The sequence below is a fragment of the Lactuca sativa genome, chromosome 2 (assembly GCF_002870075.4).
Source record: "Lactuca sativa cultivar Salinas chromosome 2, Lsat_Salinas_v11, whole genome shotgun sequence".
Lineage (NCBI taxonomy): Eukaryota > Viridiplantae > Streptophyta > Magnoliopsida > Asterales > Asteraceae > Lactuca > Lactuca sativa.
Window position 1 is genome coordinate 186,954,539 of NC_056624.2, and position 72,089 is coordinate 187,026,627.

Genomic DNA, 72,089 nt, shown 5'->3' on the forward strand with positions numbered 1-72,089 from the left:
GATCAGACCTTAAACCCTAATAGATCAAGCTTATTGGCCCATAGTCCCATGAATGGTGACAACCAATCATATTCCGCCATACAACATTATCTAGAACATTCTTCCATGTCATACAACCTATGAGCATCAGCAACACACATGATGTACCACCTTGACCATATTGGAGCAACATGATGCACAAGTGGCGTATCACGAACACTAATGGTCCAACATCCATCATGGTAGCACAACATGGTGTATTTCTTGATCATGATTATCATCAAAGCATATGTGGATCAACATGGCACAACAAGGGAATCAAGATGACGCATCATGTATCAAGACAATCCATGATGGAGCAACATCTCCTCCATTACACAACTTCCCTTCTTGATGAAGCAACATCATATTTATGGCTCAACATCTCCTTGGCACAACTTCATATATGATGGCGCATCATGCTATCATTTGGCGAAAATCCCCAAGGATGGCGCAACTTCCTTCTACATGGCGCAACATGATGTTCCATGTTACTCCATGTCGCTCCAAGTGCTCCAAGTTGCTACATGTTGCTCCAAGCCATTCTAAATTGCTCCAAACCACTCCAAGTTGCTCCAAACCTCCTTTTGGAAGATTTGTTCCTTTGTCACTTGATCTGTTCCTTTGTTTGACGCTCCAAAGCCATCTCAAATGATCCGTTACTTTGTCACTTGCTCCATGAACCTTAAGTGCTCCATTAAGATCTAAGTGCTCCAAATGCTCTATGAGAATGCTCTAGATGCTCGAGTCACATTTAACAATCTCCACCTTGACTTAAGCATCCTATAAACTCCACCTCACACAAAAATATCCTCTCCCTTCCTGCTTTCAATACCCGAAGGTGCTTACCTCCTGCGAACATCAACCAAGTACAAGCAAAGCTTGAACTTCTTTATAGGCAAAGACTTTGTTAACATGCCTGCTGGATTTACCTTGGTATCAATCTTCAGAATTGAGAACCATGTTTGTTTCCAAAATATCACGAATAAAATTCAATCGGACATCAATCTACTTCGTCTTCTCATGATACATAGGATTCTTTGCAAGATTCAACGCGCTCTGACTATCACAATACAATACCGACTTCTCCACCTTCAGACCAAGACTTTGAATAAGCCTATGTAACCATATATATCCTCCTTTATTCCTTTCGTCATAGACATTTCCTCGGACTCAATTGTAGATAAAGCAACGGTATCTTGTAACATTGACTTCTAACTGATGGCACATTCGAACAAAGTGAAAATATAACATGTATGTGACATGCGATTCAACAAATCACCTTCATGATCAGAGTCAACATATCCAACAAAGTCTACCATCGTATTAGCTCCATACACTAAGTAAACATTTTTCGTTCCCTTCAAGTATCACATTATCTACTTGACAGCTTCCCAATGAGAGTTCCTTGGATTACTCATAAACCTGTTTACCACATACCACACTAACTGTAACGCCCGTGTTTCGAGTCTAAGCATGGATGCGCTGATGTAATAGTTATGGTCAACAAATATACCTCATTTTGAAGTGATAAAAAGGAATTATTCGAATATTATGTGAATTATATGTGCTTTATGCTTGTTTATTATGATATAATAAATCAAGAATGAAAATAAGCGCCAAAAATAAAAATAAATATCTATGAAGAAAGTTGTAGTGGTCGTGACAAGGATTCTGGGGATATAAAGAACGCCGATATCCGAGTTATAATGAAGAAGTTATGGCTTGTCGAAGTTTCACGACAGAACCGGCACGACACTGCGTGACGTAAATAGTGAATTTACGATAGAGGAATTTTAACCTTATTTATCTAAACGAAAGTCATAACATATGTTAAATCGAGAGCGTGCATGAAAAAAACGCCAAAATATGACTTCATATGAGGGAGTTACGATTTTTCTAAGTTTCGGCTTAACAGTATGCAGCCCGGAGTTCGAATATTAGACCGAGTGATTTCTAGCCGACACAACCTAAACAAGAATCGAATATATTGTTAATAGTAGCGCAATGGTAAAAAGACAGACGAAAACGGACGTCGGATGAAGAAGTTATGAATTTTTAACGGACTTTTCATATCCCGGCCTGTTAAAAATATAACTTTAAAAATAGAGTCAAAGCTAGCCAACAGAGTCTAAACGAAAGTTGTAGAGTACGTCTCTATCTACGCGTGGAAATAAAGAATGTCAAAAACGGAGCTCGTATGCAAAAGTCATGAATTTTAGAAGACGAAAAAGCAAATTGCAAGACTGATTGCGAGGCCACGCCCTGCGTAGCCTTCGAACGCCTCACATACCAAGTACGCCCCGCGTACACCGAAGGTACGCTCAGCGGTCTTCCTATGCGCGGTTCGAAGTAAGCCACGTCGTTCCATCCGGAGGTTAACACGCTGTCGTACGAACGCCCAGCGTTCGAGGCTACGCCATGCGTAATGAGGTACGCCCAACGTACCCTCGCATGAACACACAGCGTAGGCTTCGGCCTCGGCCTATAAATAAGATGTGAGGGATGTCCGAAAATTCACACCTCTCCTTACTTCTTTCTCTTACTACTCCCTCTAGCCTCCCCCCCCCCCCCACCCCCCACAAGCCTAGGGTACCCCCTGGCACTAGAAGGAAGCCCCGAAGCGCCCGCATGGCCCAAGAAAAAAGCGTTTTTCGGTTTGGAAACTCTGCCCTCGCAGAGCCCGGTTTTCAAGCAAACCTCTTGGTTTCGTCAAAGAAGAATTTTAAGAAGCGAAGTTGTGACATCCCCATTTTCACTGCCAGAAAAGACTGATTTTGGTTATACTTTATAAAAATCAGAGTACTTCTTTTAATAAAAATGTTGCGGAATTTGTTCCTAGAAAATCATGATAAATACGTTATCAAAGAATTTTCGAAGAAATGTAGTTTTATTCATTTAAAACATTTGGAAAGTCATCGTCAATACAGAAACATAAGCATAAACAGAACCTACATTCATTTACACTAGTGATCTACATCTCTTTTAAATCTCTCAGTGCAAAGTAGCTTCGTATAGACACATGTGATACAAATAAGCCGGAGTGGGTCAGGTTGGGAAACCTAGTGATTACATAGGGTTTTCAACCCACAATAATATAATTATTATATTTAAACATCAAACAATCAACCCGATTACCCATCCCCATTATCTTCTTTAATATTCCTTAAAGAATTATCTTAAGGGTCATCTCCTATATCATATTTACCTCACATTTCCTTATATGCTCCTTCCTAAGGCATGAATACATAGTTACAACGTCGCCTGAACTCGTAATTCATAGTAAGGGTTAGAGTATCATCACATGAATATATAGTCACAACATCACCTGGACTCGTAATTCATCACCTACAGGTTATAACTCTGCTGGTGTTTCCACGGGTTGTCTAGAATAATTCGTGGTCGCCATCTAGGGGTAAGCATGGTGCGGTTTGGTGCGTTTTTTTGCTAAAACCGAACCGAAAACCGCAACTTCGGTTTTTTGAAATTTAGAAACCATACCATTCGATTTTATGCGGTTCGGTTTTTGCGGTTTTTCATTGCGGTTTTTTGCGGTTCGGTTTTTTTTTGCGGTTCTTTTCCTGTTTTGCCTTTTTACTAAAACTCAAGTAACTCAGCGAGTTACTTTGACTCAAATGAGGAGTGGTAATCATTTATTGGAGATAAATCCATACCACAACCTATTGGTTTGAAATCAAATTACTTAACACTCATTCAACATGTTTCTAATGCTTCAATATAATGCGAATTTAATATAATATTTGTTTCACAAGTACATACGATAATATCAATTAATGTATTCATAAAAATGATACTATATCACTAGTACTCTTCATATTTAAATGTTAAAAAAATGCCATAAACATTATTTGTTATTATAAATACCACTGAATGTATGCTTAAAAATATACAATCATCCTCCGATAGATAAGATAGATATTTACATTTATAGAAATTTTAATTGTCATAAGTTCTTGGTTCTTACAAATACCAACACTTAATATATATATATATATATATATATATATATATATATATATATATATATATATATATATATATTTATATATATATATATATATATATATATATATGTGGTGCGGTTCGATTTTTTGCGGTTTTTGCGAGACTAGAAACCGCACCGCACCGAGTATTTTCAGTTTTTGCAAAACTAAAAACCGCACCATCGGTTTTCATTTCGGTTTTGGTTTTTTCGGTTTTTCGGTTTTGGTTTATGCGGTTTTTTTGGTTTGCGGTTCGGTTTTTGCTCACCCCTATCGCCATCTATACTCTAGTAGATGACTACATCTCCAAATTGTCGGACAAGTTTATAGTATCTTTCATCCTACATCACTGCTTCATCATCACCTAATTATCATCACCTATCTCTAATCATTTTATTTCATCACACACCAACTATTTCATCTACCCATGTTTTATCCCAACATATTTGTAGATATAAAATAAATATATATTTAAATCGTTTAAAACATGTATAAAATCATTCATCCATCATAGACAGCAAGTATTCAGATAAGATGCACACATAACACGTAATTTATATCAAATACTTCATATCTATGTGTAAGATGAAAGGGACCATGCACTCACTTGAAAAGGTGGTGATTTCGAACCCAAACAGCGGTTCACTTCTTAAAAATAATTTCCTTCAACGAAACCTAGTATTATTACCACTAGAGTTTAGTCTATTATTCGCCGAGACTAATTAATAGTCTAGTTATTATTACTATTATATAAGCGTTAAACAATACTTATATAATCCATAATAATAGCCCAAGTACTTATTATAAGTTCCTAATAACGCTGCTATAATTAAATAAAAGCTATATTAAAAATAGCGTAGGCGTAGCTCACTTACAGCGGGTTTTATAAAAAACCGGGCTTTGCTTGGAGCAGCGTTCCCGAGCCGAAAAGCTCTTCTTCTCGGAGTCGTCGAGCACTCCGAGGCCTCAACCTCGTGCTAAGGAGGTTCCCTAGGCTTTTCTGGGGGTTTCGGGGCTAGAGAGAGAGTAAAGAGAAGAAAGAATGTGAAAGGTGTGAAGAAAATGAGGGTGGAAGGGGTTGTATTTATAGGGTGAAATATGGCTGAAATTGGTGCCACATGTCACCATCTAGTGGCAAGCCTTGGGGAGAAAGTCATGGCCAAGATTGTGCCACGTCACACCTTTTGCAGCAGCACCCTGCCGACTTCTAAAATCCGTAACTTGCACATACAAGCTCCGTTTTTTACGTTCTTAATATCCACGCGTAGGTAAAAATAAGATCTACAACTTTTATTTTGACTCCGTCGGCTAATTCGCGACCGATCTTAAATTTAACAGTACAAGAAGATTAGACCGTTAAATGACCGCGAAAAATTCGTAACTCCTTCATACAGACTCCGTTTTCGTCTGTCTTTTTACCGTTGAGTTCCTATTAATGAGATCTTCATCTCTAATTTAGGTCACGTAAGCCAAAAACCGCTCGAACTAAAATTCGAGTTTCGAGCCGTGCACTGCTAAGCCAAATCTTAGAAAATTCATAACTTCTTCATACGAAGTCAGATTTGGGCGTTCTTTTTTTTGTATGTTCTTGGTTTAACGTATACCAAAACTTTTGTTTATATTTCTAAGGCTAAAAATTCCTCCATCGTAATTTCACTATTTACGTCTCCCGGTGTCGTGCCGGTTTTGCCGTAAAACTTCGACGTACCATAACTTCTTCGTTATAACTCGGATTTCGGCGTTCTTTATATGTACGGAACCCTTGAGACGTATTCTACAACTTGGTTAAGATTATTTATTCTAAATAATCTTTTGTAGAAAAGTCGATTTCGACCCTTATTATCTTTAAATTGACTAGTCCGGATCTACGGGCGTTACAGAATTGTTGTTCGAATCACTCCTTATCAGGTAAGTGCTAATCACTTTCATCTTACACATAGATATGAAGTATTTTATAAATTACGTGCTATGTGTGCATATTTACTTGAGATCTGTGCTAGATGAAAGATTTAAACTTCTTTGTTTTTTAGATCTAGACTATAGATGTAATTTGTTTCCAGATCTAGGTTGTAGATGTATTTGTTTCCAGATCTGAACCTTTTTCTTCAAATTAAGGTTGTAGATGTATTTTGTCTCTAGATCTGAAACTTTTTCTTCTGATCTAGGCTGTAGATGTAGTTGTTTCCAGATTTGAACATTTTTCTTCTGATCAAGGTTGTAGATGTATTTTGTTTCCGGATCTGAACCTTTTCTTCATACCTAAAACTATATATGCTTTTTATATATACAAATATGTTGGGTAGAACATGGGTAGATAAATGATGAGGTATGAAAGATGATATAGATGGATGTTGGTAGCTGCACCACAACCTATAGATGCTTTTGAAACGCGGTGAACTCTAAACATCCTAGCAGATGCGCCTATAGGATAATATCGGCAGTTGCGCCTAATAGAGAACATCATAACCTTGGCAGCTGCGCCTAATAGATGATATTGGCAGCTGCACCAAGTTGAGAACAACACAACCCTGGCAGTCGCGCCTAAAGGATAATATTGGCAGCTGTGTCTAATAGATGGCATTAGCAATAATGGACTTCGTGCGTATTCCCTAGGATAAACCTTAGGAATGAATGAATGAAGGATAACTGATTCTTAGGGTAGATCCTTAAGAATAAAGAAGATAATGGCGATGGGTGATTGGGTTGATTGTTTGATGATTAAACTTAATAATTATATTATTTTGGGTTGAAAACCCTATGTACCCACCAAGTTTCCCAACCTGACCCACTCAGTTTATTTGTATCACAGGTGTCGATATAAAGCTACACTACACTGAGAGATTAAAGAGATGTAGATCACTAGTGTAAATGAATGTAAGTTCTATTTATGCTTATGTTTCTGTTTTGACGTTGACATCCTAAAGTTTTAAAAAGAATAGAATACATTTCTTAGGAAATGCTTTGATAACATATTTATCATGATTTTTTGGGAACAAAATTCTGCAACACTTTTCTTTAAAAGTATACTCTGATTTTAAAAATGAAGCATAAAAAAATCAGACTTTTATGGCCGTGAAAATGGGGATGTCACAGTTGGTATCAGAGCATTAGTTTAAGAGAACTAGGAATTTGTAGGATTTCTAGACTTAAACTTAGAATGTTAAGCGATGATTGTGAGATGAGTGTCTACCATATTTTAGACATAAGCACTAGTTTATTTTAGGAAAGATGCCTAAAATGCTTTTATGTGCTAAATTCTTTATGTTTGCCATATACGCTATTATTTGTTTGGATCTATGGTCTGTTGCCAACTAGATCTAGAAACCTTACGTGTTTAGGATTCTAAGCATTTGATTACGATATTAGAACTAGCATGTAACGTTTCGGAGTAATAAGGAGAATTTGAACGTCTATCGTAAATGAAGATCTAAATGCACCACCTTTGGTGTATATATCAACATGGTGAGAACCCAAAGTAGACTCGAAAACGCAAATGGGGACAAAAACCAGCAGCCTCGTCCCCAAGGGATAGAGAAAGTGCCAATAGTAGAAGCTGCACCAGAGCCAATCACTATGGCTAGAGTACAATCCATGATACAAGCTATGATGGCTGAATAGAGGGAAGAAATGAGGAAACTATTGCTGAATAACAGGGATGAACCTTCGATGCTTATTGAACAACCAGAACTAAATGACGGACAGTTAGAGGAAGGGAATTACTACCGCATTGTCAGTCAAGTTGAACCCCGAGTGGCAAGAAGGAATGAACCAAAGAGGGGAATCAACAGAAATGGATGTATGTATAAGAACTTCTTGGGTTCCAAACCACTGAGTTTTTCCGGAAGTCCAAAGCCAGTAGAGATTATGGATTGGATCTCCGAAATGGAGATGGTATTTGAAAGCTGCAACTGTAGCGATAAGCAGAAAACCGTCTTTGGGGTCAGACAACTGAAGACCGGAGTTTTAGGCTGGTGGAAATTATTAGCAGATACGATAACACAAGGAGAATCTATGAAGATGTATTGGGAATCATTCATCAAGCAGTTGAAAATGCATTACTGCTCCGAAATAGATCTAAAAAATGAGTTCCAGAACTTGAAGAAGGGGAGAATGATCATTGATGACTATGCTACTGCATTCACCGATAAGATGAAGTTATTTCCATACCTAGTGCCGACTGAACTCGCCAAGATAGAGAAATTTGCTAACGGATTACCATCAGACTATAGCCCAACAGTGAAAATGGCAAGCACGTTGAAGGCAGTTGTTAGAGTAGCCAAGAATGTTGAGACCCTGTTAAGAGAAAAGGGTCTGGATGGAACTGAAGTCGTTGAGAAAAGGAGGTTCGATGGGTACTCAAGGTCCAACGAGAAGAGAAAATTCTCGAAGTCAAGTTCGAAGAAGTTCGAAGGAGGAAAAGGTGAAATGACATGGTGCGATAAGTGCAAGAAGAAACACTCTGGAAAATGTGGCGATGAGGTGACATGTTTCTGTTGGATTAGTGTCTAAGCCCGTAACTATATTTGGTATGTACTTGAGCCGGTTGTGCATGGTCCTTTTGGGTTACCTTCACCAAAGCTGAAATCCGAGTTATAGCGAAGAAGTTATGAACCGTCGAAGTTTCGCGATAGAACCGACACGACGCTGAATGACGTAAAAAGTGAATTTATGTTAGAGCGATATTTAGCCTTAGCGACTTAAAAGAAATTCGTAGAGTTCGTTAAACCGTGAGCGTGCATAAAAATAACGTCCAAATCTGACTTCGTATGAGGAAGTTATGATTTTTCTAAGTTTCGACTTAGCGGTATGCAGCCCGAATACTCGATTTGTGATCAAGCGGTTTTTAGCCGAAACAATGAAGATCTTGTCATTAGTAGTGCAACGATAAAAAGACAGACGAAAACGGACGTCGGATGAAGAAGTTATGAATTTATAACGAAGTTTTCCTGTCCCGACCTACTAAAAATTAATAATAAAAATGAATTCAAAATTACCCGACAGAGTCTAAACGAATGTTGTAGAGCGTAATCTCACCTACGGGTGGATATAACGAACGTCGAAAACGGAGTTCGTATGAAGAAGGTATGAATTTCCGAAGTTTTTAAATGATTAATATTTATTAGTTAATCTTTAATTCGGATGTATATCCGAAGGAGTCATTGATCTTATCCGAAGTACGCCTAGCGTACAGGCGTACGCCCGGTGTACCCCGGTGCATGAACCCCTCGGACTCAAGTGCCTCGCATACGTAAGCGATGATGTTTTTTGGCACTACGCCCCGCGTAGCTAAGCATTACGCCCAACGTAATGCGAGGGTTCAGCCCTATAAATACCTTGCGAGGGCAGCCGACTTTCTTGCTCATTTTCTCTTCTCTCTCTCCCGTTTTACATCGTTTTTCGTTCAAGAAATATCCCAAAGCCCCGATATCAATCCCGAGACCCGAAGCAAGTCTCGAAGCCCCGAAGATCCTGAGAAGTGCGATTCCCGAGCCGAAGCTCTGCCCGCGAGAAGCCAATTTCTGTGAAGATCTTCCAGATTTGCCGCAGAATACTACTTCTACAAGTCGTAGTGTTGTCCGATCATCTTCTGATCAAGTGAGTGTGTGGTCACTTTCTTCTAACACATAAATATTAAGTATTTTCCATGAAATACGTGTTATGTGTATAATATAAAGTTGTTTATATGTGTGAGTGTATAGTCACTTTCATAAACACGATTTTAATACAAGTATTGTTTGAATGTATTAAGTATATGTTTTGGATGAGTGTGTAGTCACTTTCTTCTAACACATAAATATGAAGTATTTGCTATGAAATATGTGCTATGTGTTTATATATTGTTGATTATTTGATATGAGTGTGGAAAGGATGTTTTATATAGGTTTTAAATGAGTTAAAGTGTATATGTATTTTATATCTACAAATATGTTGGGTAGAACATGGGTAGACAAAATAGTTGGTGTGTGATGAAGGATGAGTTTGAGGATGAGACGAAAGATAAACCTCGTTAGCTATGGATTTAGTACTGTAAAGATAAACCCCAGTAGCTATGGATTTTGTGACATCCCCATTTTCCACGGCCAGAAAAGACCGATTTTGTTTATGCTTTGTTAAAAATCAGAGTACTTTTTTTCATAAAAATGTTGCGGAATTTGTTCCCAGAAAACACGATAAATACGTTATCAAAACATTTTCGAAGAAACGTATTTTATTCATTTTAAAACGTTTGGGATGTCATCGTCAATACAGAAACATAAGCATAAACAGAACTTACATTCATTTACATTAGTGATCTATATCTCCTTAATCTCTCAGTGTAATGTCACTTCATATCGAGACCTGTGATATAAATAAATTGAGTGGGTCAAGTTGGGAAACCTGGTGAGTACATAGGGATTTCAATCCCACAATGTTATATCATATATATAATTTAGAACTCACAAAACATACAATTTCGCCATATATGTGTAAGCAACTCTTATCCCACCCCGTCGATCCTCACAACAAGACTATCCATACTCTCAAACCTAAGATTAACCATTTTACCTAATTCATACTCTTAGATTAATGACGAATGGTTATGCCTAATCCATACTCTCGGACTAGGGACGAATGACTAATCCATACTCTCAGATTAATGACGAATAATTATGCCTAATCCATACTCTCGAACTAGGGACGAATGACTAATCCGGACTCTCGGATTAATGACGAATGATTGCCTAATCCATACTCTCGGACTAGGGACGAATGACTATGTATTAATCCATACTCCCGGACTAAGGACAACTGACTATGTCTTAATCCATGCCCCCGGATTAATGATAGTTGACTATGTCCAATCCATACTCTCGGACTAGGGACAATGACTATGTCTAATCCATGCTCTCAGATAAATGACATATACTAAAGTTCTATTCTCTGAGTATAACTCACTTGTACTCGTAAGAAAATACTACCCAATATTCCTCATAATTAATTTAGGTTTACTCTTTATCCTAAATCATCATATATAATCAGGTATGTTCTTTAACACGTATTTCAGGCAACATCAATTAACTCGCACATAAACATATAATTAATACTCCAATAAATACTTGTATTAAAATCATGTTCATGAAATGGACTATGCACTCACCTGGTAAGGTGGTGAGTCGGCACTAGGACAACACTTCGTTACACTTAAAATAATTATCCCTTAACGAAACCTAGTATCATTACCACTAGAGTTTAGTCTAACGTTAACCGCGACTAATTAATAGTCTAACTATTATTACTATTATATAAGAGTTAAATAACACTCAATATAACTCATAATAATAGCCCAAATAAGTATTTTAATGTCCTAATAGTTTTACTATAAATAATTAGAAGCTATATTAAAAATAGCATAAGCGTAGCTCACTTACAGCGGGTTTTTCGCAAAACCCGGGCTTCGCTGGAGCAGCGTTCCCGAGCCGAAAGGCTCTTTTCTCGAGACTCTAGGAGCCTCGGGGCTTCCTTCGGGTGCTAGGGGGTTTACCTAGGCTTTTAGGGTGGTTAGGGAGCTTAGAGAGAGAGTGTAGAGAGAGAAATAAGGTTTGAGAGGTGTGAAGAAATGGCAAGACCCGACACCTCTATTTATAGGGTGAATGCCTGATGGAATCGCCGAGTAAGATGACCTACTCGCTGAGTTGGGGCATGTGGCAGCCTTCTGGTGGTGCCACGTGTCCAATTCTGGTGGTGCCACGTCACCTCATATCGTGTATCAGCCTTCAAACTTAGAAAAATCATAACTATCGCATACGAGCACCGTTTTCGACGTTCTTTTTTTCAACGCGTAGGTAAAACCAAGATCTACAACTTTCATTTAGAATCCGTCGGCTAATTCTCGACCGATCTCAAATTTAACAGTAGGAGGCGTTTAGACTGTTAAAGGACCGCGAAGAATTCGTAACTCCTTCATACGGACTCCTTTTTTGTCTATATTTTTACCGTTGAGTTCTTCTTAATGAGATCTTCAACTCTCATTTAGGTCGCGTAAGCCAAAAATCGCTCAAACTAAAATTCGAGTTTCGGGTCGTGCACTGCTAAGCCGAATCTTAGAAAAATCATAACTTCCTCATACGAAGTCAGATTTAGGTGTTCTTTTTATGGGTGTTATCGGTTTAACGTATACTACAACTTTGGTTGAGATTGCTAAGGCTAAAAGTCGCTCCATCGTAAATTTACTATTTACGCTTCCCGGTGTCATGCCGGTTTTGCCGTAAAACTTCGACGGCCATAACTTCTTCGTTATAACTCGGATTTTGGCGTTATTTATATGTACGAAAACATTGAGGCATATTCTATAACTTGGTTAAGACTATTTATTATAAATAATCTTTTGCCAAAAAGTCATTTTCGACCCCTATTATCTCTAAATTGATTAGCCCGGATCTACAGGCGTTACAGATTTAGTACTGTTAGATAAACGTTGGTAGCTATGGATTTAGTACCTATACTGGTAGCTATGGATTTAGTACTGTTAGATAAACGTTGGTAGCTATGGACTTATTACCTACACCGGTAGCTATGGATTTAGTAACCGATGAATGAACCATAGCAGCTATGGAATTAGTGCTTTACGAAGGAACCTTGGCAGCTATTGTCTTAGTGCCTAATAAAGAATCCTGGCAGCTATTGTCTTAGTGCCTAATACGGAGTGAACGAATAGATGACTCTTATGGTAGATCCTTAAGAAATAAAGAAGATAATGGGGATGGGTAATTGGGTTGATTGTTTGATGATTAAATATAATAATTATATTATTGTGGGTTGAAAACCCTATATGCTCACTAGGCTCCCAAGCCTGACCTACTCAGTTTTCTTTGCATTACAGGTAATGGCACAAGAGTATAAGTTGGTAGACTTGACGAGAGATTTTAAATTATAGATCATTAGTTATAAATGACTGTTGTAAGGTCTATTTTATACTGTTTATGCTTTTGGTATGTATCGGAACATGACATCCCGAGATTTTGTTATATAATGAAAATACATTCTCTTTGAGAAACGTTTTGATAAATTATTATGATATTTTATTTTGGGAACAAATTCCGCAACTGTTTTCTTTAAACGATTACTCTGATTTTAAAAACAAAGCATAAACAAATCGATCTTTTCTGGCCGTGAAATTGGGGATGTCATAGTAGCTCAGCTATTTAAGGACCCCTAGGGCATCCAAAATCGGCTACCACTTATTCCAGAGAGTCCTTGAGCCAATTTTGTGCCTCTATTCCCTTCTATTCTAGATCATGTTCTTGCTTTGGTGTTTGTAAGACATTAGAGGTGTTCCACTTATGACACTAAGCTTCTTGAAGATTAGAGATTCTTGCAACTATTGGAAGGCATCATCTAAACTTGTTTTTGTTATAGATCTCGTTTTTCAAAGTATGCTAGATTAGGGTTTACAAGTTTTGGATTATTTGCATGTATAATAGAGAAACCTAGATCTAAATGATTTAGGGTTTTTCATGTGCACATAGGATGTTCTTTTGCTCGAAACCCATCAGCGGTATCAGAGCTTTGATTGGTTTCAGTTGTATTTGATGCTTATATGTTCGTTCATAGCTTGAAAAGAAATTCATTTTTGATAAACACCCAACTCACGACATGAGTCCAGTCTCTCTGACAGACTCGACGAGTCCAGTAGGCTACTCGACGAGTCTATGGATCAGATGGCTCAAAACTTGGTTTTTTGACGCTTTAGAACCTTATCCAAATACATACTTTGAATAAGTCCAATTATTCTTCTACTCCTATTTCTCAAAATCCTTATTCCCATACTATAAGCAACCTCTCCCAAATCCTTCGTAGCGAAACACTTTCCAAGCCAATACTTAACTTCCTGCAGGGTTGGAATGTTGTTTCCTATAAGTAGTATGTCATCAACATACAATATCAGGAAAGTGACTATACTCCCACTAGCTTTGACCTATACACAAGATTCATCCTCATTTCTAGAGAAACCAAACTCTTTTACTTTCTCATCAAAGCAAAGATTCCATCTACGAGAAGCTTGTTTCATTCCATAAAATGATTTCTCAAGCTTACACACTTTATTAGGGTATTTAGCATCCACAAAACCCTATGGCTGACTCATGTAAATATCCTCAGCCAACTTTCCATTAAGGAAAGCAGTTTTGACATCCATCTGCCAAATTTCATAGTCATGAAATGCAGCTATGGCTAACATAACTCTAATAGATTTAATCTTGGCCACTAGTAAGAAGGTCTCATCATAGTCAACCCATGGGGTTTGAGTAAAGCCCTTCGCAACCAGTCGAGCCTTGAAGGTGTGCACCTTTCCTTCCATGTCGGTCTTCTTCTTGAAGATCCATTTGCACCCAACTGTCTTTCGACATGGTACATTGTCAACCAAGTTCCAAACTTGATTTTCATATATGGACTGGATCTCGTTGTCCATTGCCTCTTTCCATTTAGCAGAATTAGTGCCCACCATGGCTTCCTTGTAGTTAGAAGGTTCATCCAAATTTACCAGTGTACTATCACTGTTAAATGTATCACCATCTGTTGTTATATGGAAACCATAAAACTCGGGTGTCATTCTAACTCGAGTGGAACGTCTAAGAGGTAACGACTCGTCAATAGGTTCAACATGAATTTCTTCCTCGGGTTGAGTGCAAGTGTTAGAGGTTCCTTCATCGCTTGGCTCTTGAATTTCTTCAAGATCAATTGTACTCCCACTCTCCTATTTGCATATGAGCTCTCTCTCTCAAAAGACTCCTCTTCCTATTATGAAGAGCACGTTCTCACTAGGTCTATAGAACAAATATCCAAAGGACTTTTGTGGATAGTCGATGAAAATACATTCAAGCTTGTCATGAGTCTCTCGTCTAGCGAAAGCTTCACAACCTCAAACCTTGATATGTGCTAACGAGGGAACCTTCCCTGTCCACATTTCTTGAGGTGTTTTGTCAACCTTCTTTGTCGGAACAAGATTTAGAATGTGGGCGGCAGTCTCTAAGGCACACCCACATAATGAGATTGGTAGTGAAGGTCAACTCATCATGGAACCAACCATGTCCAACAAGGTTTGATTACACCTCTCAGCCACACCATTAAGTTGTGGTGTCCTAGGAGGTGTCAATTGTGAAAAAATTCCACATTCCTTGAGGTAGCCGTGGAAATCGATACTAAGATACTCTCCACCCCTATAGGATATGTGTAACGCCCGCAAATCCGGACTAGTCAAATTAGAGGCAGTAGGGGTCAAAAACGACTTTTTGACAAAAGATTATTTAGAATAAATAATCTTAACCAAGTTGTAGTATATGTCACGAGGTTTCCGTACATATAAAGAACGCCAAAATCCGAGTTATAACGAAGAAGTTATGACCCGTCGAAGTTTCGCGACAGAACCGGCACGATACCGGAAAGCGTAAATAGTGAATTTACGATAGAGCGAGATTTATCTTTAACGATCTAAACGGAAGTCGTAGAATATGTTAAACTAAGAACATCGATAAAAAAGAACGCCCAAATCTGACTTCGTATGAAGAAGTTATGATTTTTCGAAGTTTCGGACTAGCAGTGTACAACCCGAAATTCGAATATTTGATCGAGCGGTTTTTAGCCGACATGACCTAAACGAGAATCGAAGATCTCGTTGAGAGTAGCATAACGAGAAAAAGATGGGCGAAAACGGATGTCGGATGAAGAAGTTATGAGGATTTAACGGACCAATCCTGTCCCGACCTATTAATAATATAAAATTTAAAATCGAACCAAAATTAGCCAACGAAGTCTAAACGAAAGTTCTAGAGTACGTTCCCACCTTCGCGTGGATATAAAGAACGTCGAAAACGGAGCTCGTATGCGAAAGTTATGATTTTTAGAAGTCGAGAATGCAATTTGCGAAGGCTGATAAAGGAGCTGATGACGTGGCGCATTGTGGGCCGTCCATCGCTGATCAGATCTCGCTTCGGATGAAGAACACGTCGCCCTCGCTTACGTCCCGCGTTCGAAGCCAGTACGCACCGCGTACCCTCGCCCTGATCTACTCCGAGTGTTAGACAGCTGGACCCTCGCTGGCACTCTTATCTGATGACTACGCCCCGCGTAGGTCCGAGGTACGCCCAGCGTACCAAGGCCTCGCAGGGCTATAAAAGGAGGCCGAGATTTCTTCATTTTTCACACCAAAATCACTTCTCTCTCTACAAGCTTTCTCTCTCTAAGTGCTATAAATTCCCCTAGGCCCTAGTTAAGCCCCTTAGCACCCTAGGGAAGCCCCGAGGCTCCCGGAGTCCCGAGAAAAAGGAGTTTTTCGGTTTCGAAACGCTGCTCCAATTAAGTTCCGGTTTTCGATAAAATTCGCTGTTTTATCGAAGGAATATCGTTTTGAGAGTATCGAAGCGCTGTCCGAGTGCTGAGTTACCACCTAATCAAGTGAGTGCATGGTCCCTTTCATCTTACACATAGATATGAAGTATTTTAATATAAATTACATGCTATGTGTGCATATTGTTTGAATACTTGTTGTCTATGCTGGATGAAGGATTTATACATGTTTTAAATGATTTAAACTGTATATTTATTTTATATCTACAAATATGTTGGGATAAAACATGGGTAGATGAAATAGTTGGTGAGTGATGAAATAAAATTATGAGAGATAGGTGATGATAGGAAGGTGATGATAGATAGGTGATTATGAATCGGTGATGTAGGATACTACAACCTTGTCTGACAATTTGGAGATGTAGTCATCTACCAGAGTATAGATGGCGACCACGGACTATTATAGACAACCCCGTGGAAACACCAGCAGGCTAGTAACCTGTAGGTGATGAATTACGAGTTCAGGCGATGTTGTAACTACGTATTCATGCGATGATAGTCTAACCCTTATTATGAATTACGAGTCCAGGCGATGTTGTGGCTACGTATTCATGCGATGATAGACTAACCCTTATCATGATTTACAAGTCCAGGTGATGTTGTGCTGCGTAATCATGCGATGATACCCTAACTCTTGCTAGACACATATTGAGGGAGTAATCCCCGGATTAGTATTGCCTATGCAATGTAGGCGATGATCCTTAGATAAAGTTCGTAGGAACAATCATATAAGGAAATACGATGTAAGGAGATGAGAAGTAAATATGATATAGGAGATGACACTTGAGATAATATCTTTAGGGAAGACTAAAAGAAGATAATGGGGATGGGTAATTGGGTTGATTATTTGATTGTTTAAACATAATAACTATATTATTGTGGGTTGAAAACCCTATGTACTCACCAGGTTTCCCAACCTGACCCACTCAGTTTATTTATATCACAGGTGACGATATGAAGTGACATTACACTGAGAGATTTAAAGAGATGTAGATCACTAGTGTAAATAATTGTAAGTTCTGTTTATGCTTATGTTTCTATATTAACGATGACATCCCAAACGTTTTAAGATGAATAAAATACGTTTCTTCGAAAATGTTTTAATAACGTATTTATCGTGTTTTTCTGGGAACAAATTCCGCAACGTTTTTATGAAAAGAAGTACTCTGATTTTTACAAAGCATAAACAAAATCGGTCTTTTGTGACCGTGATTTTGGGGATGTCACAATATGACATCTTGATCTTGACGACCAATTGATTTTCGACTTCATGTTTGAATTCTTTGAACTTTTCAAAGGTTTCTGACTTATGCATGATTAAGTAGATATATCCATATCTGCTATAATCATTGGTAAAAGTCACATAAAATTGATTTGCATCCCTTGTGGAGGATCTGAAGGGCCCCCACACATCCATGTGTCTTAGATCCAACAAACCCTCACCTCTTTCACATGAACCCGTGAAAGGTGATTTAGTCATCTTTCCAAGTAAACAAGACTTGCATGTATCATCCAACCTTAATTAGAACGATTCCAATACTCCATCCTTTTGGAGTTGGGCAATGAGTTTCTTGTTAACATGTCTAAGACAACAATGCCATAATCATGCCTTATTTAAACAATTAGAAGAATCAATTTGCAACACACTATTTCATAAATTGTCTACAACCATCACAGTTTCATACACGTCGTCACAAGGTAATACTTCAAAATAAAATACACCATTATAATAAGAATAAATAGAACCATTCTCATTATCAAAAGCATACTTAAAACCTTGTCTATATAAACCATGAAATAAAAGAATATTTCTTTTCATTTCTGACGAGTAGCAACAATTATTTAAATCTAAATATAACCCACTACTAAGCACTAAAGAATAAACACCTATCTTGGTAACAGGCAACGATCTCCTATTTCCCATAATTAGGTTCATCTTACCATGCTCCATATCTTCACTTCTTCTTAGTCCCTGCAAGTCTGAGAAAATGTGAAAACCACACCCTATGTCAAGAACCCAAGATTTCGAATGTGATGAGTTTATAGATAGAGTAGTGTACATACCTGCAGAGGTTGGCTTAACCTTGCCATCCTTTATGTCTTGAAAGTACTTGGGGTAGCTTCTCTTCCAATACCCTTTTTCATGGTAGTAAAATCAAGTAGCCTCCTTCGGATCAAAGGCAGGGGAGCTTCAGAACTAGATTTTCCCTTGGGGCCATTACTTGACGACCTGACATGAGACTTTCCCTTGCAGTTATGTTTCGATGGAGCTTCCCCTTCCCTTTCCCTATGGACAAGATGGGAGCAGCATCAGTCGGAGTGGATGCAATAATGTTTCCCTTCATCCCACTTTCAGCGGTACTTAGCAAGCTTTGTAGTTGACTCAATGTAGTTTCCTCCTTGTTCAGATGATAAGTCATAACAAACATATCATAATAGCTAGGAAATGAGTGCAAGACTATGTAATTATCCAATTCCTCATCGAAGTTAACATTGAGCTTCAATAAACAATCCACATAACGTTGCATGCGTTGCAAGCGGCTCGTGACGAACTCTCCATCCTTCATCTTGCTAGTTATGAGTGACTTGACTATTCCATACCTTTCTTGACGGGCTCGTTGATGGTATTTCTCCATCAAGCCCTAGCACATTTCATAAGGCTAATAGTCCTAATAGAACCTTTCAAACTTGGGAGTCATAGTAGCCACCATGATGCATGCCACTTTGGTAGCATCATTGCAGTGGCTCCTATATTCAACAATTTCTTCGAGAGTAGATTTAGTTTCATCAATCTCGTTTAGCTTCTTTTTGAGAACGTATTCCTTATCCATGAACCTCAAGGCCATTCTGATGTTATGGATTTAATCATTGAAATTAGAACCATCAAAGGTGACCTTCGAGAGGATGCTCAAGAGCAACAAATGGTTGGGTTGTTGTTGGAGGAACCAGAAGCATCGTTTGAAGTTGACATCTGAAAAAGAAAAAGGATATGATTTGATTAGATAAGAAAATCCTTAATATAACACCAAAATGAAATATTAAGGTTAGTATCCAACTAAATAATTCACAATTCAGAAGAGGGATGCCGTAATCCAATTGCAAATTATTTAAAGGTAGGTAAATGACAACTTACCAATTTCACCGCCACTAAAACGAAATTTTAAGCGAATTAAGTTTTAAATGAAACTCCTAGATCTTTTGAGATTCATTGAACTATTCAATGATATGTTTAATCTCAATTATGCCATTTCCATTTGTGACTGGGATACCGAGGATCACAAAAAAGGTGTAAATAACCATGTAAATTAGCTTGGTACTCTCGATATCATTTATCATCTAATTAATGTGTCGGTTAACCACACACACTCCAAAAATCAACGATAACTCATGAGCTACCCATTGCCACCCTTTATTAGTCCATATTAGTGTTCCGGTTAACCACACACGCTCCACTAACAACTTTTATAAAGTGTAATGTGCAATTTCATGGATTAGCATCAAATTCACATTTTCCTAAAGTAACTAAGATTCGGAATTTTATGAAAACATTTAGTTACTTTATATATTCCATTATACTTATTAATGAGAATTAAGTGTCCTATCAAACTCGTTCAGCTAACGACCCTCCACTAGTCAAGAGAGCGGTGGGTAAGAGTGGATACCCAATGACGGTCATTTTATAGGTCGCTTCTTTAAACTCCCTTTATAGACCAACTTTGTAAATGAGGTATACTAACAGCAAGACTGACTTTTCTTATACATATATATAAATATTAACTTTTAAATTTTACAATATATATATAAGGGTGTATTTTAAACTTTTAAAATACTAGGGTTCTAAATTTAAAACTTTCAAAAATTGAACTTTTTAATTTAAATTTTAAACTTTAAAACCAAGGGTCTATTTTTAAAACTTTCCAAAAATACTAGGTTAAACTTTTTATTTTTTTAATAATTAAATTAACAAATTAATTTTATCTTTATCAAAAACTTTAACCCAATCATGAATTCATGATAAGGATACAAAATTACTGATTAAAATATCCAATTTTAAACAATTAAAATGAATTTAAGATAATTATCCAAATCAATCCATGAGATAATTATCAAAACCGAAGATTTAGGATCTGACAGTTCAATTCGTCGAGTTTGGGCAATGTACTCGTCGATTTGATGTCAACTCGTCGAGTTCCAATGTGAACTTGTCGAGTTCGATGAAGAGAATACCGATTTTGTTCCCTTCTCCTTTGAACAATTCACACTTGCATCATTTTCAACAGAAAACTAATCCTAGGCTCTAATACCACTGATGGGTTTTGAGCAAAACAACAATTCCTAAGTGTACATGCAACCCTAATGCTTTGGATCTACGTTTTCTCTAATTGAACATGCAAACTTGAACACAAAAGGAGAAACCCTAAGAGAGGTATATTATCTTCGAAATTCATGTAAAACTAGGGTTAGGTTACATACCTTGATTGTTATATTGTAACAACAATGAATCCCTTGTAGATCTTGAAGCTTGAGAACTTAATGTCACAAGTGTAACACCTCTAATGGCTCACAAATACATAATGCAAGAGAATGATATGAGAGAGGAGGAAAGATCAAATTTTTGGATCTAGCTTCTATCAAAGAGTGTGGCCGAAAATTATAACCGTAAGGTTCTTTATATGGTGCACAAAGGATGTTATGGATAAACCCTAATTTCAAATATGGTAATTATCCACCTCCTTTGATTACCCATATATGCTAAAATATTCTAGAAACTCTAGATTAATCTTCCATATTCCATAATAAAAACCGTCCACCCTTCCCTATGAAGGTTCCAGACCCTTTTGCTCAACTATTGAACAATTGCACTTTTAGTCCTCGCACTATTAATTAATTCATTTAATCCCAAAATTAAGTCTAAATTAATTTATAATTAAATATTAACTAATAACATGATTAATAATTAATATATTATTTCCATAACATATTAATAAATCATTAATTCCAATTTATTAATCAATTAATAAATTCTTCCTCTTCCTCAATTAATCATTTTATCTAGTTGCACGTGTGAAGGCAACTCAAAAGGACCATGACATTATCAATTCAAGTACATACCAATTATAGTTATAGGCTTAGACACATAATCCAACAGGTTCATAGTATGTTGCTTTACTTGAAAGACATAGATCAAACTAGGTTGCATGTGCCCTAATTAATTGAAATTGTTTTTGATTATTTTCCGTTTATGGCATTGAACTTGTAACCCCAAAAACCCATCAAGACTTGCATCCTGTCTTTTGAAAGACAGAGCTCGAAAGTGGTGGGAGGAGGTCGGACAGGCCTTAGGAGGTGAGGAAATTGAGTCCATTGTAACACCCGGTTTCCCAGGTATATTAATTATATTGTAATTTCTTCATTTTTTTAGGCGAGTCGACGAGTTGGTGCTTAGACTCGTCGAGTCTGGTCGCGATTGGATGATGTGTTTAATGAGGGGACTCGACGAGTCCGGGAGAGTGACTCGCCGAGTCCGAGCTGGCGAAAAAAACCCAAATTTCTTGGGTTTGGGACCTATTTAAAGGCCCTTATGGCCTCTATTTGCGGCTACCTGTTCTCAGAGAGAAACCCTAGAGTGTTTGAGCGATTTGGGAGAGAAAGGAAGCCATTATTGACTTTTGTGGTGTTGTTTAGCAAGAAGAAGGAGATTCAAGTCAAGGGGAAACAAAGGAGGTTGCTATTCTGTGGATTTGAAGCTTAGATCATCACATTTGAGGTAGTAACTCGACTCTCCTTCTGTTCTTATGATGATCATATGGATTTAGGGTTTCTTAGACCCTTTGTTGGTTAGATTTGATGACCAAATAGTCCCTCTTGGTGATGAGGCTTTGGATCTGGATCCATAGAGGTCCAGAGAGCCTTACTCATTAAGCTTTATGAAGAGCAATGGAGGTTATGACCTTGGGTTATGGTATTTGGGGCTAAATCATCATATATGACCAAATAGATGTCGTATGTGCATCAAGATAGAAACTTTACGTGGTTATTGGGTTTGGGAATGATAGATCTATAGGTTAGAGGACTGGATCTGACCTCGGGAAGTTGTTTGAGGATGTGCATGGAATGAACTCGTCGAGTCCAGGATCAGACTCGACGAGTCGGGGCGGGTTGTCCCGTGTCTTAGACTAGTTGATTACCCTCCGAGTTGGGTGAGTGACTCGGTGAGTCAGAGGGGATTCAAAGGAAATGAATTCACGTATGAACTCGATGAGTTTGTGCAAGACTCGACGAGTTTGTGCAAGACTCGACGAGTTAGGTCAAGGTTGACCGTTGATCGTTGACCAGGGTTGACTAGTGTTGACTTGTTAGTGTTAGACAAAATAAGTCAGGAAAAGTATTAATTAAAGATGCACTTATGATATAGGAGGACGAGAGGTCGGGAGATCGAGCACGAGTGATTACCCGACATCAGTAAGGTGAGTTTTCTCACTATGTCGTACCCGATTGGGTAATTATATGTGACCGGAAGGTCTGATGTTTATGATGTATATGTGATGCATGCTATATGTGATATGTTATGATGAGAATGATGATGTGGACCAGAAGATCAAGATGATATGGACCGGAAGGTCAACAAAGTTACGGGATGGAAATCCCCTAAGACACTTGGATCGGAAGATCCTAAGGCCTGGAAAGGCGTATGTGCTATACGTGGTATTTTGGGGAACTCACTAAGCATTTATGCTTACCGTTTGTGTGATGTGTGTTTCAGGTACCAGTGATGACCGCGGGAAGGCGCCAACTTGATTAGTACACACTTGCAGATGACATGTTTTTTTGAGATCTTGGGATATGGATTTTGGTTATGTATTTTGAGAGGATATTGGATATTTGATTTTTGAATGATTTGGAAGTGAAATGTTTTATTAAAATAAATTGAAAATTTGTTTGAAATTTTAACGGTGTTACATCCATGACTTGGGAGGATTTTGTGACGAGGTTTTCAGGCCGTGTTTTCACCTATAATTGAGATCCAGTAGTTGGCGAGGGAATTTTTGGACCTTCGCCAGACTACTGAGACGGTGGCGGAGATCACTGTTATGTTCCGTGAGAGGGCGTTATTGGTTCCGTAGTATGTGTCAGATGAGGAGATGAAGAAGGAGAGGTACCATGAGATGCCGAGGAGCGATATTCGGCAGTTTGTGAGCCGATCCAGTTGCAAGACGCTAGAGAATATGATAATGCGCGTCAGAGAGAGGAGATTGACTTGGATTTGGAAAGGAAGAAGAAGTTGGATCAATATCAAGGTCAGAGGGTTCGAGAAAGAGACCCAAGGAATTTGATTCGAGATCAAGAGGCCATTAGGCTCCCTTGAGCATAAAAATGGAGTCTTTATGGATTAAGTTTAAGCATGCAAGGATTGAAGGTGGTTTCATGAAGATAATGTGGTTAAATCCAAGATTTTCCTCATAAAGACAAGCAAAAGCATAAAGTTGGCAACTTTATGGCTTAATGCACTTTAATAAGCCTATATCTAAAATTAGACGTTGGTTCTTAACTGATTAAGACCTTAGAATGAGGTTTTGGCCAACTGGAACGTACTCCGGGGGTACCTTGGGGTACGTTGCACATACATGTCTAAAGTCTCGATGATGTGAGGGTTGTGAGTACGTCGGGCGTACTAGTTGGTACGCTGAGCGTACTCATTAGAGTGGGCTTTGGGATTATTTCGGGCCATATGTGGGACATAGGGACTTTGGGACCTTGTTGGGCCATAAGCTTTTCTATGATGGACCTTTAGGGCATGGGCCCATTTTGGATATAGATTATCTTTTGGGCTTGTGGCTAGTAGTATTTGGGCCTTGATTCGCTAGGCCCAATAAGGCAAGGAATAAGTAACTTTTCCCCGAAGGATATGATTTAGGGTTTGGACTCACATGTTGGATTATTGACCTAATTTTTAATTATGGTTTCTTTACTTGTGATTTAGTGGGCATTTTCCGGTTCCACAACCCGATCATTTGCTTGACTGTCAGCAGACTGATGAGTTTGCTCACTATACTGTAGGACACTAGGATATGTTTTGTTCTTGTAGTCTTTGTGACTCATGTATGTCTTATATGTATGTGTGCCTTTTTGTTATATGTATGTGGGGTGAAATATACACCGGGGGGGGGGGAATAGACCTGATACAGCCTTGTGCTGACACATGAATTGAAATAGAATTAGGGGTGAAATAGACCCGGTATGGCTTGGGCCAACGCATGAGTTGAAATAGACTCGTGGGTGAAATAGACCCAACACAGCCTCAAGCTGGCAGATATGTATGGTATGCGGTATTTTGGGGAACTCACTAAGCTTCGTGCTGTTGGTTTTTAGTTTATGTTTTAGGTACTTCCGAATCAAAGGGGAAGAGCTTGGGATGATCGCATCGCATACCCCATGATTTCCGCTTTATATGAATCTGATGTATTGGGATGTTTGATTGACATACTTTCATTTTCTTGTATGGTTTTTATAAACACGTTTTGTTTATGGTTTTATTATAATTAAAATGAAATTTTTAGGCATAAATTTTGGAACGTTACAAGTTGGTATCAGAGCCTTGGATTGAGGGATTCATGCATACTCTTAAGTGTGTCTAAACTCAAACTAAGGACTTGGTAGATTTTTCAAAAAAATAAATGTTTTATAAAAAGAGTTTTCTAATAAAAAAAAGGGGTATGGTGCATGCAATCAACTGAGCTCAAGTAAGTTTTCCCAAAATACCCATACATGTTTTATGATATGCTGTGATTTGTGAATCTATGAATCGTATGCAAGATTAGGGCTAAACATCTTCTCAGGATTTGCATGGTAGAATGTTAGGATAGATGGCTCTGTGTGCCTGTTGTATGAGCTTGTAGACTTATATGCTAGTAGTGATCGGTCAATGATAGGACTTGTTTGCTTTGTGCTTTTTGGAATTCCCATTAACTTCAACTAAATAGTAAGCGAATCTGCTAAGTTATATATTATTGAGACTAGATAATTTTAGAAGGTTAGATTTTAAATCTGTTGCGCAACTCTTGTTTGTGTCCAACCGTTGTAGTGTGAGGCCTTTCATTCAAAAATTGTCTGGTGTCAATAATATGTAATTATATTCACGAGCCAGTTAGAGGGTGTTAGGGGAGTTCCTTCTGCATCTGATAGCGGAGAGTAGTGTAGGGGTTGCCCTAGTAAGACCTAGGAGGTGATTTGATGCTTAGAGTCGTGTTATATTGAGAATTGTTGGGTTGATAAGGAAGTGACCCGTAGGACTTGGGGCGATCCTTGAGGAAAGTACGGATAAATGTGGAAGGTAGTATGGGCTCGTACTACTAGAAACAGATGATTTGTACTCAAGTCAAGGAAAGTTGGGATGATACCAGGAAGCTTTAAGAATATGGGATTCCTCGATGTATATGTATTTATGTGTTCCTGATGGTTTGAATGGTCTATTTTTAGTATGGTGGCCATTCGAGGAGGTTCTGGTGCTGGTGAGGGTTTAAGCTCTGGGGTCGGATATATGGATGATTAGATGCGGGAGTTCATTTCATCATATATTACCTGCAGTATTCTTGAGCAGACTCATTTGATCTTTGGTACGGTCAAGGAGGGTATCCTGGAGATTCTAGATGAGTGCTTGGGTGACTTTTGTACTAAGATGATGACGATAAGAACCCCTTGGGTGCCTAAATTTTGTCCATACCATACACCAAAAGGATAGCCGAAAATATGATCCCACTCTCTTTTCTCCTCTTGTGTTCCTATTTCTAGGGTTTGCGTACAAACCATTAGAGGCATGAAACTTTTGGTGCTAGGTTCTCAAGTCAATAAGAAAGGATTCAAGTGCTTTTTTTTCCTACAACAAGTTTAAGGTATGTAACTCTATTTTGTGATTTTTCGAAATTACTAGGGTTTATCATAGATTTTGTTATTCAAAGTATGTTGCCTTGATGTGAAGACATGGATCCTATTAGGATGATTTTTCCCAATCTTAATTGTTAAGTAATTTTTTGCCTGAGCATTTTTGTTGTAATACAAGAAAACCATCATTAACAACTCCTGCAACTGTGTAGACGACTCATGTATCTTCGGAGGTGCTAAGCGAGAGGGCGCCTTGGCTATTTGGCACCGTACCTGAAATCAAATCAATCTGAAACTCAACCTGTCTCTCGAGAGGTACTCCCGAAAAATCCTCAGGAAACACATCAGGAAATTCCCGAACAATGGGCACATCATCCACAATCTTCTTACTCTTCAATCGAATATCTACCACATAAGTTAGGAATTCGGAGCACCCCTACTGAATATACTTCCTAGCACTCGTAGTTGAATAGACCACCGATTTACTCTAAGCACCCTCGCCACGAATAACAAGTTCTCCCCCACTTGAGGTTTGAACTCTCACCAACTGGCGATCACAATCAATCATATCCCCCATTGGAGCCTAACCACTCCATACCCATCATAACCTTCGACCCTCACCAGTCCATACCCAACATATTCCGATCTCCTCCTACCAATCATGAGCTCCATCCCTGCGAAGGCAAGATTCAAATCCTACCTTCGACCCCTTGGGAAAGAAGCTCGTCTACCGATCATTTTCCATGTCAACAATCCATCATCTGCTAGCAATTGGGTCTTTCTTCTCGAAGAAATCTAGGGCTCCACAAGCCTTGAACTCCCGAAAAGAGAGAACTTGTGCCCCTAATTGACCAACTATGATCTCGGTGCGAAAGGCCCCCACGCGATCATCCGATGGCTCCATAATCCCCTCCTTGATGGTACTAAAAATCATAGGAGTAGCATCCAAAATACCGCGAGTGATCTCGTACGTGATAAACTCGCGTATCCTCTTATCAATCGGTTCGACACTAAAGCCCGAACCAAAACCTGAACCATAACCTCCTCCTCGAGTGCTCGCTACCATACTGAAATACAAACATATAAATGATTACTATATACTCGAGGAAACTCTCAAACTACAATCTCCTTAGGATCTCCATGACTTTCCTTGACACAAGTACGAATCCTTTGCTTTTAGTAGTATGTGCCCAATACTACCTTCCACACCTATTCGTACTTTCCTCAAGAATCATCTTGAATACTATAAGTCATTTAAGCATGACCACTCACAAAATCCCTATGCCAAACAATATACATATCCCACAATAGCAATCCGTAGGCTTTCCTAGGAATCCTTGCCTCACTTGCTACTGCAATACTAGGAACTACTACCAACATCGTCGGTTGCCTTATGCATGGAAAATTATAAACAATATGGGATCAAATAGACTGTCGAATAAATGACTATACCCTAAGCTCACAGCCAAACAAGGAACATAAAATAAGGCTAAATCAATCATTTCTAGGGCTATATGATCATAATCATATACAATTTTTAAACATACACTTAGCAATTAACTTTTCCAATATAGATCCCAATCAATACATATTATCTAATCTTCCTAGGCTATTAGGCATCATACAAATCAGACAATTCTATTATGCAATTCCTGAAGGTATCCTTAACCCTGGTCTAGCATGTAACTCACATAATAGCATACTAATCATAATACTCATGTATGAGTATTTTGGGAATCACTTACTTGATATCCACTGATTTCATGCATTACACCCATTTCTTTACCAAAAATCTTTTTAGAAAAAATATTTTTCTTTCAAAAAGATTATCAATTACTCAGTGTGATTTTAGACACACCTAATAGTGTGCCCGAAACCCTCAAACAAAGGCTCTAATACCAACTTGTAACATCCCAAAATACGAATAAAATTTTGATTTTTAAAATCACCAATTTCACATAGCATTTGTTCCAAAATCCATCATAGTAAAATGTATCATAATCATCAGAGTAAAATAATAATCATCAATGCGGAAAAATCATTAGGGGGAATGTTGTGTAGTTAACCTGGGCCCTTCCCTTTGGAACTAGAAGTACCAGAAAATGTTCAAACAACAAAACCGTAAGCACAAAGCTTAGTGAGTTCCCCAAATTACCACATATCATACATATATTGCCATGGGTTGGCCCCATGGTCTTACATACAAGTGTCACGGGCTACCCCATGGTCTTATATACAAGTGTCATGGGCTACCCCCATGGTCTTTCCTACACTGCCATGGGATACCTCCATGGTCTTATACACAAGTGACATGGGCTGCCCCCATGATCTTTCGTACAATTGCCACGGGCTACCCCTAGGGTCTTCCATGCAAATGTCACAAAGACAACTACATCCTATAAAGTATAATGAGAAGACTCACCTTGCAAACAATATCAACTGTTACCAGCTCTCACAGATAAAAATAGATGCTAAATACCACCTAAAAAGCCATACAGGGTGAACCCTTTGTCTACCTTCTAAAGCAAGCAAATTAACCAAAAGTCAACCAAGTCAAAAAAGTCAACGGTCAAAGTCAACTTCGGTGAGTCACCACATCATGACGGCCAAGATGTCACGTCGTAAGAACTAGGTCTCAACAGTTGTAACATTCCAAAAAGCGAGACCAAAAATTTTTGTTTTTAATTATAATACTTGTAAAACTGTTTGAGTAAAACATTACTGATATCACATCAAACCACAAAACCATAGTTACATGTTTCCAAAAACCATAGTGTCAAATAGTATAATGTCAAAGTACAATCCCAGGGTTCTCAAATGCAGAATCATATGTGTGCGATGCGCTGCTACCCTGTTGGCTCCTTCCCCTTAGATGAAGAGGTACTTGAAACCAAAACTGAAAACCGTAAGCACAACGCCTAGTGAGTTTCCCCAACATACCACATACCATACAATCATACATATTGTCGGGCAATTATGGGGTGCTCGACCTACCCATGTCAAGCCATTATGGGGTACTGACCTACCCATGTCAAGCCATTCTGGGGTGCTGACCTACCTGTGTCAGGTCGTTCTAGGGTGCTTGCCTACCCTCTGGTCTATCTCACCCGGTCACGGGGACTATTTCACCCCTACCACTATCACATAATAACATATCATAATCATGTTGTCAGACATATCTAGGGTGTCCAACCTACCCTTCGGTCCTAACGACCGAATCATGGGACTATTCCCCTCCTACTACCACTAACACTTATAGCATATCATACTGGCATATAGAACACATAAGGTAGTAGCAAACCAGACAATTATCACAAAGACAATCATCTCAACTATAATCAACTAATAGTGGGTTGGCCTTGGTGCCTTAGACCCACTTCTACTGGAAGGTAACTCACCTCGATGTCGTGTAGTGTCTGCACCGTTCTCAATATGGAACCAACTCCCCTCGATTCATTAATCCCTACATGAAAACTTTTCTAAGTTATCAATTCATACTCATAACCCTTACAAGGGTCACTCAAGTCCAAGTCAAAGTCAAGGTCAAAACCTTGGTCAAAGTCAACATCTGGTTGAATCGACTCGTCGAGTTGGTCCACCAACTCGTCGAGTCCCCACTTCCACGAAATGCTACAACCTCGTCCCTACTCTTCGAGTCTAGCAAGAGCTCGACGTGGTCTCCTTCCACAAAACATCGGGACCTTCTTCAACTAACTCGTTGAGTTCTTCCTTGAACTCGTCGAGTCCATCTTCATCCGTATGAAGGTGTTCAGTCTATGACTCGCCAAGTTAATCCTTGAACTTATCGAGTCCGTCTTCATGTGGTTGGGACATTTCCTTGAACTCGTCGAGTTCCTCCTTGAATTTGTTGAGTCCTTCGATCTTCAAGTCCATAACAAACCCCTAACAGGCTTAGTGTTCCTTCCACTCAACCAAAGACCATTACCAAAAGACATTCAGGGGAAAATGCGACCCGAGTCGCCGAGTCACCCAAGCGACTCGCCGAGTCCCTCTTTGTCCAAAACTATTCAGTTGATTATAATGGGTCTTAATGCATCAAAACTATAGATCTGACCTCTTAAGGTCCATTTTATATGTAAAGTTCCAATCTTGACATCCATGCATGGGGTTTTTGGCTCAAAAAGCCATAAAAGAGGTATATAAGAAGCATGGGTCTCCCATGGCCATAAAGTTGGCACCTTTATACCATGGGAACCCTCAATGGTTCTAGATCTGAAGTGTAACTCCAAACACACTTACAAAATCCGATTATAAATTCACAAACTCATAAAAAAGGGTAGAAAATAGCCCCAAAACAATATCTAAGAGATAGACAGTCAAGGTTCAAGCTTTTTACCTTGAATGGACTGAGAATGAAAAAAAACTCTAGATCTACTAGATTCCACTTGAACTCCCAAGCTTTCTTCTTCTCTTCCAACTTCAAATGCACACAAAAGTCACCAAAAAGCTCAAGAACACTCAAAAGAGGCTTAGGGTTCGAGTTAGGGCTTTCTTTGGGTTGGGAGGAACAATGGAGGCTGGGTTAGGGCGTTATAAGTTGTTTAAATAAGGTGTAAACCCCAAATATTAGGGTTTCATCCAGACAGCTTCTACTCGTTGAGTCAGTCTCCCGACTCGTCGAGTAGATCATTAAACTTCCCGGTCAACAATCGAGTCTACTCGACGAGTTGGGCCTCCAAGTCGCCGAGTCTCATAGCAAAACATGAACTTACTTGAATTTAAATACGTACCAGGAACCGGGTGTTACAATAGCTTAATGGATTAAGCAGCTTTTCATTCGATTCATGAGCTCTAAAGCTTAGATTTGATTCTTCCAAGGTCTTGATGGATAAATTTTCCAACTTTATCCATTAAGACATCCCATTGGCAACTTAAGGTATGAAGTGAACCATTAAGCACTTAACCCTTAAAGTCTCAAGTCTATAACTTACAGAAGGGTATCCTACTCCTAAAACACCATAAAAGTTAGTGATTTATGGACATGTATGTCCAATGTATGTCCCTTCCAAATTAGGTCAAAATCAAGGAAGAAGAGAGCTCAAACTTGAGTATGAGACCAAATACCCCAAGGAACCATAGATTTGGACCATATAACACTAAAAGGACCTCAAGGATCCATGAAGTTGCGAACATTATGGAATCCCTTCTTCCAAACTCTCACATCATGAAGAATACGGGACATGGAACCAAGATCTAAGAGCATGTAACCTAAAGTTTGAATCTTGAACACTTACAAAGGTCCAAAAAATATGTTAGTTGCTGCTAATGAGGATGGCTAGATGAAACAATGCACCAAATAAGCTTCATTCTCCTTCAAGATACCAAGAACACCACAAAATTCTTCAAAAACTCAACAATGGAGACTAGATTTGATTAGGGTTTGAAAGGAAGGTGTTACAGGCTGAGGGTGAGCAAATCATAACTCACATTTTTTTATATAAAGCCTAAAACCCGAAAAATTAGGGTTTTGCCCTCGGACGGGTGCCACGACGTGACAGACAAGATGTCACGTCGTGAGACACCAAAATTCATCAGCGATCTTTCTTGGCCAGGCCGCATTGTGAGGACGCCTATCCCCACGTCGTGACCAATGAAACTTATAAAACAAAATCTGAATTAATAACACCTGAAATTTTGGATGTTACATTATAAGAAGCATATCATACATCCCTAAGTCATTCTCCCTAAATAATTATAAATATTAAAATGAAACATTATTCAACAAAAATGATTAATGGTACAAAATATAAACCTAAAAAAACATTTTCTAGAATAAAAAGATTTTGTATTATTGGATAAAAGCAACACTCCAATAATGAAAACTATTTTTTTAATTGATTATTAATATTTGACCACTAAAAAACTACAGTTAAAGGTGCTCTCAATTTAACTGCTCTGAAAAGTAAAAGTTATATTATTTACAACATTATAATTAAGGGAAATTATTTATAAATTTAACTGTTCTAAAAAGTAAAAAGTTGTATTCACAACATTATAATTAAGGGAAATTATGTTAAGATGAAGTAACTTTAAACCAAAAATATTACAACAAAACAAAATAGTTATGATGTTAAATTAAGTTTATAGTGTCTACTTTTTTAGTTGATAGTTAATTATTTTTACAATAGTATATTACTAAATTTTCGTGATCAACTTTTTATGTGGGTTTATATAAAAACATCTCTGACACTCAAAATATTAGTATATTACTAATTTTTCGTGATCAACTTTTTATGTGGGTTAACAAGACCGGCCTGGCCGTGTGTCTTGAAGTGGGCTAACACAGGCCCCTTAACGGTTTACTATTTATTTTTTGAAAACCTTTTATTTACTCTGGTGAGGACTGAGGAGATTATTTTATAAAAAAAGTTTTATTTCAAATTGTGATATTCATGTATTCTGCCTGTTGTCTGATTGAATGAAAGGCTGTGAAATGCCCAGCAAACACCCTGCAACTAAACCAGTAAACTACACCCCAATAATCTTATTGCATCATAGATAATCTTCCAATTACCAAATCGCCGATATTACCATCTTCTTTATCTTTTTCTTTTGATCGAACCTATCTAACTTCATTCGTATCCTGTAAACCATGCTTTCCATCTCAATCCCAAAATTTCAAGCTTCAAATTTGTAAAAACGATGCAAGCTCTGAGTGTATGCCCATCAAACGCTGATGGTTTCTTGAATCGTGAATCGCCCCCTCATTCTGGGAGGAGAAAAGGTAGAAACCCTAGTTTTTTCAGGGGTGTTAGAAGTGGGTTTAATTATAGGGAGACCAGTGATGATTTGGGATATGGATTTCCTTGCAGATGCTCGAGAGTTGATCTTTATGTGCTTTGGAGACCAAAGAAGCATTCGATTTGTTCTTCAGTTGTCCCCTTGGCTTTAGCATTTGAAGAACAAATAGCTGTGGGTAAAACAGATTCAAATTCAGATGGTGAAAACAAACCAGAAGATCAGAAATTATTGGTTGAAAACAAGGGCAAAAGGGTCGATACTCGTGCATTAGCATGGAGCTTACGAGCTGCAAAAACCGCAGCAGATGTAGAAACAGTGCTCGGGGACAAAGGTGATCTTCCTCTTCAAGTTTACTCTACAATGATTCGAGGATTTGGCAAAGATAAAAGGGTGAATTCCGCCATTGCTCTTGTTGAGTGGCTAAAGCTCAGGAAACATGCTTCCAAATCCTTTCCCGGTCCTAACCTCTTCATCTACAACAGCCTTTTGGGCGCCTTGAAACAAGCAGACGGATTCGATCAAGTAGAAAAAATCATGACCGATATGACCCTCGAGGGTATATCTCCCAATATCGTGACTTACAACACGTTAATGGGGATTCACTTGGCTCAAGGCCACGAAATGAAAGCTCTCGAGCTTTTTAAAGAGATACAAACAAAGGGTTTGTCTCCTTCACCAGCTTCATATTCCACAGCGTTGTTGGCTTACAGAAGAATGGAAGACGGGTTTGGAGCTCTGGATTTTTATGTCGATTTCAGAAACAGGTATCAGAATGGTGAGATAGGAAAGAACGATAAGAATATAGATTGGGATCTTGAGGCTGTGAAGCTAGAAGATTTTGTGATACGAATCAGCTACCAAATCATGCGAAGATGGCTAGTACAGATCGAGAATTCCACCAGCAAAGTGTTGAAACTTCTAACTGTTATGGATCAGGTCGGTCTAAAAACGGGAAGGTCTGAACATGAAAAGCTCATATGGGCATGTACCCGTGAAGATCATTACATTGTTGCGAAAGAATTGTACAAAAGGATACGAGAGAGTGATTCAGAAATAAGCTTATCGGTTTGCAACCATGTGATTTGGTTACTTGGTAAAGCTAAGAAATGGTGGGCAGCTCTTGAAATCTACGAAGATTTGCTAGATAAAGGACCAAAACCAAACAACATGTCGTATGAACTCATCGTTTCCCATTTCAATTTCTTGCTGACTGCTGCCCGGAGGAAGGGGATTTGGAGATGGGGTGTTGGATTACTGAACAAAATGCAAGAAAAAGGACTAAAACCAGGGAGTAAAGAGTGGAATTCGGTTCTAATTGCTTGTTCGAAAGCATCCGAAGCTTCGGCTGCTATTCAAATCTTTACAAGAATGATCGAAAACGGTGAAAAGCCCACGATTATATCATATGGGGCACTTCTTAGTGCTCTTGAAAAGGGTAAATTGTATGATGAAGCAGTTAGGGTTTGGAAACATTTGATTAAAATGGGGGTAGAGCCGAATTCATATGCGTATACGATCATGGCTTCGATTTATGCTGCACAAGGGAAATTTAATATAGTTGAATCGATAATCCGTGAGATGCCGGTTTCTGGGGTGGAGGTAACGGTGGTTACTTTCAATGCGATTATCAGTGCGTGTGCTCGTAATAACTACGGTGGTCCGGCGTATGAATGGTTTCAGCGTATGGAGGTGGAGAAAATTGAAGCTAATGAGGTTTCATATGAAATGTTGATTCAGGCACTTGTAAAAGATGGGAAACCGAAGGTGGCGTATGATATGTATTTGAAGGGTCGGAGGAAGGGGTTGAGTTTGTCGACGAAAGCTTATGACACGGTGGTTGAGGCGGCAGTTGACGGTGGTGCGAGTATTGATTTGAGTTTGTTGGGTGCTCGGCCACCGGCACCGGCACCGGAAAGTAAGATAAGGACGGACGTAAATCAAGAATACGTGGACATTGTAAATGACTAGGGATTCATTAATAAATATCTCGTTTGCTTTTTGGAATCTCTTTAATATAAATTCACATAAAATAGCTTTAAATATTCCACGATGTTTAAGATTGTTTGTAGGAAAAGAGATTAATTTCTTTACGTACTAAAGTTTTTTCATATTTAATTCTTTTTCTCTTATTTAAGTTTGTTAGTTAAGACTTGTGAAATTATGATGATGACATTTTCATAAACCGCATTTTCTTGGAGTACGATTTAAGATATCATTTTACTAGATTGAGTGACAACTTAATACAAAAAGTATTATTATATTATTAAATTGCTATTTTTGAAGTGGCTGTCTTGTCGACATATAGATACAATACTTTTCTATGACATAGCTATATTATAACAATGAATCTATTTTATCAATTTATAAAATCAGTTGTATTAAGTTAATACAATATAATAAATCAAAAAACGTAACCATAAATACCGATAATGAATCTATTTTATTACATAATTAGTAATAAATATTAAATATCATCCTATCTTTTCTTCTCTTCTTATTCAAACTATAATATATATAAAATTAATTAAATTTTTAGATATTTATTATCATTTTAAAGATAATTAAAAAAAAATAAAAATATATTTAATTTCTCTAAATATAATTAGTGACTTAAAAAGTGATCAATTATAAAACAAACGAATCAGTTAAGAAACTGTACTAGAAATTTTAGCGCATGTCCGTTGATAAATCTAGAGTCTAGACACTCGACGGTTACTCAACTGCTCGTTGTGTAATACCCTCTCTCGCTAAAATATCGCTTATGTCGCTGGCGATTCTTAGTTAAAGTTCAAAAACTTTACCAATCAAAGAGAACAACAACCCATGTACACTTATAATCATTGAATTCACATTACAACGCCAGTAATCTTCAAGATTCCGACCAGTTTCTGTTGGGTTTTCTTGAGATCCGAAGTTCGTGAAGAGGAAGGAAGAAAAAGATACAGAAAGCTATAATGGAACCTCCGAGAGGGCTTTTGTTGCATCTGTGGAACTTCATCTGTTTCTTGCCTTACTTCATTGGCCTTCTGCTTGTTGGCTTTCTCAAAGGTCGCCCCTTTTTCATCATATTTGAGTATTCTCTATTTAAAATTCTCACGAATTAACCTGCGATTCAAATGGGTGTATTTGATTTCAGGCGCCATTGTTGCCCCGATAGTTTGTGTTCTTATGACAACTGGAAATTCCGTGATTGTTCTCGGACTCTGGCCAGCGCATGCTGTCTGGGCTTATTTTTGCATTTTAAGGTTCTTTTCGTTTTCCTATTTAAGTTTGCTTTTTTCCCCATTTTGTATGTAAAAACTAAAAAGTGCAATAATCTTGTGTATTATTTTCTGCCTTACTACAGTGCTAAACGATTAGGTCCAGTGATGAAGCTTTTGGTCTGTATACTGGTTGCACTACCCTTGGCTTTATGGCCTGTTTGCGTTGTTGTGGGTAGCATTCTTGGTGGCTTAGCGTACGGTTTTCTTGGACCTGTTTTTGGCACTTTTAAAGCCGTCAGTGAAGGAAAAACCGATAAGTTTCGCCATTGTGTCATCGTAAGTAAACACTAAACCAAATTGCTTCAAACTGTGTCGTTTCTCTTTCTTTTCAGTTGATTTCAGCGTTTTTCTCTCAGGATGGAACATGGGATACTATCAAATGGAGTTTAACTTTCGTTAGGGACTTATCGGATGTATGTCTGTATTCCTACTTCTCAGTGATGGATGATCTCCGGAAACAAGACCCTCCCGATGGTAGAATTGAGATCAGGTTTGATACATTTCATGAAAAGTAATCATTTTTATGTTTGATTTCGAGTTGTTTAACTCAATTTGTGGGGGATATTGCAGGGTGGCTTACGTTCCTGTAGCAATTTTGGTCGGGGTTCTAGGGTTTGCAGTTGATTTTCCGGTGATCACAGTTATGGCGGCGCTAAAAAGCCCATACATGTTGGTAAAAGGGTGGCATCGTTTATTTCACGACTGTATCGGTCGAGAAGGGCCCTTTTTGGAGAGCATATGTGTGCCATTTGCAGGTCTCGCTATCTTATTGTGGCCTTTTGCAGTCGCCGGAGCTTTGTTAGGATCCATGGTGGCTAGCATCTTACTTGGCTTTTATGCAGCCGTCGTTGCCTATCAGGTTAATTAATATCTGATATCTCACATATTCATATATTTTACAATTTGACTTTTAAAGTCAACCAAACTTTATAAATCCTTCCAGGAGTCATCTTTCTATCTGGGGCTTTGTTATGTGGTAGCTGCATTATCGATCTATGATGAATACAGCAATGATATTCTCGACATGCCTGAAGGATCTTGCTTTCCAAAGTAACATTTTTTTACCCTCCAATTATCTTTACTTTACCAATTTTTAACATTTTTGGTACAAACAGACCTATGTACAGACGTAATGGTGGTTTGCAACCTGGTTCAAGAACGCCATCTTTCTCAAGGCCGGCTTCCTTCAAAAACCCACCATCTCGGACTAGTTCATTCGCGACACCCATGATTGAGTTGAAGCCATTGGTGGTTAGTTACTTTACTTAAACCATTTGGTTTATGGATTATAATTATATACTAATATAGTTTGCTAATGTTAATCCGAATAGTTGCTTGATAGCTTATTTCAAGAATGTCGTCGACAAGGTGAAATTATGGTTTTGGAAGGATTAATAACAGTTAAAGAAATTGATGATGCAAAATCCGGCAAGGCTAGTGGAAGAGTGATTAGTGTCGGTCTCCCGGCTTATTGTCTCTTCCAAGCACTTCTACGGTCTGCAAAAGCCAATTGTACTGGTATATTAATAGGTAAATACAGTACAACCTGTTCTGTTCTGTCTTGTTTTCTACGTCCCGTAATCAATCTCATTTTACTTTCTTATAACAAAGATCATGTTCTTTCATTTTTGTAATCTAGAGGACAATGTGACGGAGATTACTAGTGCAAATAGGCCAAAAGATACGTTCTATGATTGGTTTTTGAATCCTCTTTTGGTCATCAAAGACCAGATCAAAGCTCAAAATCTGGAGGAATTGGAAGAGGATTACTTGGGGAAACTAGTTCTATTGAGTGGTGATGCTGAGAAGTTGAAAAACTCAGACATTGGTCCACCACCGGAGTCCGAGCTCAGGAGGGCTGAACTTGATGCATTGGCCCGAAGGTAATAACATTGTTTTTTTAATGTGTTTTTCTGTTCATTTATTTTGTCCTTATAAATGTAAATTTTGTGTGGAAGACTTCAAGGAATCACAAAGTCGATATCAAGGTACCCAACATATAGGAGACGTTTTGAGAACAGCATAAGGGCGATATTGGAAGAACTTGATCGGAAAAATGGCAAGGGGCGTCGATCGGCATCGGGATCTGGATCGGAAAGTACGTTTGGTCGGATGTTTAGTAACCAAAGATCTTTTAGAACGAAAACGACTAATCAAGAAGATGATCAAGAGACAGAAAGAGATGGTGATGTCGTATAATTACGTTTTACTTTTGTTCTATCTTGATCAAAAGGTGGCAACATGGGTATTTTATATTTTGATTATTAGAGGCCTAGAAGGTTAGCATGTAACCAAATAGTTTGTATATGCAAAATTTGGCATGGCATGTTTGTATCTATTTAAACTCCCTGTATTGGAGAAAGTGTTTGAGATTACAGAGATGTCCACCTAACATTTATTTTAATTTTACTAATTACTTGTCAGTATTTGAATTAATAAATGATCTTCATCTTGATGAAACCCTAAGCATCTTCAACCTAAATCATCTTCTCGATGAAACCAAAAGCATATATGGTATGGAATTTGATACTGTTAGCAAAATAGATTCCAAAGCCAGAAGCAAAATGGATTTCCTCTTTTTCAGTAGTAAATACAGTTCGCTTTTCTTAATTGATAATTTGACTATATGATCTGATGGGCCGTGTATAGTTCTATTTTTCAATTCATAATTTGTTAATATGTATGTATATCACAAATTTCGACGCAAGAAAAATCCAAAAGAGGCACTTCAAGTTCTTAGGCACATGAAGATGAAATAGGGTGTATTTGGATTCTTTTTGAAAAGTACCAATTGATTTATTGGTTTTTCAAAAGAAAATTCAAATATCTTTTTATTTTTTTCTTTTATTTATATTTTTATCCATTTAATTATGATAAGTGTCTATTTTTATTTTTTCAATAACATTTTAGGATATTTTGGATAATTTGGATATTTTGGATAATTTTAAAAAGAGTACATTTAATTTTCTTTTTAAAAAGCCAACAAACTTTAAAAACTGTTTAAAACTGTTTGAGAAATATATAAATGCTTTTTACTATCCATAAGACCGGAGGGAATCGGTCAACATATTCTCAACAATGATGGCATACACCATCCCCTGACGGTGACATGCCAAAAAAGATAAGAAACGACATATTTGTGCCAAGAGGAGAAAAGGGCTTAACGGCTCCTTTTGTGTTTATACAACAAACAAGGATCATTCCTCAATCTATAGCCCTAAAACCCTCAAGTTAGCTAAAAGTCAACTTGGTCAAAAAGTCAACGGACAACGGTCTAAAGTCCATCAGCCGCCCACCACATCGTGGCCAAGCATTTGCCACGCCACGGTGACCTCATGACAAAACATTCGTGAAGACTTCTTATCGCCACGTCGTGGTGGCCAACCCTCCACGTCGTGGGACCTGTTTTGGTCAGCTTAATGCATTAAACTCTTAATTGTAATGCTCGTTTCTCAAGTACATTTCCTTATATTATTTAAGCTTATTATTTTGGAATTATGGCTCTATGCGGGGCGCAGATAGCCAATTACGCGGGGCATAATTCATTAAGCCCATGTGGGAGTTTTATGCCATATGCGAGGCGTAACCTAGGCTACACAGGGCGTAGCGTAAGGTGCAAACCTTAATTTTCGTGGTTTTGAGCCCTATATAAGGACCTTAACACCAGACCCTTCTTATCATCAACATCCACCCTCTTGAGCATCTAACTCGAAACCCTAATCCTATGAAGCAAAACTTGAGCCTTTTGTGTGTTTTTGGTGCATTTTGAAGAAAAAGAAGTCCAAGCTTGTAGATTGTTGAAGCTTAAGCTTGTAGATCCATAGCCTACATTACATTTCTTAACTCTAGAAGGTATAAAGCTTGAATTTTGTTGGTCCATGTGTTAGATCTCATTAGATTCTTGATTTTCATGTTCTTTTGTCCCATAATTTTGAGTCATATGAATATGAGCTACTCCAGACATTATGGTTGTCATTTCTTGTTGATTTTGAGGTTAAGGAGTCATAAAAATGGGATCTTGGCTATCCTCATTCACCCATGCAAGGGTTTTTGGTCATTAGTGAATGCTATGGGGCTAAGGCTTGATTTTGAGCTCCATTTAGCCATGCAAAGGCTTATTGTAACACCCAAAATCTTGAAGAGAAATTGTTAAGAATAAATCCATTTCAGGTGAACTCGGCGAGTTAGAGGGACCAACTTGACGTGTTCAAGATGGAAGAATCACGAGGGTTTAATGAACTAACACGACAAGTTGAGATGCCTCAACTCGGTGAGTTGGTGGCTGAGAAGGAAACCCTAATTTCTAGGGTGTTGCACCCTATTTAAAGACATTAAGTTCCTTTAGTTGGCCTCCTTATCATCCTCCATTGTTATCAAAACCCTAAATCGAGTTGTAGCCTCCATTGTCAAGCATTTGAGCCTTGGAAGGAAGTTTGGTGTCCATTTTGTGCATTGTGAAGGCGTTAGAAGATCTTGAAGTTTCTAATCTTGGAGGAGAGGCCTTGGATCCAGAATCAGTATCCATAAAATATATAAGTAACCATATGTCGTCGATTTTTATAAACTGGTTGAATTGAGTCTTTTGTAAAGGCCTCGGTTTCAACCGTGAAACAGCCTGAGGGATCACATTCTTTTGTTGGGTACCAAACAAACTGCTCTCAGAAAAAATATCAAGAATCCATATCTGAAAAAAAATCATTTATTAGAATGTTAGTAAACAAAAGAATAATAAATTGTTAATCATGTACTTACCTTAAAAGCGTATAAAAAGATGTTCAGGGTGTAGGTCATTTTTTGAGGTTGTTTCTCTTTCGGTTCGACCGAATGTATATGCATGTCAACCTTATTGAATATAGTAATTAGTTGTTAGTACAATTGATCATAAATTATCCTCCCCCATGGATATCTTCGACATAAAAAAAATTCCAATTAAATTTCTAAAAAAATATTAGTAATATTACCCTTAATTATAATTTGTAATAAATCAACGACATGATATCTGTTGAATTCATCAAAGTCAGATACCAAAGCAAAATACTCATCTAAAATAGGTTGTTTAGCCAACCGCCCATTGAACCCATTCTCTAACAGATATAAGAGACATACACGGAACACATCCTCATCCGATAAGTCATTAAGCGAATACTCAAACACATTCTTCAAATCGTCTAATTTAACAGAGACATTCCTTGCGACCATTGGAAACACACGGGAACGGAAGGTGGCACGTGAACCGGACATAGGAAAATAATCTCCAAAGTGGAAGCCGATGACAAGACATAATTATCTCTTCCCAAAAGACAACTCGTAACCCCCAATCTCAAAAAACCATTTCCTCTACTTCGCTCGGGGGTCTATGATAACTTCGTGGCAAAAAAAACATAATGTAGAAGCAAAGGATCCACATTTACATTAGGAATTTCTAACCACCTTCCAAAACATGAATTCCGAAACATGGTCTCGCATGTCGGTCTGTCTTTAATCGTCGTAAGAATTTCCCCGCCGATTTTGGGTTTACAAGACAGTGTAATGGATGCATCAAAACTTTGTCGTGCTGCGATAAAAAAATGTTACAAACCTACTCCGGAACGAAAACTGACTAATATTCCAGACTAGTTTTTAGTGTTCCAGACCTATTCTTCGAGTTCTGAACTAGTTCATCGCATTCCGGAGCGTTACATAATGCAATTTTATGTTCTGGAACGCTAGATTTCGATGTATACTACATTACATAAACAACTAAACTACTTTGGGGTTGGTCATAAAACAATTACATCTTATATTGCAACTCCGGAACGTTTTCAGTTCATTCCGGAGGTGTTCTTCGAATTCCGGAATTCAATGTTTTGTTTCGGAACAATACTTTGGTGAATAATCACATTCTACAAACAACTAAACTAGGTATGGATTCGTCCTAAAGTGCTGACATCTTCTATTGTAACTCTGGAATATTTTCAGTTCATTCTGGATGATATAAATATAAACATAAATCTTAAGTTGGCATAAAGAACTTACCCGTAAAACAACCGGGTCATAGTGACCGTCTTCCATTTCAGAGATCATAATCGGAAGTGAAATCGTGTGTCAGAGATCGGAAGTGGAAAGTCGAAGTGGGATCCAGAATGAAGTCGAGGTCTAATTTTTTTTTTTCATAATATATTCTGAAATACGTAAGTGTACTCCATAATTGTTTCCGGAACAACCCATTCCGAAGGAAATATAATTGGCCAGCCCACTAGAAAACGAGTCCGAAATTATTTTCGAAACGGCCTATTCTGAAGAATATGATTATTTCACAAAAAATAATTTAAATGAGTTGGTTTTTTTAACACACAAGAAAAAAAAAATGATTAGTTTACTCGATTTTCCTTTAAAATATACCGTTAACAATTTTGAAATATATAAACGTATATAAACAATCTCAAACACCAAATATCAACTTGTACCTTAGCGGTCGGATGAACATGAACTTGTATAATCAACGGTGCAAAGTCCGCTCACTATATAAACGGGTGCGTCCTTTGGTTTCCCTTAGACAAATCCACGCTGCAAACGTTCATGAATCTATTATCCTCTTTGACTTTTGATCTAGTCAGCCACTCGAACTCGTTCTTAGATGTAACAATCACAAATCATTTTAATAATCATTCCATGTTCATATCACATCGATGGGGTTGTGGCAGTTGAAAATCAAGGGCTAAAACCCCAATTTTCAATTCATTCTCAGTTGCGGTTCTCCATCACCACCCTTTCTCTCTTTAAAAACAACAAACACTCGACGTTTGACCCACAAAGTCATGCGATCCAGATCTTCGAGACCTCACTCAGCTCAATTGTCGCTTCGAGTTGCTGCATGATGGCAGGGTTATTGGCCTTAGTGGTGGTATTGTGTTTGATCAATATCGGATGGGGTCAGGAAGCGCCGTACAGGATCCACACATTGTTTTCAGTTGAATGCCAAAATTACTTCGACTGGCAGACGGTGGGGCTCGTTCATAGCTTCCGGAAATCCGGTCAACCAGGCCCGATCACGCGGCTTCTCAGCTGCACTGATGAGGAGAAAAAGAGTTATAGAGGAATGGACTTGGCTCCCACCTTTGAAGTCCCTTCCATGAGTAGACACCCTAGAACTGGTGACTGGTAACTTCATTCAATTCCATAATAACGGTTTTTTCTCCGTGAATCTATTGCGATTTTGTCTGCGTATATATCCTTTTGATTGATTAGGTTAGATGCATGATGTACTATATCATTAATTTGATATTAAGCGATGAAATAGCCTGGTCAATTTGTGGCTCATTTGTGTGTGTTTCAGCTTGATTAAACCACTAAATTTGTGTTGAAATCCGCAATAGATTCTCACTTCTTATCCTGTTAGAGTACAATCTTAAATCTGTGTGTTTACTACAGGTACCCTGCGATTAACAAACCAGCAGGGGTTGTTCATTGGCTCAAACACAGTAAAGATGCACAAAATGTTGATTGGGTTGTTATCCTAGATGCAGATATGATCATCAGAGGTCCAATTCTACCATGGGAGATTGGCGCAGAGAAAGGCAGACCTGTTGCTGCCTATTACGGGTATATAATCATTTTCATAATCTTAATTTCCATATATCAATCATTCTTGATGGAAATTCACTTAAGGATCTTCAATGTTTGAAAAATTGCATAGCTACTTAGTGGGATGCGACAATATACTCGCCAAATTGCACACAAAGAACCCAGAACTATGTGACAAAGTTGGTGGGCTCTTAGCCATGCATATAGATGATCTGAGAGCTTTAGCACCAATGTGGCTTTCCAAAACAGAAGAAGTGAGAGAAGACACTGCCCATTGGTCAACAAATATCACTGGTGATATTTATGGCAAAGGGTGGATCAGTGAGATGTATGGATACTCATTTGGTGCAGCAGAGGTAATTCATTTCAGTAATTGCATTTATCAATTGATATATTTATACTTTCAAAATTCTTAGTTGCTATTTTTCGAATTATCAGGTGGGACTTCGACATAAAATTAATGATAATCTAATGATCTACCCTGGATATATTCCACGTGAGGGCGTTGAACCTATTCTTATGCATTATGGCTTACCATTTTCTGTTGGAAACTGGTCTTTTAGTAAATTAGAACACCATGAAGATGATATTGTATATGACTGTGGACGCCTCTTCCCTGAACCTCCTTTCCCCCGAGAGGTAACAAATTTTTTTTTGTTATAAATTTCTTTATTTTAGGTCACCTGATACTGTAACTATAATTCTATATATAATATATACTTAATGTTAAGAGTTTATGTAGGTGAAAGCAATGGAACCTGATAAACACAAACTGAGGGGGCTTTTCTTGAATTTAGAATGTATTAATACACTAAACCAAGGTCTGATAATACAACACACAGCATTCGGGTGCCCAAAACCAAAATGGTCAAAATATTTGAGTTTCTTGAAAAGCAAACACTTTGCTGAGTTGACTCTGCCGAAAGGTTTGACTCCCAAGAGTCTCCAGATAATGGAAACACATGTTCAAGAACATATTAATGAAGATAAACCCGCGAATCTACCTACAAAAATTACAAAAATCCACACACTTTTTTCAACAGAATGTAGCACGTATTTTGATTGGCAAACAGTTGGTTTGATGCACAGCTTTGGACTCAGTGGACAACCAGGAAATATTACACGGCTTCTTAGTTGTACAGAAGAAGATTTAAAAAAATACAAAGGTCATGATTTGGCTCCCACACATTATGTCCCTTCTATGAGCCGACATCCATTAACAGGCGATTGGTATCCAGCTATTAATAAACCAGCTGCAGTCCTTCATTGGCTTAACCATGTCAAAACAGATGCAGAATTTATAGTAATTCTTGATGCTGATATGATCATGAGAGGACCAATTACACCATGGGAGTTTAAAGCAGCAAAAGGCAAACCAGTTTCAACTCCTTACGAGTAAGACAACCAATATCTTTACTGAAATAATTTGTATTATGGAATATGGATTGAATTTGATGTATATATATTTTTTTTGTAAATAATGTTAGTTACCTTATTGGGTGTGACAACGAGCTTGCAAAACTCCATACTAGCCACCCTGAAGCTTGTGATAAAGTTGGTGGTGTGATCATAATGCACATAGATGATCTCAGAAAGTTTGCTCTTTTATGGTTGCATAAAACAGAGGAAGTTAGAGCTGATACTGCTCATTATGGGAAAAATATAACCGGTGATATTTATGAAACTGGGTGGATTAGTGAAATGTATGGATATTCCTTTGGTGCAGCTGAGGTAAGTTTTTTATCAACAATTTGTGCATAAATACTAAAATGGGAATTTAATATTTTTTTTTTTTGTGTGCAGTTGAAGTTGCAGCATGTTATAAGCCGTGAAATTATGATATACCCTGGGTATGCTCCAGAACCGGGTGTTAAGTATCGGGTTTTTCATTATGGATTAGATTTTGGGGTTGGGAACTGGAGTTTTGATAAAGCAAACTGGAGGGACGTTGACTTGGTCAACAACTGTTGGGCAAAGTTTCCTGATCCGCCCGAAACTTTAGAAGCTGACCAAACAAATGAGGAAACTTACCAACGTGACTTGCTAAGTATAGAATGCGGGAAGACACTGAATGAAGCTCTTCAGTCACACCATGAAAGGAGGAGATGTGGTGATCTGAGGATAAGTTCCCGGGTCCCACCTCCACCAGATATGGAGATAGTTGATGAGGTTAAGTTTGAGAGAAGTGATAATAGGTCTGAAAAGGTGGTGGACCCATTGTTGCCTTCTGAATCAAGTCAGACATTTCTTGATTTTAGATTTTGGATGATTTTTTTGTGGGCGTCTTCAGTTTTGGGATTTGGGGTAGTGATGATGGTGATACTTAGAGGTAAAAGGCAGAAGAAAAGAGGGAAAAAGAGTAGGAGTGTGTCTTCGCGAGGTGAGTTTAAAGAGAATTTGGGGAATAGGTAAAGACTAAAGAATTTGATGGTGTTGAAAGGGTGTGAAAGATGATAATGACTTAAAATGTGTAATTTGTTAGATTATATAAAGATTTTGAGATTCTAAGAGTTGAAAGATGTAATTTATAAGGGATCAGAGCCCCTTTTGTTGTAATAAGTAACAAGGTCTTTTCTTGCACTTTAACCTTTTATCATTTTATGTATACAATAGCATTTAAGGTACCTTTCTGGGAAGAATATTTGTAGTGATTTCCAAACTTTAAGTCGTGAAAAATCCATAAATAAGGTCTCCTGTGCAAACAAAATCACCTTTTTTGCTTTAATGATACTATAATTTACTATTTTTTTTATGTTGGTTGTGGGACTGGTTTTAAGGCATCCATAGTCCAGATTGACGTTTATGTTCTTATATGTAATGCAATTGTTGGGTCTTGTAAACGTGACGAAATATTCTATTGTTTCAGTTATGATGAGTGTGGTCGAAATTCATGGTGTTTCCATTGACTATGACAATTTCTAGTATAAAAGTAGCACGTTTAGAAAAAGAGTTGTAAAGAGCAAGGGCAGCGTTTTAAAAACCGGTTTGAACCGGCCGGTCGAACCGGTTGGACCAGGAATCGGGGAAGGAAGCGGTTCAACTATCACCGGTTTTATGTCTATTTTTGAACTGGATCGAACCGGCCGGTTTTTACAAAATCCGGTTGAACCGGTTCAATTAAACCGGTTGAACCGGTTAAATTGAATAAAAACACATGGAATTGAAACATTTTGCATAATAAACTTTGATAGTTTTTTCACATTTATTAAAATTTTTCTGAATAAAAACACATGATAAATGTTATGAAGTTTTTTTATGCGTTTTTATTCATCTATGGCTATATTTTCTTTTTAATGCACAAGAATTGATATAAAGTAATGATTATGAGTTATTTTAATGTATTTAGATTGATCTACAACTTGTGTTTATGTGTATTTTAATGTTTGAACTTGTGGACATGAACTTCTTGATTTGTGTATGTATGTATGTCAATGAAAATACGAAAAAATATGAAAATTATAGAAACCGGTTTACTAAGCGGTCGAACCGGTTAAACCAGTTGAACCGGAAACCGGTAACCATACCGGTTCAACTAAAAAACCGGTTTTTAAAACATTGAGTAAGGGGAGGAAAATATTTTAAAAAAAACATAGAACCGATCATTTGGCCTACAAATATGGGTAAAGGAATTTTATCTATTTCGGGAATACATAAAATATAACTATTTGACACTTTAACACTCCCAAAATAAAATATAAACAAATAAAAAAAAATCTAATTTTGCCATTTTAGTAATTTTCTTCTTCCAACAAGAGCAACGATAACAAACACTTTGTAATCCCATTGAGATGAAATATGCGAGGTAGATGTCGACAGTCATGCCTTACAATGGATAGAACAACCGTGTCATATAGATGAACCCTTAATTTGGTATTTTAGTAATTATGTTCTTCAAGCTCCAACAACATTAACATGCTCTTGTTTTTTGGCTCATGTCGGAGGTCATCTATGTAAAGATGTCGTTCTATACCTTGTGATACATGATTGTTGACATCTATCCCATCTCAATGGGATTACATGGATCTATTGTCGTTGTCGTTGTTGAGACTTAAAAGAAGATAATTATTAAAATATAAAATTAGGGGGGGGGGGATAATTATACCAAATAAATTATATTTTTGTATTTATAAATGAAATATCGGACCCGGCAAAAAAACAATTCTACAAGATAATCTAATTTATTAAAATGGGTGTATTGGTGGTGCCACTAAAGAGTTATTGTTATTTTGCAAAAGAATTTCCTAAAATATAAAGAATTTTGCAATTTTTTTTTAACGAAGTTATTCATATTTCATAAAATAATGGTTAGAAAAGTAATTTGTACATTGAATTAATTTTGTATATTAAATCAATTTTAAAATCACTTATTTTTACAAAAACGAAATCATTTTGTAGTAAGTATGTAAAAATATGATGATTGACCACACGTTAGACTTCAAGAGAAAATAAACAAGAATTTCCATGATTGCTTTTGCAGTGTATTTTAATTAACTGATTAATAGTTTTAACCTTTAGGCTTATATAATCATAATCATGTCTGTTACATAATTTTAATTAAATAATCTGATATAAATCATCAATAGCATCTGGAATGATTATTCTTCCAATCAAATTTTGTTGTTCATTAGCTTGTGATCATCTTTGTTGTAATCTGATATAAATTAGAGATGGAGTGATATCAATTCATTACGAAAGACAATAATTCACAGAATACAAAATACACACGCATCAACAATTTTATTAAACATTTATGACTCCATTACATTATTGTACAAGTTAGAAACCAGTAAAGGAATAATACCTTTGAATATAAACAAGGAAGAACATTATGATGAAGTGATGACCCCAGTTTTGATCATATAAATTGGATCACTGCTGAATATCTCCAACCAAATACCATCCATCATCTCCATTCTCATCTGCATCTCCTTCTCCCCAACACAATCCTACATCACAATAACTCATACAATCATCTTTATCTTCACCCCCAATTTGCTCCACTGTTACAATCGACGCAAGTCCAATCCCAATTTCGACGTTACAATTAGTATCCTCATGGTAATCATAGTCACAATCCTCAATTGCGCCATCATATTCATCGCCATCATCATAACTTGCGTCGCTAGATAAGTCAGCTAAAACGCCGGTAGCCGACGTACCAGTAGGATAACCAATTAATCCGGGATCAGATCCGATTGATCTCAACTTCATGGTGCCCTTGGCCTTGTCTTTCGACTTAGTAGCCGGATGGATATGACAACCGACGCATCGTGCCTTACCACATTTCCCGGTGAACTTGGACTGATTTGTTGGCTTCCTTGATACCTTGGTGAACATACCGGCGACGGAGGCGGAGTCTACCGTCTTTACGTATTTCCGTTGAGACAAGGTAGTCGGCAGGATCATGTAGCTCCGAACAACACCGTGTTGACGACCCTCTCTCTTCATCGGTACGGTCGTTAAGAGAGCTAGAAGTTGTTAGGTACAGAATTGCTTTGCGTGATTTTATAGAAGAATGAAACAGGAGATTAGATTGTTGAAGAAGGCAATTAACTTGGGGAAGAAGGTGGTTTGGCAGGTCAACTGTGCTTGCTCCACAAGATTAACTTGTACCTTGTGTTGCAAAATTTGTACATTTTTTTAATAAAAAAAGATTCCGAAAAATACGAAATTTTAATAAAAAAGCTACTTACACATATTTTTATTACTATAATTATTAGCCTGTGTGGAATACACATAAGTATCAAATCAAGTTATACCTATCGTAGTGGTTGCTATGGTATAATAAGTACAAAATATCAAATTATGTGATTTATATGTCCCAACAAAAGTTAGTAACATAAGAGTAAATTAACCGAATGGTCTTTATGGTTTAGGGTAATTTGCACGTTCGGTCTCTTACTTAATTTTTTAACTCGGAAGGTCCCTATTGTTTGTTTTTGTTACGCTTTTGGTCCATATCTTACCTAAAAATATTATTTTGTCCATGATTTTTTAATTTATTTAAACAATACACCCCCAACCCCACCCCTCCATCTTACCTTACCCATCTCATCATTTTTTCCTAATTAAATAATAGTCTTTTTAAGTAAAATAGGGACCAAACACGTAACAAAAACAAACTGTAGGGACCAAGTATGTAACAAAAACAAATAGTAGGGACCTTTCGAATTAAAAAAATAAATTAAGGACCAAACGTACAAATTACCCCAAACCATAGAGACCATTCGTGTAATTTACTTCTAACATAACATTTGTGAAATGTGAAGCAAATAGCAACCCACTGTATAATCTAATTTTTTATTGTTATTTTACATTTTTATATGAACCATTATAGTATATCAAAATTCACTCGAGTGCATATTTTTGACGAATAATTTGCACAAAGAAAATGAAATGATAGCATCACAAGTATTTAACATGTTGTATAAATTCTCACAAATGATATCAAAATGCACCTTGTATAACACATTTTTACGAGATAGGTGTATACATTGTTTTACATGATTAATCAATATATATATATATATATATATATATATATATATATATATATATATATATATATATATATATATATATATATATATATATATATATATATATATATATATATAGATCTGGTAAGAATTTTTTTTTCGTAAGAAGGTAAGAAATTTTTATTCGAATTATTTTTTTGGCGAAAGAAAACAAATGAATCATCAAATGAATCAATAATAAGGTGATTCACCAAAAAAAAATCCCACAAAAATATTTCGATGATTCATTTTTATGATATTTTTTTTTTATATTCACTAAAATTGTCATAAAAGTAAAAATTTTTCTTGATTTACCTAAAAATGAATCATGAATGTGTTTTTTTCGGAATTTTTTTTGTGAATCATCTTACTTTTGAATCATCTAATGATTCATTTTATTTTTTGCTAAGAAAATATGCATATAAAAAAATTTCTTACCTTCCTACCAAAAATTTTCTTCTTATTTGATCTTGACTCTCTCTCTCTCTCTCTCTCTCTCTCTCTCTCTCTCTCTCTATATATATATATATATATATATATATATATATATATATATATATATATATATATATATATATATATATATATATATATATATATATATATATATATATATATATATATATATATATACAAACAGGTAGTTTATTATACTTTGATCAAGTTCCTTATTAAGTAGCATTTTCATGAGACCCTGAACTCATTTTGCTAAATGGTCTTTTCACGTTTTTGGAAGTCATGAATAGATTATTTAACATATGTTTTATATTGTCGTATTATACCTACTTATTCAAAATCATAGCTTTTTATTTTAATGGAATAGTTTTTTTCATGCTTTTAAAAATTATGATAGATCATTTAATATGTTCCGTCATTGTGCGAGGTAAGAACATTTCCAGAACGGATAATATCATTATAAGATAACAATCTATTGCTTTTGGTTTTAAATGATCCCTCATTTATTTTTTGTACGTTACAAGGGTGTAATTTTTCAAAATTGTGTCAATATTGTCACTTTGACAAAACTAAAAATTGGACATTCGGTCATATGGATGAAGTAGGCAATACACATGTGCAAAGATTTTCCTTTCCAGATCACTAAAAGCAGATGTGCAATCCTTCATTAAAACGTTGTATATTTCATTTATTTAGAGGGACAATCCCAATGTTACTGGTATTCGAGATACAATGCACAAGAACATCATCAAATGTATAAGGTTTTTGTGGACCGTCTAGAGTAGTAAGCACACGAAGCTTTGCTACATGATCTCCTTAAATACTTAATACAATCGGAAAACTAATAGGTAGTTTTAACTTTTAAACTAGAATGTTAATGATCCAAAATAATGAGAATGTGGATCATGTATATTTTAAAGTTGAAAACAACTTTTAAAGGATTTTTGTAAGGTGTCTATTATTGTATTCTGATTGTAGGAAGTTTATATCCATTGACGTTGACTTTGTTGGGATGGATTTGCCCGAGTGTCTAACTTTCCTGAGAAAGTGCATGCAAGAGGAATGTGAGAAACTAATGTGTTGTAACATCTGATTTCCTGGTATGTACTTTAATTGTTTAAGTTTTGGGAATTTCTCTAGGCGCAATGTGTTGTCATTGCTGACGAGGTGTGCTCGAGTTGCGATGTGACATTAATGAGTTGCACAACGTGCTCGGCCTGATAGGCTAAGCCCTAGAAGCCTCAAGATTTGGGCCTATTTAATGGCACAAACTCATAGGGTTCGTTATATCTCAACCTCCATCTTCAGAGAGCATTCTCTCATCAAACCCTAGTCTATTTAATGGCCATTGAACTCTTGAATGGGAAAAGGAAACCTTTTAATTATTAAATATATATTCCATTGAACTATATTGAGTTCAATGCATTGTAGGAAAATTAATGTAGAGTTGTATAGCAAGTAAAATGATGATGTGTCAATCCATTAAACTCTAACAAGTTAAGTGCTTACAAGGAAGGTTGTTAAGCTAATATGCTCGACACACATGGTTAAGGGTCATGGTACCTCTTCTGAAGTTTTCCTGACAAATTGTCATGTTGTGATGTGCAACACGTCAAGTCAAGGGTCATGGTGTGCCTGACCTTTAACCATTGACTTTGACTTAGAGTTTGACCGATGAATTTTGACCGGTTTGACTTTTGTGTCAAACTTGATAGGTTTGAGCTATATACTGAGGTTGGATATCTATTGGATTATAGGTGGTTCATGTTAGCTGTTTATTCCTCTGAGTTTGTGAGTCTGCAGTTGTTAGCATCAAATAAGTTTTATCACTGCACTATGTTTCATGGTATGATAAATTGTCTTTGTGACCTTTTGTATGAAAGACTATGGTGGGGCCATAACACTTATATGAAAGATTATGGTAGGTCCATAACATTTGTATGAAAGACTATAGTGTAGCCATAAGACTTGTATGTAACACTATGAAGGGGTCATAGCATTTGCATGAAAGACTATAATGAGATCATAACATGAAAGACTGAGTGTGACTGTAGCAATGGATGTGAGTGTAAAACAATGGTGAAATCATAACATACACATGGGTATGTGATATATTGAAGAATTCACTAAGCTTTGTGAATACTTGTTTAAGTTTAAATGTTTTCAGGTTGTTCTGGCAACAAAAGGAAGAACATGGTTTGATTGCATCAAAAGGAAGAGCATGGTTTGATTGCATCGCATCCATGGACATTTTCAAGACTTCCACCTATTTGATTTCAATATCTTATTATTACTCTGGTTTTCGATTATGAATCGTCAAACTTAAACAAATGGTTGTTTATTACACTTTTTAAGAATAAGATTTGCATGTTTATCTTTATTTGAAAATATAATTTTTGGTTTGAAATTTGGAACATCATATATGTGTCCGTACTCTCTAATAAACCTTTTCATTCAGGTTAAAATGATTTGGACCATGCAATCTTCTTGGAAAATACATACACTAAGGGAGCCAAGATTCCCATAAGGTACGATATGTAGTTTCCACTTCCCGAAAGATTGGTTTGACAAGAACAAATCTAACGTAGAGAGTGTAAGAAAAGAATTAAGGGATATATGAAGAAGGGGATGAAAATATGCTATCCATCACTTTCTTAGATTGTGTTTTTTTGAATAATCTAAAAAAAGCTCAATGGTAAATCAAACACAAAATATATGTTTCATGAAACTTGCGCATTATAGTTCTTGTATTTAACTTGTGTACTTCATTCGTTTCATGGAAATTGCACATTTTCATTTACAAGTTATCGAAACAAAAAGCCCGACAATATACGCTACTAAATCTTCTTAAGTTCTTATAAATAGTAAAATAGTAATAATCGAATTGAGCATCAAAGACAATGATATATAAAAATACAACTACACCGTAGATCAAACAGGTTTTGATGAATATTTGACTCCATTATTTTATAAATTAGAAACGAGTACACGAATCATACCTTTTAAGATAAACATGATATATGATATGATGATCCCATTTTTGATCAATTGGACTGAAAATTATCATTATATGATATGATTATCCCATTTTTGTCAAATGGACTGAAGAATTGAACTACTGTTGAATATCTTCAACCAGATATCAATCATCATCCCCATACTCTTCCACATCTCCTTCTCCCCAAGGCAATCCTAAGTCACAATAACTCATACAATGATCATCTGTAATCATAGTCACAGTCCTCAATTGCACCATCATATTCATCGTCATCACCATCATAACATGCATTGCTAGCTAAATAAGCTAATACGCCGGTAGCTGAAGTACCAGAAGGATAACCAATTATTCCGTGATCAGATCCGATTGATCTCAACTTCATGGTGCCCTTGGTCTTGTCTTTTGACTTAGTAGCTGGATGGATATGACAACCGATGCATCGTGCCTTACCACATTTCCCGGTGAACTTGGACTGATTTGTTGGCTTCCTTGACACCTTCGTGAACAAACCGGCAACGGAGGCAGAATCTACCGTCTTTACGCGTCTCTGTTGAGATAAGGGAGTCGGGAAGATGATGTAGCTCCGAACAAAGCCGTGTTGACGACCCTCCCTCTTCATTGGTACGGTGGTTATGGCGTATGTGAGGTAGTGAGTTTTGGTCCAGAACTGCATTGCGTGGTTTTATAGAAGAATAAAAGAGAACGAGGAGGTTAGATTGGTGAAGAAGGCGATTAACTTGGGGAAGAAGGTGGTTTGGTTGGTCAACTGTCGTGTTCCACAAGATTTGACTAGTACTTTGTGTTGCAAATCTTGTACATTAATTTCGCTATATTCTTTCGTAGTTGAAACAAAGCAATAGGAAAATAAAAGTTGGAACTTAGAAGTAGAAAAGATCGTATTATCTTTAGTAAAGATCGTCTTATCTTTACTTTTTAAGTTTTTATTTATGCAGAAAGATTTTAAATATATAAATTTACATAATCTTCAAAATCTAAAAGTTATTTTAAATTTTGAACTTGCTTTTGGATTATATACGTTTTTGTTTAAAACAAGGATAAAAATTTGTATTATCAAACAAAACATTACGTTAAATCTGAATTTTTTTTATACAATTAAAAGCTAAAAGTTCTCAAAAATTTTGAATTTTTTTATAAAATTAAAATGCTTGCACGCATCATTTATATTTACAAATTAACTTTTGTTTATTTGTATTGTAAATTGTAGCCACATATATTCAATCCAGTTCTACTTCATTAAATGACTTTATAATATGGGAGAACTGTATCAAAGTCTCTATATATTAATCTTATAATTGATTTAGTCTTTATATTTTTTTATTCAATTAAATCCCAAATACCGGTAATCGTATTCAATTTAACCTTTTAACACGGTCAACAAGTCACCCAAGTTTCAAAAATTACATTTTTGACTCAAATTTCAAAATTTATTACAAATTTGGTCTAAAATTTACACTTTTGGCCCAGATTTTAAATTTTGTTACAAATTTGGTCCAAACTTTATCTTTTTTGCCCAAATTTTAGAATTTTATTATGAATTCATCCTAACTTTAGTTTTTTTTACAACTTTTTTTTCTCAAAGAATTGTTTCTAATATGTCTTTTCTTTATAAAATCATACTTATAGAAAAAAAAACGTATTTTCACTTAAAAATTTTATATTTTCTATATAAAAACTTTTTTTTATATGAATATCTAGTTATAAAACTAAATATTTAATAAGTATATAAATATATACAAATCCGTTTTTATAAAAAAATGTACACAAACACCTATTTTATCTATATATTTTTTTTTATAAAATCGTGTTTGTTTACATTTTTTTTATAAAAACTTATTTTAATAATTTTTTATATAATACTTGTTCGTATATATTCTATCAAATGTATACAAACACGATTTTATAAAATATATACAAACACGTATTATATAAAAAATTTATTTAAACACGTTTTTATAAAATGTATACAAACACGATTATATATAAAATGTATACAAACACATATTATATAAAAATTATTCAAACACGTTTTTATAAAAAAAAAACAAACACGATTTTGTAAAAAAAAATATAGATACCCACCTATATATATATATATATATATATATATATATATATATATATATATATATATATATATATATATATATATATATATATATATATATATATATATAAAGGTGATACGTGTTTGTATACATTTTTTTTGTAAAATAAGTTTTTGTATACATTTTTTTATAAAAACGAATCTGTATATATTTATATACTTAATAAATATATATTTTTATAACTAGATATTTCATATACAAAAAAAAAAATTTAAAAAGTTTTTATGTAGAAAATATAAGATTTTTATGTGAAAATACGTTTTTTTTGTATTAATATGATTTTATAAAGAAAAAACATATTAGAAAATTTTTTTGAGAAAAAAGGTTGTAAAAAAAACTAAAGTTAGGATGAATTCATAATAAAATTCTAAAATTTGGGCAAAAAGGGTAATGTTTGGACCGAATTTGTAACAAAATTTATAATTCGGGTCAAAAGTGTAAATTTTGGACCAAATTTGTAAAAAAATTTAAAATCTGGGCCAAAAATGTAATTTTTGAAAGTTGGATGACCTGTTGACCGGGTCAAAGGGTTAAATTGAATACGATTACCGATATTTGAGACTTAATTGAATAAAAAATAAATATATGGACTAAATCAATTATGAGGCCAATATGTAGGGACTTTATTGCAGTTTTCCCTTTACAGTATTATCCCAAATTCTAAAAAAAAAATATTAATCTCGTCAATTCCATCTGACCCGTATCAAACCACATGAGTTTAGTGTATGAATGTAAATCATGACATCGGTCGTTAGAATAAGAGAAACATGGTTAGAATGAAGTAATTAGATAATAAAAATAAAATCTCCCTCTCTAATAAACAAAACTAGTCTTCCATGCGTCCCTTCAAAACCACTCAATTCTGCCAAAGTTAAATACCAATTTTGCTCCTCTTTTGTTTCACCTTTATATTCAATAATCACGCTTTGTTTTTGTAACATCCCGAGTTCAGGAGTGCAAGTTCAGGGTTCAAAGTGAAAATGTATAAGGGCAACTCGGCGAGTCCATGGATGGACTCGGCGAGTAGAGTTGCGACTTTGGTCGCGTGTTAAGTGGCCAACTCGGCGAGTCGGCGGCTGGACTCAGCGAGTTGGTGCTGGGCGAGGAAAACCCTAATCTTCGGGGTTTGCCCCCTATTTAAAGGATGTTATGCCTTCTCTTCATCCTCTATTTACCCTGAGAGTTCCAAAGAAAACCCTAATTGTGAGAAACTCCATTATTGAGAGGATTGAAGCTTGGAAGAGGGAATTTGTGAAGAGAAATTGGAGGAATTCGAGGATAGCACCAAGAGGGCTTGTGGATCTGAAGTCTACATCAGTTTAGGCTCATCTTTGGGGTAAGAATCCTCTGTCTTGAACCCTTTATCCCTTATTGTCATCCATGGTGGTTGTTTTGGGGTTTTTGGAGGATTTCATGAGTCATTTCGGGATTGGAAGATGGATCTGAGGATGCTACCTCAGATCTGGAGTAGTGGTGATCCAAAATTGCATAAAGTCCCTGTTGATAAGTGATTGGTGAAGCTATCTTGTCCCAAACCCAAACCCTAAAGTGTAAAATGCCTAGATCTCTTTGGATTCACGTAAAGTTCGCCACTTTACGTGATGGATGGGTTGTAGGAGGCTAGATCTACGTTTTGGATCAATTGCATGGCCTGGAAGGTTCTGTTTGGAATGAGATCTAGAGGCACTCGGCGAGTCACAAAGGTGTACTCTGCGAGTTGCTTGAAGATGGACTGGAACTCGGCGAGTTGGAAGAACAACTCGACGAGTAGGTTGAAGATAGCCTTAGACTCGGCGAGTCTGTTCTTGGACTCGGCGAGTCTGGTCGTGAGGTTTAAGTTTCTTCTGGTTGAGCTGTGACTCGGTGAGTCAAGGTATGACTCGGTGAGTCGAGTGAGGAAGGACTCAGAGTTGTTGGACTTGGCGAGTCTCGGGGTGACTTGGCGAGTTGAGTCGCGGATTGAGGAAAGTTCTGGGCATGGGGACTCGGCGAGTCATCGGGTTGACTCGGCGAGTAGAGTCGGTCAGGGGTTGACTTTGAATTTGACCAAGGGTTGACCAGTTGACGTCCAGGGGCATTTTGGTAATTGTTGGATATTGTTTTAAGTTCAGTATTTTGGTGGTTGGCTAGTGGTGGAGATCATATCAGTGATCGGGCAGCTTGGGTTATCTGTTCAGTCGGCAGTTTCGAGGTGAGTTATCCTCACTAGATCAACCGGGTCTACGGCACCAAGGCCGGCCCTTTATCGGATTGAGATCCGGGTATTTGTTGTTATGTTATTACTTGATATGTTGTATCCTGGTAGCTAGGATGGTATATGTTAGAGACATGTTGAGGTCGGTATCCTGAGATGTAGGGTGATGCTATGCTAGTGACCGGTTAGGTCGGTATCATGGTTAGGATGATGATATGTTATGTGATCTGTTTGATCAGTTTGTTGACTGTGAATTGTTATATGATTGTATGTTTATGTGCACATGATTGTTTGGACTGGGGTTGGGTTGAGGCGGGTCCTGCTTTGTGCTGTAGGCCAAGATACCCAGGGCGGACCGGTTGTCCCGAAGGCCCAGCGAGCTGTCCGGATAGGCTGTAGGCCCCAAGAGGGCAGACCAGACGTGCCGAGGCTCAGAGAGTGGACCAGGCCGACTGAAGGCCCGGTGCGGGCGGACCAGTCATACTGTAGACTCAGAGAGTGGAACGGGTGGATTGAAGGCCCGGTGCGGGCGAACCAATCACTCTGCAGACTCGATGTATATGGCTAGACTCGGAGGGTGGACCAGGTGGACTGTTGGCCGATGCAGCGGACCAGTCACACAGTAGACCCGAAGTGCATGGCTGTTCTGTGAACGGATATGATATGGCATGTTATGCGTGTATGGTATATGTGGTTGGTATTTTGGGGATATCTCACTAAGCTTTCGGGTTTACAGTTGTGGTTTTATGTTTTTCAGGTCCTCGTGTTTATGATGTGACGTGATTTTGGGAATACTTTAATTTAATTGTATTGAAAACCTTTTTGTGATAATTTAATGAAATCGGGTTGTTTTTGAAAAGTTTAAATTGGTTGAAATTTTTCGGTCGTTACAGTTTTTTTTCACCTTCTATTCAATAAATCAATTCATTATATTCAAAGAATACAATTGTACATGTTTAAGTTACATACCCGATTAATAGCAGTTTATTATGGTATCCGATTTTCTTATATATGGTATGATATCAATTGCAATTAATTTGATTTTATTACTCATTTAAATTATATTCTATTCTATATAAACTTCATACATATTGAATAATCGTTCCTTTACGAAATACGGCCCTCCGCAGGAAAGAAGACCAACAACCTGTACGCCTGAAGATACTCCGACTTTTGCATAATCTGTTTGGTACACTCAACGTTCTTGAATGTTGCTGTTTTTAATCATGGATTAGTATAAAGACTTGTAATACAATATAATAGTTGTATGTAACTGTAAGAATTAGCTCTACAATTTGCAAATTGCAGAGCATATTTATACATCAGTCTCTTAGGGCTATAGGTCGTTGGCTATCCTTTTGGTTCCTTCCGAAAAGCATTGAATAAATCAATTAAATGGGTAACTATGTTGTCGTTTGCAATAGTACATAAGGGTCTTACTTGCCAAGTGCGATTATACAGTGTTTTGTTTTGAATTATACAATGGTTTCTTTTGAAATATAATTCATATATTCCAGTTTTTTTATTTTCTGTACAGGGACATAATCGTAATTTTCGTTCCCATTAAGTGTTGAATGAACTATCTGAAGTGTATATATATATATATATATATATATATATATATATATATATATATATATAAATGACTATTGTACCCTTCTTCCAGAACTGATTCTGAGTAACAAATGATGGTTGCTAGAGATTATAAAAGAAAGCATACAAATGATGGTTGAAATACTGATTATGTTTCTTTCTTTTCATTCCCAACGTGAAACATTTCTCCCTGATACCCTTTTTCACCAGCTCCTTCATAAGTCACTTGAATATAAACAAACTCTTCATGAACATGAGGGATTTTTAATTTTATATGTTAGCTTAAACATTTTTGACTAATTTCAGATTCCAACAAAGACAATAAATAAATACTGAGAAATACCCTATTCATTTACTTATCAAGATCTTCAATATTTTATATTGTTTTCCTTGGAATATTTTGATTCATACATGTGAGTTATAAAATCGAGATATGTCCTTACTAAAATCTTATTTGAAACCTAAATTTCATTAATTTTATTTGTTTGAATATGCTTTATTTTGATAGTCCAGGGACACGATGATAATTTTTTGTACATGGATATAGAGTTTGTCTTTATATGTGTGTTTGTGTTTTATTTTCTTTGTTTGAAATTGGCAGCCCAAGTGGTTATTTGGTTCGAGGGTTGTGCGAGTTTGGAGTCCGGTAAGACTCCCCGTCATGTGAACCGCGTCTTCTTGGGGGCTTGATAACAGAATTTGGGGAGACAGGTTGGGGCTCCAGTCATGAATGGAGTTCAGCTCGAGTGTTCGGTGGAGTGCGTGCTTGACTCTGTATGCCTTTCAAATCAATAGGTCATGGGTAAGGTTTTAGGCTATGTTTGTGTTAGGATGAAAGTGTTGTAAGACTACGGGGGAGTCGTAGCATTCACTAATGGTTAGTCAGGACTTAAGTGTTGTAAGACTACGGGGGAGCCGTAACATTCACTAATGGTCAGTTGGTATGGAAGTGTTGTAAGACTACGGGGGAGCCGTAGCATTCACTAGCCGCCAGTTAGTGCTAGAGTGTTGTAAGTCTGCGGGTGTAGTTGTAGCATTCACTAGCAACCAGATAGTGTTAGAGTGTTGTAAGTCTACGGGTGTAGCCGTAGCATTCACTAGCAACCAGATAGTGATAGAGTGTTGTAAGTCAACGAGTGTAGCCATAGCATTCACTAGGTTGGTAGATAGCAAGAGTGCGTTGTTAGGACGCGAAAGGAACAGTAGTACCCACCAGTTCGGGGGCAGCAGTGAGGATATGGAAATCCACAGATTGGATTTCTCAATTTCCCAGATGGCTTAGATCTGGTTGAGCCAGTGATAAGCCTGTAGGAATGCCACTGTAGTTTTGAGATCGAGGAAGCAATGAATTGCTTAAGGTTGCTTGTTATATACGGCTACCATTAGTTAGGTGGCAATCACTTTTAGCCTTGGATTTGGTCACGTCAGGATTCGACGCATGTACCTGACCGGCTGGATCAGGAGGTTGTTACAGCCTTAGTGACATGATAACTAGTGGCAACTAGTCCAGAGAAGGATTTTGTTTAGAAGTCGTGTGAAATGACTAAGTGGGAGTACTTTTAGCTCAGCGATCAGGTCGGGACCCGTAAATTCAGATGAATTGCGAATGAATAGAGACCAAGGAGGTCTTGATAGATTTTGGGAAGCAACTATGTAGCAGCATATTGCTTCAGGCAGTTCAATGTTCGAGTAGTTTCAACGTTTGGGCAGTGTTAGCATTTGTGCTTTAGGTTGCGAGTAAGGATGGAATAGCTAGATGATTTGAGGAGTGACAAGTCACTCACAACAGGAGTATCTGAGCCTTGGCCAGGTACAAGTGATCTGTAGAGATAATTAGGTCTGTGATCCTGTTTTATAGTGGGAACCTCGAGTTATCAGAAGTTAAGTCGTTAGTTGAGGGGTAAACAGACTAGATTCAACAATAATGATTCAGTATGAGTGGTCTATCAGGGATTAGACCATCTCAAGACAGCAGATTTCAAACGGAGTAAATGTGAGCTTGTTGCGAGGAATTCGTTCACCTGCGGATTTTAGGGCCTTACGTAGATTGGACACGGCTACCCTGGGAAGGCTAGGGTGTACCCAGGATGGTGACCATATTACTCGATTGGTATGGGGCGTAAGAAATGGTAAGGAATGATTTTGAGGACAAAAAGTAATTTAAGCGGGGAAGAGTTGGGACACCCCGTTTATTTATTTAATAAATAAATAAATAAATTAATGATTATATAATAGCCCTAAAATTAATAATTATATAGCACGGTGTTGGTTTTCGGAAGCCAAAGGTTGATATTTTAGAATTCGGGAGTTAAAATGTATGTTCCGAATTGGCTGGGTAAATATTTATGAAGAGAGGGACCACTCGGTAAATTATTGGGACTTAAAATGGATAGATTATTGAAGCAAGGGTTAAAATGGTAAATTTCGGACTCAATTTATAAGAGTTTTGAAGGTTGGGGGTTAAAAGGGTAGCATATGGACTTTATTTGAGAATAAATTGTAAAGGAAGGGCTGAATGGTAACTGTGGGACTAAATGTAACGTCCATAGATCCGGGCTAGTCAATTTAGAGATAATAGGGGTCGAAAATGACTTTTCGACAAAAGATTATTTAGAATAAATAATCTTAACCAAGTTTTAGAATATGTCTCAAGGGTTCTGTACATATAAAGAACGCCGAAATCCGAGTTATAACGAAGAAGTTATGGCTCGTCAAAGTTTTACGGCAAAACTGGCACGGCACCGGGAGACGTAAATAGTGAATTTACGATAGAGGACTTTTTAGCCTTAGTTATCTAAACAAAATTTGTAGTATATGTTAAACCGAGAACATACAAAAAAAGAACGCCTAAATCTGACTTCGTATGAGGAAGTTATGATTTTTCTAAGATTTGGCATAGCAGTGCACGGCCCGAAATTCAAATTTTAGTTCGAGCGGTTTTTGGATTACGCAACCTTAATGAGAGTTGAGGATCTCATTAATAGGAAATCAACGGTAAAAAGACAGACGAAAACGGAGTCCATATGAAGGAGTTACGAATTTTTCGTGGTCATTTAATAATCTAATCTCCTCTTAATGTTAAATTTAAGACCGGTCGATAATTAGCCAATAGAGTCTAAATGAAAGTTGTAGATCTTGTTTTTACCTACGCGTGGAAAGAAAGAACGTCGAAAACAGAGCTCGTATACAAAATTTACGGGGTTTAGAAGTCGGCAGGGTGCTGCTGCAAAAGGGGTGACGTGGCTGAATATGGACCAAGGCTTTCTCCCCAAGAAAAGCCATCAGGTGATGACACGTGGCAACGACTCGGCGAGTCAGTGAACTGACTCGGTGATTCCATCAAGAATTCAACCTATAAATAAAGGTGTCGGGTTCCATTCATTCTTACACCTTTCCTCTTCCACTTTCTCTCTCTACTTTCTCTTTCTAGCCTCCCCAACCCCCCCCCCCCCTCTAAAGTCTAGGTAAATCCCCTAGCACCCAAAGGAAGTCCTGAGGCTCCCGAAGCCCCGAGAAAAGAGCCTTTCGGCTTGGGAACGTTGCTCCAGCGAAGCCCGGTTTTTGAGAAAACCCGCTGTAAGTGAGCTACGCCTACGCTATTTTTAATATAGCTTTTATTTAATCATAGTAACGTTATTAGAAACTTATAATAAGTACTTTGGCTATTATTATGGGTTATATAATTATTGTTTAACGCTTATATAATAATAATAATAGCTAGACTATATCTAGTCTCGGTGAATATTAGACTAAACTCTAGTGGTAATGATACTAGGTTTTGTCCGATGAAAACTGTGTTGAGAGTAACGAAGTGTTGTTCGAGTGCCGAGTCACCACCTTCTCATGTGAGTGCATAGTCCCTTTCATGAACATGATTTTGATACAAGTATTTAATAAAGTATTAATTATATGTTTATGTACGGGTTAATTGATGTTGCCTGAAATACGTGTTAAAGAACATACCTGATTATATATGATGATTTAGGATAAAGAGTAAACCTAAATTAATTATGAGGAATATTGGGTAGTATTTTCTTACGAGTACAAGTGATTTATACTTAGAGAATAGAACTTTAGTATATGTCATTGATCCGGGAGCATGGATTAGACACAATCATTGTCCCTAGTCCGAAAGTATGGATTAGACATAGTGAACTGTCATTAATCCGGGAGTACGGATTAAGCCATAGTCAGTTGTCCTTAGTCCGTAAGTATGGATTAAGACATAGTCAGTCGTCCTCAATCCGATAGTATGGATAGGACATAGTTATTCGTCATTAATCAGGGAGTATGGATTTACACATAGACACTTGTCCCTGATCCGAGAATATGGAATGGGTACAATTATTGATCCGAGAGCATGAATTAGATCCGAGAGTATGGGGTAAAATTTAAGGTCTGAGAGTATGGATAGTCTTGTTGTAAGGATTAATAGGGTAGGGTAAGAGTTTCTTATATATATATATATATATATATATATATATATATATATATATATATATATATATATATATATATATATATATATATATGGTGAAATTGTATATTTTGTGAGTTCTAAATTATATATATGATATAACATTGTGGGATTGAAATCCCTATGTACTCACTAGGTTTCCCAACCTGACCCACTCAGTTTATTTATATCACAGGTGTTGATATGAAGTCAGATTACATTGAGAGATTAAGGAAATATAAATCACTAGTGATAATGAATGTAAGTTCTGTTTATGCTTATGTTTCGGTATTGACGATGACATCCCAAGTGTTTTAAAACGATTAAAAATACTTTTCTTCGGAAATGCTTTGATAACGTATTTATCATGTTTTACTGGGAACAAATTCCACAACATTTTTATTAAAAGAGGTACTCTGATTTTTATAAAGCATAAACAAAAATCGGTCTTTTCTGGCCATAAAAATGGGAATGTCACACTAAATTTGAAAGGAATTATGTGAGCAGGGGTGGGAAGAGTAAATTATGGCCTTGGTTTGAAAGAAAAGAGAAATGGAGGGTTAATCCTGGCATTTTGGGATAAATTGTATAGGGTTCAGGGTATAAAACCCGTCGCATGGTAAAACCTAACTCTAAAAGAAGTGGCAGCTGCAATTTATCCCCTACCTCTCCGTCTCCGACGTTGTTGCCACCCATATGCCTTCACCACCGGCATCGTCTGCTGCCTTTGAAGATGTTAAGCCGCCACCCGTGACCAATCTAGTTGCCAACATGGAGTCGCTCAGCCACCAAAGTCAACCACGAACCTGCTGCTGGCACAACCACGATCAATCGCCACCTTCACTTCTTCGTCGCCGATAGACGTTGTTGCTGCCCGCCATCCGTCGTCATGAGTGCAGCTAGTTGCCGCCGTTATCGCCTGTTCAACCATCGAGGAGGCTGTTTCATTGCCTTTCCCTCCGATTGGCATGAGCCACCGTGAAGTGGCTGTGTTTGGGAGTGTTTCCTTTGTTCAGCTTGTGTTCGTGGGCACGTTCATGCTCTCTAATTGACCGGAAAAGCATGGAAACCACCATGGCAGCATGGTGGCCATTACCTTTCCGCCGCCGTGTAACCTTCCTTCTGCCGGATCTTGACACCACCAGCCACCTCTACGAGTTTGTGTATGGGTGTGTATCATAGTATACCAACTGTGCTCGATTTTCATAAGGTTGTGGTGGTTTGTTTGGTTGGAAAAGCCACCACCGCCACCACCGTGGGGTGGTAGCTACCACCACATGCCATCACTGGCCACCACAAGGGTGGTTACGTGTATGTGTTTATTTTAGTGTAGTGTGTGTGCATTTATTTTGGTATTTTTATTGTAAATTGTAAAAATGGAATAATGAAAAGAAATTAAAAACCACCACCGTAGGGTGGTGGCTGCCGCCACCGGCCACCGTGTCGGGTGGCGGTGTGCCTTGTTGGATAGTGACTAGTTTGGGATGTTTGGACAAGGGACTAAAACCCTAATGGGCCTTGTAAGCCCTAATGGTCCCAATGAAGCTTCATGGACCTAAAAGCCCAAGCATGTGACTAATGGGCTTAGCGAAACCCTAATGGCCTAGTGGAATCGTAATAGGCCTAATGAACCCTAATTGGTCAAAGAACCTTACTATTAGGCCTATTGGGCTAATGTGGGTTGGAAACCCTAATGCCATGAAACCCTAATTTGGGATTTATCGGGATCGCATCGGGATTAATTAATGAACTTAGAATATTAATTAATAATCATTTGTAATCAACCTAAGTCAACATTTGACTTAATGGATTAAGTCCTTAATGGGTTAAGTAGGAAAACTCAACCCTAATCATCATTTTATTTGAAACCCTAAATTCACTTGGGCCTTAAGTTGGGCCTTTCTATTGGGCTTTGATGATTGGGTTATTAATGGGCCATCCAAGATCAAGCAAATGGACTAGAATAATTAATGGGCTTTGTGTAACGACCCAATTTTCACGTCCAAAAATTTTATTTTTGATTAAGTGATTTGCAAAACATTTGTAACAAAATATCAACCGATCATATCATTTCATAAAACATGTCTCGTATCTAAAAACCGAATCGTAAAAACATAATAATGTCAGAGTACAAATTCCAGAATAACTCATAGTGCGGAAAACGATGTGTGTGTCTGATGTGCCACTACCGCGCCAACTCCTTCCCCTTTGTTGAAGAGGTATCTGAAACCAAAATTGTAACTGTAAGCACAAAGATTAGTGAGTTCCCCCATCGTACCACATACCATACAATCACATAGCATACATACTGCCGGACAATTCTAGGGTGCCCGACCTACCCGGTTCGACCATTCTGGGGCGCCGACCTACCCGTATGACCATTCTGGGGTGCCGACCTACCCGTGTCAAGCCATTCCGGGGTGCTGACCTATCCATCAGTCCTAACAACCAACCCTCGGGACTATTCCACCCCTACTGCTACTATCACATATATCATAACATAAACATACTATCATACATATCTGGGGTGTCCGAACTACCCTTCGGTCCTAACAACCGAACTTGGGGACTATTCCCCTCCTACTACCGCTATCACGTATAACATATCATGCCAACATATAAACATATAATTACATACTGTTAGACATATCTAGGGTGCCTGACCTACCCTTCAGTCCTAACAACCGAACTCTACTACTATCACATATAACATATCATGCCAGCATATAACATATCAGGTAGTAGCAAACCTAGATGATATCACAAAGACAATCATCTAACATACAACTCCTATTGGTGGGCCGGCATTGTGGCCGTAGACCCACCGCTACTGTAAGGTAACTCACCTCGTTGTAGTTGCTGATCTGTGCGGGAATCCTCTGACTGCTGCCGCTGCTGCTCCGCAAATCCTCCGGCTATAATTCCCACAAAACACTTAGTCATAAACTGCTAACTGTTCTTAGGGTAAAATGAACATTTTACCCCTGACCAAGTCAAATTCAAAGTCAAAGTCAACTTCTAGTTGATCTGACTCGCCGAGTTGGTTCGCCAACTCGCCGAGTCCCTATCCTTCCATTTGTCCCTATACCCGTCTCTACTCGTCGAGTTAGGCGATGACTCGACGAGTTTTCCTTCTAATTGAACATCGACTGAATCTTTACCTGACTCGCCGAGTTGTATGAAGAACTCGTCGAGTTCATCTTCAACTGATACACATGTCCTGTCCTTGACTCGCCGAGTTGTATGAACAACTCGTTGAGCTCATCTTCATCCTTAAGTAGATTTCCATGGACTCGCCGAGTCTGTTCATGCACTCGCTGAGTCCCATGAATTTCCAGAACAATAGCTTGGTCCAGAACATTGGGTCACTCCCCGGGACTCCCTAAAACCTTTCCACACTCAACTGGGTCTTTATGACCCTCAACTGATATAGGACAGAAACCTTGGACTCGTCGAGTCCAAGGATGGACTCGTCGAGTCGGCCACATCTTCTCACTAAATCTTCGATTTTTGATGTACAACCCTTGATCAAAAGATAGATCTATGCTTTTACAATCGATCTAGCACGTAAAGTTTGTAACATCCCGGAATATCAAGAGTAAAGTTGAAGGGCTAAAAGTGTAATTGGGAAAGGGCAACTCGGCGAGTCCACGAGTGGACTCAGCGAGTAGGGTCGCGACTTTGGTCGCGTGTTAAGTGGCTAACTCGGCGAGTCGGCGGCTGGACTCAGCGAGTTGGTGCTGAGTGGAGAAAACCCTAATTTCGGAGGATGAGCCCTATATAAAAGACATTATACCCTCTCCCCAGCCTCCTTACCCTCCCTTGAAGTCCAGAAAACCCTAGAAACGCGATTGTGAAGGATTTGAGTGCATTTGAGCCTTGGAGAAGAGATTTTGGAGGAGATCTTGGAAAGTTATGAGGCTTAGAGCAAGGGGCTTTGCTAAGATTCGGATTTCCTTGCTGTTGGGGCTTCATTTTGAGGTATTATCTCGTTCTTGGGCAGTATTCATCTAGATTCATCATTTTTGGGATGTGTGGGAGGTTTAGCTTGTGGTATTTTGAGTTTGAAGGATGGATCTGAGGTTGCTACCTCAGATCTGGAATGGAGAAGGTCTAGAGTGCATTAAAGTCCCTGTTCTTGAGTGTTTGGTGAAGCCATCTTTTTCCAAACCCTAGCCCTAGAGTGTAAAATGCCTAGATCTCTTTGGATTCACGTAAAGTTTGCCACTTTACGTGATGGATGGGTTGTAGGAGGGTAGATCTACATTTTGGATCAATTGCATGGCCTGGATGGCTTCTGTATGGGATGGGATCTAGAGGCACTCGGCGAGTCACAAAGGTGTACTCGGCGAGTTGCTTGAAGATGGACTGGAACTCGGCGAGTTGGAAGAACAACTCGGCGAGTAGGTTGAAGATAGCCTTAGACTCAGCGAGTCTGTTCTTGGACTCGGCAAGTCTGGTCGTGAGGTCTTAATCCTTCTTCAGGGTGAGCTGTGTATCAATGAGTCAAGGGATGACTCAGTGAGTCGAGTGAGGAAGGACTCAGAGTCATGGGACTCGGCGAGTCTCGGGGTGACTCGGTGAGTCGAGTCGTGGATTGGGAAAGTTCTGAGCATAAGGACTCGGCGAGTCATTGGGTTGACTCGGCGAGTAGAGTTAGTCAGGAGGTTGACTTTGACCAAGGGTTGACCAGTTGACTTCCAGGGGCATTTAGGTAATTGTTGGCTTTTTTTAGTTCAGTGTTGGTGTTGGCTAGTGGTGGAGATCATATTAGTGGTCGGAGCATCTTTGTCTTACCTTTTAGTCGGCAGTTGCGAGGTGAGTTATCCTCACTATATCAACAGGGTCTAAGGCACTAAGGCCGGCCCTTTATCGGATTGAGATCCGGGTATTTGTTGTTATGTTATTGCTTTGATATGTTTGCATCCTGGTAGCTAAGATGGTATATGTTAGAGACCTGGTTAAGGTCGGTATCCTGTTATGTAGGGTGATGCTATGCTAGTGACCGGTTAGGTCGATGTCCTGGTTAGGATGATGATATGTTATGTGATTTGTTAGATCGGCTTGTTGACTGTGAATTGTTATATGATTGTATGTTTATGTGCACATGGTTGTTGGACTTGGGTTGGGTTGAGGCGGGTCTTGCTTTGTGTTGTATGCCAAGATACCCAGGGCGGACTGGTTGTCCCGAAGGCCCAGCGAGCGGTCCGGATAGGCTGTAGGCCCCAAGAGGGCAGACCAGACGTGCCGAGGCTCGGAGCGTGGACCAGGGCGACTGAAGGCCCGGTGCGGGCGGACCAGTCATATTGTAGACCCAGAGAGTGGACCAGGTGGATTGAAGTCCCGGTGTGGGCGGACCAATCACACTGCAGACTCGATGTATATGGCTAGACTCGGAGGGTGGACCAGGTGGACTGTTGGCCGGTGCGGCGGACCAGTCACACAGTAGACCCAAAGTGCATGACTGATCTGTGATTGGATATGATATGGCATGTTATGCGTGTATGGTATATGTGGTTGGTATTCTGGGGTATCTCACTAAGCTTTCGGGCTTACAGTTGTGGTTTAATGTTTTTCAGGTTCTTCAGGAGACCGTGGCAAGGCAAAGGCGTGATCATACCGCTCCTCACGATTATGTTTTATGATGTGATTCTGGGAAGACTCTGATAATAATTGTATTGAAAACCTTTTTGTAATAACATTAAGAAAATGGGTTGTTTTTGAAAAGTTAAAATTTGTTGAATTTCTATGGTTGTTACAAAGTTACACCCTTTACGTGCTTGTATGGGACTTTGAGCTCAAAAGGTCCTAAAACAAGCTCTTACAATGCATGGGGCCTTCTATGAGTGCAAAAGCCACTCCTTTCTGTCTTGTAACCCCTCTACGAACCTAGATCTGAAACATCAACCCCTAACCATGCTTGCAATCATGGTTGGTGACCAAAATGGCTTAGAAAAGCCCTAAAACTCCACAAAATGGGATCTATCAAAAGAACAAACAAGGTATAGACTTTATACCTTTTGTAGACTGCAAATGATGTTCAAAATCGAATGCCTCTAGCCTCCTCTTGACCCTTCAAGCTTTTCCTTCCTTCCTTGGATCATAAAAGCACCAAAATCACTCCAAATGCCTTAGATTGCTTCAATAACGGCTAAGGTTTGCTATGGGGGTCTTATGGGAGCAAATGGGACGAAGGAGGCCGAGTTAAGGTGTTTAAATAGGGTGCAAACCCTCGGATTAGGGTTATTGTCCAGACAGGGCCTATTCGTCGAGTCCGGGACCCGACTCGTCGAGTCCACTGCTTAAACCCCGCGTCTCATCCCGCTTCTACTCGGCAAGTTGGTCCTTCAACTCGCCGAGTCCAAGGCCAAAATGCAAAATATTTAAAAGAATTAATAAAAGAATACGTACCAAGAACCAGGTGCTACCCTTTGTGGTAAGACCCATATGAGGAGTTGGGCTCAATTTAGAAAATTAGGCCATAGTTGGGCCTTTAGGATTATATGATATTGGGCCATTAGAGTTTCAAATGTTGGACCGGAATAGATGGTTGGGCCTTGAATAGGACCCTGTAAAAGCTTGGGCGTAATTTGGAAAATTGGTCCATATGTTGGGCTTTGATTCCTAGTTTGACTTTTGGACCTTGGGATGGAATAAAGCCAAGCTTGGGTTAATGTAGTAATTATCCAAAGTATGTATTTATGGTTATGTAGTGGAACCCAATTGATAATTGGGTGATGTTTTGATGTTGACAGTTCGGGAACCTATCAACCAGCACTGAAGTTTTATCTGTGGGACTTCAGCAGTTCCAGGTGAGTCTTCTCACCATACCCATGGGTCTAAGGCACCAAGGCATTATGTGATTATGTTATATGTGTTAGTTATTATGTGATTTGATATGATATTTGATTGTGTGTTTTGCATGAAGACCCCGGAGGGAACCCGTGGCATTGGGTGTAAGACCATGTGGAGTAGCCTATGGCAGTCCTAGGTAAAGACCACGTGGGGTAGCCCATGGCATTGGATGTAAGACCATGTGGGGTAGCCCATGGCAGTCCTAAGTAAAGACCATGTGAGGTAGCCCATGGCACTATTATAGGTTTTATGTATGCATGGCTTATATGATATGTGTGTGGCTTTTATAGCTAACAGGATATGTAATATGTGGATTGTGTGTGTGGTATGCTCAGGGAAACTCACTAAGATTTGTGCTTACGGTTTTCAGTGTTGGTTTCAGGTACTTCATTTTCAAAGGAAAGGAGCCGGCTCGATCATAGCACATCACACTATGTTTTCCATACAAGAGGTCTTTGGGATTATACTCTGATATTATTTTATGATGACATGCTTGATTATTGACACACTGGTTTTGACATGAGATTATTATGAATGTTTTATATTGATGGTTTTATGTAATAACTTAATTAAAACGAAATTTTTTTGGTCTGAAATTTTGGGACGTTATAGTTTTACCCCTCACTCGTCTGACGAGGAAGGGGGTGGATTTCCAGTGGGGCCCTGAGCAGCAGACTGCATTCGAGACTCTGAGATAACGACTCTGTGAGGTGCCAATGTTGACACTCCCTGAGGGAGTTGAGGATTTTGTAGCGTTTTGTGATGCATCGATCATCGGGTTGGGAGCAGTCCTTATGCAGAGGGGACGGGTTATAGCCTACGCATCACGACAGTTGAAGTCGCACGAGACGAGATATCCCACGTACGATCTTGAGTTAGGATCGGTAGTATTTGCTCTCAAGATCTGGAGACATTACCTCTATGGGGTCCGTTGTACCATATACACGGATCACAAGAGTCTGAGACACATAATGGATCATCTAAACCTGAACATGAGATAGCGCAGGTGGCTGGACGAAGTCA

General features: G+C 37.8%; 5 protein-coding genes across 5 annotated transcripts; 3 read left to right on the forward strand and 2 right to left on the reverse strand.

Annotated features, from left to right (window-relative positions):
- The first annotated feature begins 32,666 nt into the window (after positions 1–32,666).
- Positions 32,667–35,048, forward strand: LOC111889403 (protein LOW PHOTOSYNTHETIC EFFICIENCY 1, chloroplastic). Its single transcript, XM_023885552.2, has one exon. The coding sequence runs from the start codon at positions 32,946–32,948 to the stop codon at positions 35,010–35,012; it is 2,067 nt and encodes a 688-aa protein (XP_023741320.1). The 5' UTR covers positions 32,667–32,945; the 3' UTR covers positions 35,013–35,048.
- Positions 35,049–35,726: 678 nt separating this feature from the next.
- On the forward strand, positions 35,727–38,767 carry LOC111889399 (uncharacterized membrane protein At3g27390). Its single transcript, XM_023885545.3, has 10 exons — positions 35,727–36,092; positions 36,181–36,289; positions 36,391–36,583; positions 36,664–36,797; positions 36,878–37,166; positions 37,251–37,357; positions 37,423–37,558; positions 37,639–37,837; positions 37,947–38,190; positions 38,266–38,767. Exons 1-10 carry the CDS (start codon positions 35,999–36,001, stop codon positions 38,504–38,506), a joined length of 1,746 nt encoding a protein of 581 aa, XP_023741313.1. The 5' UTR covers positions 35,727–35,998; the 3' UTR covers positions 38,507–38,767.
- A 4,068-nt stretch (positions 38,768–42,835) lies between these two features.
- On the forward strand, positions 42,836–46,509 carry LOC111889390 (peptidyl serine alpha-galactosyltransferase). The gene is made up of 7 exons (XM_023885538.3): positions 42,836–43,447; positions 43,718–43,888; positions 43,983–44,226; positions 44,309–44,509; positions 44,613–45,265; positions 45,358–45,601; positions 45,674–46,509. Exons 1-7 carry the CDS (start codon positions 43,161–43,163, stop codon positions 46,280–46,282), a joined length of 2,409 nt encoding a protein of 802 aa, XP_023741306.1. The 5' UTR covers positions 42,836–43,160; the 3' UTR covers positions 46,283–46,509.
- A 2,063-nt stretch (positions 46,510–48,572) lies between these two features.
- On the reverse strand, positions 48,573–49,413 carry LOC111889380 (uncharacterized). The gene has a single exon (XM_023885525.3). The coding sequence runs from the start codon at positions 49,316–49,318 to the stop codon at positions 48,740–48,742; it is 579 nt and encodes a 192-aa protein (XP_023741293.1). The 5' UTR covers positions 49,319–49,413; the 3' UTR covers positions 48,573–48,739.
- Positions 49,414–53,728: 4,315 nt separating this feature from the next.
- Positions 53,729–54,535, reverse strand: LOC111889604 (uncharacterized). The gene has a single exon (XM_023885752.3). The coding sequence runs from the start codon at positions 54,513–54,515 to the stop codon at positions 54,063–54,065; it is 453 nt and encodes a 150-aa protein (XP_023741520.1). The 5' UTR covers positions 54,516–54,535; the 3' UTR covers positions 53,729–54,062.
- Between the last annotated feature and the right edge of the window lie 17,554 nt (positions 54,536–72,089).

Excerpts from the sequence above, each read along its gene's own strand:
- LOC111889403 (XM_023885552.2), top strand. The coding sequence starts at position 32,946 with ATGCAAGCTCTGAGTGTATGCCCATCAAACGCTGATGGTTTCTTGAAT.
- LOC111889399 (XM_023885545.3), top strand. The coding sequence starts at position 35,999 with ATGGAACCTCCGAGAGGGCTTTTGTTGCATCTGTGGAACTTCATCTGT. Across the intron at positions 36,584-36,663 it reads AGTTTCGCCATTGTGTCATC|GATGGAACATGGGATACTAT; the intron begins GTAAGTAAACAC and ends TTTTTCTCTCAG. Across the intron at positions 37,559-37,638 it reads TTGAGTTGAAGCCATTGGTG|TTGCTTGATAGCTTATTTCA; the intron begins GTTAGTTACTTT and ends TAATCCGAATAG.
- LOC111889390 (XM_023885538.3), top strand. The coding sequence starts at position 43,161 with ATGATGGCAGGGTTATTGGCCTTAGTGGTGGTATTGTGTTTGATCAAT. Across the intron at positions 44,227-44,308 it reads ACTCATTTGGTGCAGCAGAG|GTGGGACTTCGACATAAAAT; the intron begins GTAATTCATTTC and ends TCGAATTATCAG. Across the intron at positions 45,602-45,673 it reads ATTCCTTTGGTGCAGCTGAG|TTGAAGTTGCAGCATGTTAT; the intron begins GTAAGTTTTTTA and ends TTTTGTGTGCAG.
- LOC111889380 (XM_023885525.3), bottom strand. The coding sequence starts at position 49,318 with ATGAAGAGAGAGGGTCGTCAACACGGTGTTGTTCGGAGCTACATGATC.
- LOC111889604 (XM_023885752.3), bottom strand. The coding sequence starts at position 54,515 with ATGCAGTTCTGGACCAAAACTCACTACCTCACATACGCCATAACCACC.